At 39.6% G+C, this 72,089-nt stretch overlaps 2 protein-coding genes and 2 pseudogenes across 2 annotated transcripts; 2 read left to right on the top strand and 2 right to left on the bottom strand.

The window, feature by feature from the left end:
• Positions 1 to 112, top strand: part of LOC149018963 (crocetin glucosyltransferase, chloroplastic-like) — a 3,757-nt pseudogene extending 3,645 nt beyond the window's left edge.
• A 17,527-nt stretch (positions 113 to 17,639) lies between these two features.
• On the top strand, positions 17,640 to 26,553 carry LOC149018962 (receptor-like kinase TMK4 pseudogene; annotated as a pseudogene).
• Positions 26,554 to 35,227: 8,674 nt separating this feature from the next.
• Positions 35,228 to 36,256, bottom strand: LOC149018961 (uncharacterized). Its single transcript, XM_089154030.1, has one exon. The coding sequence runs from the start codon at positions 36,254 to 36,256 to the stop codon at positions 35,228 to 35,230; it is 1,029 nt and encodes a 342-aa protein (XP_089010156.1).
• Positions 36,257 to 37,900: 1,644 nt separating this feature from the next.
• On the bottom strand, positions 37,901 to 38,518 carry LOC149018960 (uncharacterized). Its single transcript, XM_089154029.1, has one exon. The coding sequence runs from the start codon at positions 38,516 to 38,518 to the stop codon at positions 37,901 to 37,903; it is 618 nt and encodes a 205-aa protein (XP_089010155.1).
• Between the last annotated feature and the right edge of the window lie 33,571 nt (positions 38,519 to 72,089).

The following is a 72,089-nucleotide window of genomic DNA, read 5'->3' as shown; positions in this document are numbered from 1 at the left end:
CAAGAAATTTCCAAGCATTTGTAGAAGATGTAGGCAGAGAATAGACCCAGCTTCCACATTGGTCCTTTGGATCCCTGTCAACGACCATACGTTGTAACCTTCAGTGCTTGGTAAGGAGAAAAATTTTCAATAAATTTTCATGTTCTTCTATAATTCCAAATTACAGGATTGTTCTTTGAGATCTTCTCTTCTTCCAAAATCAGAAGCGGTAAGAGTCGATAAGCTCCATTGATCCAATTGAATCACAGCAGAAAAAAGAACAGAAACTGAAGAATTGGCAATAGGAAGTTATTTGCAGAATGAGCCGAGTCAAAACATGACAGAAAAGAAGAGAGAGAGAGAGAGAGAGAGAGAGAGAGAGAGAGCACCTAATAATGTTGAGAGGAACCGAACCCAAAAGCGAGTTGAAAGACAAATCAATGGCATCCCTAGCTATTGTTGATAAGAATTCCTCCATTGCTGAAATACGAAGCGCCTAATTGGAGGATTTAGATGCATTTGGGGATTTAAGATTTTTCCTTTGAAAAAACAATTATTAATTTCTTAATTTAATTCTCTTTTCAAAAGGGACATGAACAATGGATCAAATACAAAATTTTTACTATACATTTTTGTTAAACATTTTCAACTATTCCATTAACATTCAAACATAGACCAAACTTGCTACGTGTAAGTTGTAACTCACAAATCTGCTGCTCAAAACAACCAGTTGACAGAGCTGGAGTGGACTGATCAAGGGATTGACGATGGGTGAAATATTTTTGTCGATGGTTTGTGGTCCTCGAGTACATCTGTAGGTGGAAGAGGGTCAATAATCTAGGATCCGAATGGGGAATTTGCTGCTGCTAAGAAAAAATCAGCTTTTTGTGCTTTTGCTACTATCTCTAAATTAGAAGCTTTAAGAGATGGGTTGCAGTTGGCTTTGGATTTGGGAATTCAGCAAGTGATAGTGCATTCTGATTGCCAGAGCATTATGAGGCATCTGATGAGGTTGTCACTTTGGAGAGATCCTTGCATTCAAAGCTGCTGGGACTGGGAGAAAATTCTAAGTGTTAAAATCCTCTCTTGGCTTGATGGAGAAACCCCTGTATGTATGGACTTAGTGAGTGGCCAAAATTATGTTAAGAGTGTGTATGAGCTTGTTCTTGAACGTCGTGAAGTGGTAGGTTGGCACAGGCTGGTTTGGTCGATTGCTTCTAAGCCCAGGTTTAGCTTTATGACCTGGTTAGCAGCTCATGGTCACCTATCGAATACGAAGGCGAATTCGTAGATGGACTTTGACTATCCATTACTAGTCTACTATGAACAGGGGCTTTGGGCTAACTACAAAATTGCTGGCTTCTGATAAAGAAAACCAAGCTTCTGCAATTACTTCTAAGTCTGATTCTTCTTCTACAACTAAATCAGTCACTCGCTGTAAGATTTGCGAGAAACTGAGGCATGGTGCATTAAAATGTTGGGGACGTTTTGACCTTAGCTACCGAGCAGATGACATACTGATAGGCTTTAGCTACTATGACCACAAGACTCAAGATTCTCAGTGGTTCCCACACTTCCCAGACTTTGGAGTAATAGATCATGTTAATGATGATCTAGTTAATCTTTCTGACCTTATGCTTTGTTAAAGAGCTTCAATTGTAATGGTAGGCAGTGGTGCTTACTTACATATTAGTATATTACACATACTGGTTCAGCATCTTTGCAACTTGTATTACTTCTTTGCCTGTTCAAGATGTGTTATTTGTCATTGATATTAAATGCAATTTATTTTCTGTCTTGGCTGCTCTATAGAATTTATGATTCTGTTTTTTCTTTTGGGGATCCTCAAAACTCAGAAAACATTGGCATCAACGAATAAATATGGAGGTTGTATGTATTTGATCAAGCTTTAGTCCTACTTCAAATGGTGAAGTTCTGTTTTCTTCACGGTTCTACGTAGTTTCAGAAGATATCTAGCATCAAAGAGTGGGGCATCCCCATCCCCAAATTACCTGATTTTTGAAGAATAAGGGTTCAATTCATGTAACCTGTAAGTCTAGCAATGTTTGTACTAGTTGTCAATGTAGTAAGAGTACCCAACTACCTTTTACTAGTTTTTTACTTGGCACCCCTTGATAGAACTCACAATGACTTTTGAGGGAATGCTCCTGTATTTAGGGTTTAGAGGTACCGGTACCATGCCCACTTTCTTGATGACTATTCGAGGTACACTTGGTTGTATCCTCTCAAGAGAAAGTCAAGCTCCTATTCATGATTCGTAGGGTTTAAGTCTTGGTTTTATTTATTTATTTAATACTAAAAATGAATGCACAAGGGTTGAACCCAGACTTCTCCACTGAGAAGTATGGAATTTTACCACTCAACCAACCCTGCATAAAAAAAGACTGTTAAAGTCTTGGTTGAAAGACAATTTGGGTCTACAATCAAGTCTTTCAATCTGTTGGTGGGGAGGAGTTTTCCTAAGTGAATTTCAGACTCACCTTGCAACCAACGCTATAATTCATCAACTTTCATGTCCTAGTTCTTTAGCTCATAATGGTTTCATTGAGAAAAAACATAAACACCTTGTGCAATTATGACTTGCCACGTTATATGATGCTTCCATTCATCTTCATTTCTTGGTTGAGGCGTTTTTTACATCAATTTTTTGAAAAATCGACGGCCATCTCAAGTCCATGTGATATGGCAACTCCTTAAAGTTACTCTTTGGACAAGCACCTCAATACTGTGCCTTATGTATTCTTGGTACAGCTCGCTTTCCCTGCTTAAGGAATTGTGCTTCTAAAAAATTTGGCCCACGTGTTTGGAGTGTGTGTCTATGGGGGTACAATGACCTTCATAAATGTTTAAATGTTGTACTATTTTGTATATAATAAAATAATATATGTGTATTCAAGTATTTTAGCCATAACAAAGAAATATTGACATTGATACATCTGATCAATCTTAACCATTGAATCATGTGGCCTAATGATTCAACGGCTCAAATTTGACCTTGTATGGATATGTCTATATAAAGAGGTAGGCAAACTCTGAATACTAGATATGACCCCCCCCCCCCAAAAAAAAAAAAAAAAAAAAAAAAGAAAAGAAATGGGTCAAGATCGGCAAGTGAGACGATGGGGGATAAGCGTCATCGTCGAGAGGGAAACAGCCTGGATCACCAGCTAAGGCCCCTAAATGACCGCTTAGTGATAAAGGAGATAGAGGTGCAAAGACAGCCAGGATGTTTGTCATGTATGCATAGAGTCATGAACTTACGAAATAGGTACTTCTCTGCTAAAAATACATCCTCATTACAAGTACCTCCTCATTACGAAACAAGTTCTTTCTTTCTATAAATACCTTGTGTTGTGATCAATTGATGCATAACAAAAATTTGAAGAACAACTTTTGTTAGGGCTTTCTTGTATTCTTAGAGACTATTTGTCGTATTCCTTTGCACACAGTTGTGAGAGCGAATAAAGTCCTAAATAAAGCAACGTTATTACATGCCTAAACGCATCTAATCTCCATTTTTTGGACCTGTATTTTTCTAACAATAAATAGTGTGTTTATGGTCTAATAAACTCTTTGGTCATGCCAGAAGTGTAGTTTTTGATGAGATAGTGTTTTCCTTTCTTGACACTTCCATGTCTACATCTAGCATTGTTGACTTAGATTGCTTCACATCTAAAGGTTGGGTGTCATATATTGAACCACACTCACAATCATGTTTATTGATGAGCCTATCAGTTTGTCTACTCCGGCTCCGATTTCTTTAGTTGATGGAGTTTCGAATCTGAGTATTAAAATCCATCCTCGGCTTTGATGGAGATACCCCTGTATGGGTTGACTTGTTGATGGCCAATATTATGTTAAGTCGTGAACTTGGTGAAGTTGTAGGTTGACACAAGTATTGAAATGTTTGACAAAATTAGTCCCACATCACTTGATGTGGGACTACAAGGGAGAGGAGGAGGCTATAAAGTAAGCCTCCCCTCCTCTTGTAAAGCACACCAAAACAAAAGCCTATTTAGAAAAGGAATATTCTCCTCCTTGTATTTATTACTTAAATAATGGAGTTTCTCTCTTGCCCGTGGTTTTTCCCGTTAAGGGTTTTCCACGTAAATTTCTGTTTTTCTTTTATGTGCTGATTGCCTTATTCGGTGGGTATTAATTACCCGACAGTGGTATCAGAGCAAGGTTTTTTCGAACTATGCTCTGTGGTTGCAGCATAGTCTGATCTTCCACATCAAAAAAGGAAAAATTCCTTAGGGGTCTGTTTGGTTAGTTTAGGGTGTGAGTATCTACTTATAGTATGCTCTGTGATTGTCACTTTAAGGTGGATCTTTCACATCAGAAAAATAAGTAAGATATTGTTTTTCATCCTACGGAGGTGCTGCAGAAGTCACTATTCACGTGGTTTCTTTTCGGGTATCCTAAAAAGGTGTATTGGGTGATTAAGTGCATGTCTAAGAAAATTTTGTCTAAGGATTCTGGTATTTAAGTGAACCGCTTGTGTCCCTCCAATCTTTCTTGAAAATTTTCCTGGTGCATTTTGGTTCAACCGTATACCAGTTGGAGATAACATAAGAAGACAAGTTTCACGTGAAATAGTGGGAGTTATTTTGCAGCCAACAACAGTTTGTGATAGAAGCAATGGCAGCAAAGATCGACATCGGCAAGTTTGACAGCACGAAATTCTCACTATGGAAAATTAAGATGAAGGCATTATTGATAAAAGATAACTGTCTGGAAACCATCAGTGTTCGGCCGGCGGAGATCACAGATAACGAAAAGTGGAACATAATAGATGCGATGGCCCTTTCCAATTTGCATCTAGCATTATTTGGTGATATTTTAGCGGGCATAGAAGAGAAGAAAATTGCTAAGGAGGTTTGGGATCACCTCATCAAATTGTATGAAGCCAAATCACTTCACAACAAAATCTTTTTGAAGAGAAAATTGTATACCTTACGGATGTCAGAATCTACATCAGTTAAAGAGCACTTACATACTCTGATTTCGTTATGTTCTCAACTTTCAACGTTGGGACATAATGTTTCACCACAGGAACGTGCTGAAATTCTACTCCAAAGTCTTCTAGATTCATATGACCTAGTCATCATCAATTTAATCATTAATATCCTCTTTGATTATCTGTTATTTGATGATGTCGCTGCTTCAATTCTTGAAGAAGAAAATAGACGAAAAAGCACGGAAGATAGACAGGCAAGCTCACAACAAGTGGAAGCTCTGTCTATGACACGAGGAAGGTCAATGGAACGTGATACCAGTGGGAGTCACAATCAAGGGAGGTCAAAATCAAGGGGTAAGAAGAATTTCAAATGCTATAATTGTGGTAGAAGGGGACACTTCAAAAATGAATATTGATTCAAAAAGGGTGTAGATAAGGCAGAGACATCTCAAGGGTGCATTGCTGAAGGAGATATTCTTTACAGCGAATCAGCAACGGCAGCCAAGGATAGATTGGAGCATACTGATGCTTGGATCTTGGATTCATGAGCAACATGGCACATGACGTCTCGCAAAGATTGGTTTCACACTTATGAAGCTATCCCTACAGGGTCTGTGTACATGGGAAATGATCATGCTTTGGAGATTACTGGAGTTGGCACCATCAAGCTGAAGATGCACGATGGTATGGTACGCACTATTCAAAATGTGCGGCATGTGAAGGGCTTAAAGAAGAATCTATTGTCTTTAGGACAATTAGATGAAATGCGGTGCAAGACACGCATCCAAAATGGAATGATGAGGATCGTCAAAGGAGCGCTAGTTGTAATGAAGTCTAAAAGAAGCGCTGCAAATTTGTACAAATTAATGGGAGAAACGTGTCTGGAGGCAGAAGCATCAGTTGCATCAACCGGTACAGCAGAAAAGATGACAAAAGTGTGGCATCGAAAATTGGTCCACATGTCAGAGCAAGGGTTGAAGGTTCTCGCAGAACAGAAATTACTCCCAGGTCTCACAAAGGTTTCATTACCCTTTTGTGAGCACTGTGTTACAAGTAAGCAGCATAGATTGAAGTTCAATGCATCTGATTCCAGGAGTAAAAGTATTCTAAAATTAGTTCACTCTGATGTATGGCAAGCACCAGTTACATCTCTGGGAGGAGCAAGGTACTTCGTATCTTTTATCGATGATTATTCCAGAAGATGTTGGGTGTTTCCTATCAAGAAGAAGTCAGATGTGTTTTCAGTTTTTAAAACATTTAAAGCGCAAGTTGAACGAAAAACTGAGAAGAAAATCAAGTGCATCAGGACGGACAATGGCGGTGAATATACAGGGGATGACTTTTTTAAGTTTTGTAATCAAGAAAGCATCAAGAGACAACTCACGATGGCTTACACTCCTCAACAAAATGGAGTAGTGGAGCAGATGAATAGAACTCTCTCATAAGAACGAGAGCCATGTTAAGAACTGCAAGCATGGCTAAGTCTTTTTGGGCAGAAGCCATAAACATTGCCTCCTATGTGATTAATCGATCACCAACAAGATCAATTGATCTGAAGACACCGATGGAGATGTGGACTGGCAAGCCAGTTGACTATTCACGCCTGCACACATTTGGGAGTCCTGTGTACGTGATGTATCATTCCCAAGAAATTTCGAAACTGGATCCAAAATCCAGAAAGTGCAGATTCTTGGGATATGTTGATGGAGTCAAGGGGTATCGACTGTGGGCTCCCACTGCCCACAAGGTTGTCATCAGCAGAGATGTCATTTTTGCTAAAGATAAGCTGCAAAAGGAAGATGTGAGTAGCATTTCAATAGAAATTCCGGAGAGTACAACAGTTCAGGAAGAAGAGAAGTCCAATTCAGGAAATTCTTCTGGAGCAAAATTAGAAAATGAGGAACAAGTACTACTTGAGTCTACAACTGTAGAATTCGACAGTCAACTCGTGAAAGACATACACCAACCTGACAGTCTGATTTTATTATGGAGAGCAATGTTGCATACTGTCTTCTAACAGAAGATGGGGAGCCATCAACATTCAAAGAAGCAATTGATAGCTCAGAAGCGTCACTTTGGATGTCAGTTTTGTAGGAAGAACTATAAGCTCTTCGTAAGAATAAGACGTGGGAGCTTGTAACTTTACCGCACGGAAGGAAGCCTATTGGTAACAAATGGGTTTACAAGATCAAACAAAACAGTGATGATCAAGTAGAGCGGTATCGTGCAAAAATGGTGATCAAATGATATGTTCAGAAAAAAGGTGTCGATTTCACAGAAATTTTTTCTCCTGAGGTTCGACTTACTACTGTCACACCCCGCCCGCCAGGCCCGGGTTACCCGCCCGACAACCCGTGGGTGCGATCCGTCACAGGATCCATGGTTTTAGTCTATCAATAATAATAAATACAAATATATGAATCAAGAGCAAGAATAGTACAATAATCAATAAAAAGGTTACAGGAGTCCAAATACTCCAATAAAAATCCAAGAACGAACGAAAGAAGGAAGATCAAGAATCAAAAGTAATATCGAGTTCAGCGGAAGCAAAATAAGTAACTAAATAGTCTTCATCTTCAGGAGGCTTCATGCTCTGCAAGTTCATGTATCACTGTCTGTGCCACATCAGCTTCAAACGAGAAGGCTCTTTCATATGAATCATCTCCAACTTCTGACGTTGTGCAACCATCTGTACAGTTTATATAATACATACAATGAAAGGAATGAGTTCCAACGAACTCGATAAGGAACAAGCAATTCTCATATATATGTCAATACAATCCACGAATGCACATATGAAATGATATGGATGATATGCGAAAATATGAATGCTACTAAGATCTAACTATGCAAGTCTCTAATGGCTGACATGCTTTAAGATATACACCAGCCCTCCTTTGGGTAAGTCTCATCACTCTGATCCGGCAAGGACTGGTTACCTCTGTAGGGATCCTGGGCAAAGGGGTAAGTCCACACCGGCTCTCAAAACCGTGGCTGGGGGTTAAGTCAACACTCTCTCACCACGACCATTGGCAATGAGTACTTGGCGCATGTCGGGGTTTCTAATCCAATGCAAGGTCATAATGGTAACATACTATATGAAGTCTAGATACTTCCCCTATGGCACCAACCAACTCGGTTCAAGTATCCTTCGCAACCTAGGAGTGAGAATCCTCACGGATCGCTACCTCTGTTGGACTCCACTCCTTAACCCTATGGTCATCCACATATTATTGGGGCGGATGCTCTCATGACTCCTCGCGACACCCGGTCCGCTCCTTGGACGTCCATGAGCCCAACCCTAACATATGCAACCCTACCATTACATGACCAATAGTGGACCACTGAGTCTCCGCACGGACTGGTTACCGCTATAGGATGAAACATAGTCACGTCACCATTGTCACGGGTCACCCGGCTTCAATTCCCCTGCCGAAAGGGTAATAGCATGTGGGGTACCTAGCCATGCAATTCTAGACTCCCTAAGTATGTCATCAAGTAATCATGATAGTGCTTGGAGACATCAGCGGGCATGTGTCCCATTCCACAGCCTTCTGATATCCCAAGCCAAGATATCCCAATGAAATACCCCTTCCATCACAATCACACTACAACACTCTTTATCATACCATGAACAGTTGTGAAATATCATAAAAGATGAAGTACATCAAGGAATACCACAAACAGCAAGTGTACAATAAGATTCACATGCTTTATACAATTACAGCAAGTTACATGATCAAAGAATAGTAAATAGAACAACAGAATCATCATGTATATGTAATTGCATATAAATAAGAATGCATGTCCTTACCTGTAATTTAGTAGAAGTCCTCTAACTTGCAATCCAAAAACTATTATAAGACTTTTATTTGAAACAGAGAACACCTAGGCATAGGGTTACAAGAATGTATAAGAGTCAAGAGTCAAAACAATTCAAAAATCAAACCTACACAGTTACTGGAAACCAGCCGGTTGCTTGTGGCGGTTGCTTAAGTTAAGCGACCTCCACAAGCGACCGCCCCTGTTTCAGACAGTTTCCAACTCCGAAAATCAGACTTTTTATCATCCGATTTCAATCCGTTTTGGGATGATCTTAGTCCGAATTTCAAGCTTAATAGGTCTAGAACAAGGGGGTAACAAGAAACCCTAAAATTAACAAAGATTTATTACCCAAATCATTCCCCTTGATGGGATCCATCCATTAAACAAATGCGGGGATTCGTTTCTGGACAGGATCTCATCAAGAACATTGGAAAGGGAGTACAACAAATCAATTGGGTAACCACCAACAAAAAGGGGATGGGTTCAAATCAATTAGAGGTTAAAAAGAAGAGAATTGCAGATGGAGATTCACTACCTTAATCAGAATTACCAAGAATAGTAGAGAAAAGGTTTTATATCATTAACAGCACTTTAGACCTGAATCCCGCACGTTTCCACAGCCGCCTAATCGCCCAAAATAGCAATCCCGAACAAAATAATGCGTTAATAGGGAGAGGGATGCTATTTATAACGAACAGGGGGCAAAAGAGGGCATTTTCCCGCAAGCAGAACCGGGCGGTCGCTTAAGGCGGTCGCTTGGTTTAATCAACCGCCACTAGTAACCGCCCCCAAGTATATTGCTATACAAGGGTGCTTTGCTCATGGGGTTGAAGACCAAGTACAACCTAACCCAAATGAAGACATGGGGGAGATCATAGTCCGAAAAATCAATCATAATAGGTTTGTAACAAAGAGGTTAGGGTTTCATCATAACATATGGCTCATGAAAAGGTTATGATCACGGAAAGAGAGGGAATGATTGTTATCAAGAAAATAACAAGAAATCATAGGAAATCTAGTTTATGTTAACAGAAACATTACCCATGAGGTTTCCCTCACATGGAAGGTTACAAGAGGTTTCCAGAAATATCATAAAAGGATTAGGGTTTCAAGGAATTTATTTGGCTAGGGTTAAGATCATGATGATGATCATAGATCTCAAAGAATAGGATGAGATCATGGAATAGATGGTTGCAAGAATGCATCATCTTCTTCCTGATCTCAATCAAGAACAAGAACAAAGAAAGAATAATTAGAAATCCTAATTAGGTTAAACATGGATCATGAAGAAAATATAGTGATCAAGTTTAGGTTAACACAAATATCACCCAAGGGAAAGAGAAACAAAGAATCAAGATTCACCCATGGGAAAGAGAAACAAAGAATGCACAATCTGAAAAAGTGTTGGGAAGTTTCCAACAAATAAAAGAACAATAGGGTTTCATATATGGTTACCTCTCATAAGAGTTGGTTACCTCTCATGAGAGTTACCCATAATTAATTCTCACAAAAACAACCCAAGATAGATAAAGGAATATCTCATTAGTATTTCAAAATAAAGAATGGAATTAGGAAGGGTCTACCAATGAGAGAAAATAAGGTTCTCAATTAAAGTGAAGGGAAACAAATTCAAATCATACAATTAGGGATTACTAACAAGAATCCGTGTATCCCACGAAAAGACTAGGGAGAATAAAGATTCACCCTTAGGGCAAAGAATTTACAATCAAGAAAGGTTTTGGGGAGGGTCCAATGAATTAATAGAAAATAAAAGGGTTGTCAATTGTTCCAAAGAAAAACAAGGATCATCTCCTCAATCATGAGGACACAAGGGAAGGTCATGGTAATAATATGAGACCTTCCCCACAATAATAAAGATAGGTAGGAAATTAGGGAAAATATCATTAAGAGCTTTGGTGGAATCAAATTCAAGGATCATCGTCATATGGCTTTAAGATCATAGAGTGAATTGGGGGATTCACTCTAGGGTTAAAAGAATTAAAGAAGAGGTCATTACAGTAGTGTAATACCCTTCTCATGATCAGAAAATCAGAAGTAGAGAAGAAAGAATGAATTAAAGAAGAAGCGAATTGAATACCAACCTTTTAGAAGAGAAACCGCTGAAGAAACCTGAACAGATACTTGAGGATCTTCCTTGGCTTCGAAGGAGAGGTTCTAGGGATCTTCCCACGTTCTCCCAAGGCTTAGAAACATAGTGGGAGTGAAAAACATAGAGTTCCCCCCTTTTTAAAATGCACAAAGAGTCCAAGAATTACTTGGGTTTTACCAAACTGACCAAACTGACCCTGTTGGTTGATTGGTTGCCAAAGAGGAAGTTCAAAGGTTGATCCCACACTATCTAGAGGTTTAGAAACATGGTGGGAATAGTTTACCACGAAATTAAAAGAAATAAAGCTTTTGAAAACCTTCAAAACAGATATTTACCAAAATGCCACTGCCTGGACAGCTTGTTCAAAAATAGGGATTTAATGGGCCTAACTTCAATATTTTTGGATGGGCTTCTTTCAACACATCATACTACTTACCTAGTATGGAGGGATGTCTTCAAACCAGGTCCAACTAAGCTTTAGGTCCATCAACCAAGTTCTTCTTCACAAATAAATAGTTCAACACCAAATCAAGTAAGCTTTCCATAAGGAAACACCATCATCAATATCCATGGGTTTTGGGTCAAACACCATATCTTCTACTGAGATGGCCCACAAAGACATCTTCCTAAGATTTTCAAAGATAGTAAAACTGAAATCACGGTCAAACTTCAAAGTCAACATTAAACAGAACCCGACTTCACCCAAAACACATCGGGTTTCCGGGCTAGATTTGGGCTGGGTGTCACAACTACTGTCCGGATAGTTCTGGCACTTTGTGCTACGTTTGATCTACATCTTGAGCAGTTAGATGTAAAAATTGCATTTCTTCATGGAGATCTTGAAGAAGAAATCTATTTGTTCCAACTAGAAGGTTTTAAAGAACCTGAAAAGAGGAACTTGGTTTGCAAGTTGAACAAATCTCTATACGGCTTAAAACAGGCGCCAAGATGTTGGTATAAGAGTTTTGATTACTTCATGTTGAGCCTTGGATACAACAGACTTGCTTCAGACCCTTGTGCGTATTACAAGAGGTTTGGTGTTGATGATTTCATCATTTTACTGTTGTATGTCGATGATATGTTGGTGCCAGGCCCCAACAAAGATCGGATCATAGAATTAAAGGCTTAGTTGGCTAAAGAATTTGAAATGAAGGATCTGGGACCTGCAAACAAGATTTTAGGGATGCAAATTTACCGAGACAGAAATACTAGTAAGATTTGGTTATCTCAGAAGAGTTACTTAAGGAAAGTCTTGCGCCGCTTCAACATGCAAGATTGTAAGCCAATTGCTACTCCACTTCCTGTTAATTTCAAGTTATCCTCAAGTATGTCCTAGCAATGAAGTAGAGAGGATTGAGATGTCTCGAGTACCGTATGCATCAGCAGTGGAAAGTCTGATGTTCGCTATGACATGTACAAGACCGGACATTGCACATGTAGTGGGAGTGATTAGTCGGCATATGGCGAATCCAGGACAAGAGCATTGGATTATAGTGAAGAGGATCCTAAGATACATTAAAGGAACCTTGGATGCTGCTCTATGTTATGGAGGATCTGAATTTACTATCAGAGGATATGTTGATTCTAATTTTGCAGGTGATCTTGATAAAAGGAAATCCACTACTGGCTATGTGTTTACAATTGCAGGAGGAGCTGTGAGCTGGGTGTCTAAACTACAGACAGTTGTAGCGTTGTCTACAATAGAGGCTGAGTATATGGCAGCTACACAAGCTTGTAAAGAAGCAATTTAGATAAGAAGATTCATGGAGATGCATACGGTACTTGAGACATCTCCATCCTCTCTGCTTCATTGCTAGGAAACATACTTGAGGATAACTTGAAATTAACAGGAAGTGGAGTAGCAATTGGCTTATAGTCTTGCATGTTGAAGCAGCGCAAGACTTTCCTTAAGTAACTCTTCTGAGATAGCCAAATCTTCCTGTTATTTCTGTCTCGGTGAATTTGCATCCCTAGAATCTTGTTTGCAGGTCCCAGATCCTTCATTTCAAATTCCCTAGCCAACTGAGCATTTAATTCTACGATCCGATCTTTGTTGGGGCTTGACACCAACATATCATCGACATACAACAGTAAAATGATAAAATCATCAACACCAAACCTCTTGTAATATGCACAAGGGTTTGAAGCAAGTCTGTTGTATTCAAGGCTCAATATGAAGGTATCAAATCTCTTATACTAGCATCTTGGTGCCTGTTTTAAGCCGTATAGAGATTTGTTCAACTTGCAAACCAATTTCCTCTTTTCAGGTTCTTCAAAACCTTCTGGTTGGAGCATATAGATTTCTTCTTCAAGATCTCCCTGAAAAAATGCAGTTTTTACATCTAACTGCTCAAGATGTAGGTCAAACGTAGCACAAAGTGCTAGAACTATCCAGACAGTAGTAAGTCGAACCACTGGAGAAAAGATTTCTGTGAAATCGACACCTTCTTTCTGAGCATATCCTTTGATCACCATTCTTGCACGATACCACTCTACTTAATCATCATTGTTTCGTTTGATCTTGTAAACCCATTTGTTACCAATGAGCTTCCTTCCATGCGGTAAAGGTACAAGCTCCCACGTCCTATTCTTATGAAGAGCTTATAGTTCTTCCTACATAGCTACCATCCAAAGTGACGCTTCTGAGCTATCAATCGCTTCTTTGAATGTTGATGGCTCCCCATCTTCTGTTAGAAGATAGTATGCAACATTGCTCTTCATAATATAATCAGACTGCTAGGTTGGTGTATGTCTTTCACGAGTTGACCGTCCAATTTATATAGTTGTAGACTCAACTGGTACTTGTTCCTCATTTTCTGATTCTACTCTAGAAGAATTTTCTGGATTGGACTTCTCTTCTTCTTGAACTGTTGTACTCTCTAGAATTTCTATTGAAATGCTACTCACATCCACATATGCTAGGGCAGGTACCTCTCATGTCTGCTCATGACACCCAAGCCATCTTTTAGACGCCCATAAGCCCAACCCTCAACATATGCAACCCTACCATTGTAGGATAACAATAGGCCTATATCTCCTCATGGACTAGTAACCTCTTTTGAGTACTCCCACATGACCTAGCCACTGCCATCACGGGTCACTCAACTTTAATTCCCTTACCAAAAGGGTTGTAGTATGTAAAGATAACCTAACTATACAGACTTTGGGATTAAACTAGGCTTAGATTACAACTCTAAATCACTAGAATAATATTCTAAACTTCGCAAACACGAAAAACTAAATAAGGCTTGGATCTAGAATTTAATAACTCTCTCTAGAAGTATTCCCCAATTAAATAGATATAAGATCTATTCTCCTAGCGTGGTTTGATTGAGATCATAGGTAAATAATTAATTTCCACATTAAATCCTCTTTCTAGCAGAGGTTTTTGCAAGCAAACCACTCTCAAAATAGAAGAGAATAAAGGAATGAGAGAGTAATTGATTTACTTACTTCTAGGATCCAAAAGTCAATGAAGTTCCACGAGATTCTCCATAAGATTCTCCACAAGATCTTCCCTTCACCAACATGCACTCTCTGACCTTGCAGTAGTCCACAACCACTTATTACATTAAAATAATCCAAAAATAGGGTGTTGAGGCCTTAAATAGGGTGCCAAGGGCAAAATAGGTAAATCTGCCTATACAGCCCAATCAACCTCCTAGGGGGGGGGGATAGCGGTTGCTTGGCCAATCGACTGCCCTAAGCAACAACCCCCATTACTTTGTTGTACTTGGGTGCTTTGCCCTCTTGGTTGAATCCAAATACTAGTACAGACCCATGGATCAGGTAGAAGGCTCATACCTGACTCAATGGCATCTGCCAACTTTGTCTTTCATGAGCTAGATATCCATGTGCCCAAATCATCTAGATTATGACTTGGTTTTCTTCTGGTTCCCAATATCGTAGGTGTATCAGCATCTTCATCTAAGTCCATGGGTTCTGGGGCTAAACATATGCTTCAATTTGGATGGCCCACAACTTCATCCTATTGGATGCTCTTGTTCTTAGACATGCAATTTAAGTTCCAGGTTACGATAATGAGGGTTATCACAATTCTTGTCACATCAGATCTTGCTAAATAGGAATGCAACACTAGGAACACTTACCGTTATGCTCCCAATAAAATATAGGATAAAATTGTTGTATGATCTCGCTCATTACAAGAATCAATTAAAACAAACCAACGGTTAGACCAATAATAATAACAATTCATTAAGGGCAAAAAGAAAAACTCATATTATTTTATTTCTATCAAAACTCAGTTGTTCAAAATATATACACAACTTCAAAGGTTGGGATGCATCACCAAAAGATGTATCTAATGCCATCCCTAAACAAATGAACAAACAACAAAAAAGAAATAACACAACCTCCCACATCAAAGTCCCTCTATATGCACGGTCAAACAAATCCTTTAATCATGATGATGTTAGCTGTACCAAACTCTAGTATACCTCCATATACCCCATATGATCTACTTGGGCCTGCTATAGGGGCAAAAGTCACATGTACAATCATGTCAATGATTAGGAGGAGTGTAATTCCACCAATATGCACTATTCGAAACATGTGCCGGTAGGCATAAAACAATTGACATCTTCAGATATGAGAGGATCTAAATAGTATATAGAATAAAAGAGTGAGCTCAATAGAGCTCAATGAGGGAATATTTAATGCGTAAACACAACAATTTATCATGATGACATGATGAACAAGCATATGCTTTAACGAACAAATGTCTATGTCCATGAGGGGTAAGTACTACTCCAATCACAATGTAATATTCTTCATCATGGGGTATTCTTAATTACTCCTCACAACTCCTCCATTATCATCAAAGGCCTACCATCGCCTATCATTATCACACAATCCTAAAAGGAAACAATCACGTACATAAGAGTTTCATCAAACTATTGAGTTACTTGAATTTCACCTCTATGCTACTCACTTTCACCTTGGGTAGCATTGTGATACACAAATACATTAGACTAATAGATTTCAGCCTAGCTACTCAATCTTTGTAGCATACAAAAATAAAAGAGTGAGCTCAATAGAGCTGAATGAGGTGAATATTTAATATGCAAACGCAATATATCATGATGACATGATGCACAAATATATGCTTTAACAAGTAAACGCCTAAGTGCTACTCTTATCGTAGTGTAATATTATTCATTATGGGGTATTTCTTGATTACTCTAGATAATACCCCCAATATCATCAAATGCCTCTCATCGTCCATCATAATCACACAATCCTAAAAGGGAACAATCACATGCATAAGCATTCTATCGGACTCCTTTTCTCCTTGGGTAGCCATGTGGTACACAAGCTCATTGGCTACTCGAATTTCACCCATACCCCACATGGACACTACCATCGGATGGCCAACACCTAACCCTTTGCTGGCATGGAGAGTGGCACTAGGGTATGCACCTAGGCATGCATTTTAGACATGATGGTCATGCAGGATCCAAGGTATGTTCTTTGTAGCTGAACTCATATGCAATACAAAATTTGAGTAAACATGCTGCCAATTTATTATATTTTAATATAATCAATTCATCATACTTTCATCTCATGCCCATCATCATTAGGGTAGTGATGAGATCAAGAATGCCAATTGTACTTTTCATGCTCACAATATCCACTGTAGACTTCCACCAAAGTAGACTATCACACATCTATGGCATCCCTCACTCCATCATGACTGGGTACGTATGAGTATCATCATCATACACATGCACATAGGTCCACAATATATTCACAATATTATTTCATGTACATATGTAAATGCAATTAATTCAAAATGATATGCCTGCTATACATGCCCTAATTGCAGTGGTTTTACATATGGTATATCAATTTGTGGACTAATAAGTCTTCTCTAAATCATGGGGAATGCGAATGAAAATGTAAATGAAAATGTATATGAAAATCTATTTATTAAGATTATTGAAAATGTATCATACAAAACATACTAAAACCCTATGGAGATTTATGAAACCTATATTGATTTGATGGACATTTACCTCTAATAATAATAATTTTACATATACACCCTCTATGTTTGCATATACATCTCCTAGATTTGTTATATACAAACATCCCTCTATTGCCTAACCATTGCTAAATCTCCTTATAAGTGAGAAGAAAATTGGAAGAAAAAAATAAAAATCACAAGAGTTCGCCTTAACACCCTTAGAACTAAGGGGGCAATAGTAATTTCATAAAGAATAGGGTCATTTTAGTATTATTATTATTATTATTATTATTATTATTATTATTATTAATTTATTTATTTATTTATTTTCAAATAATAAAAAGAGAACAAGACGAGAACCTTATGTAAGGTGTAAATGTATCGTTAATCTCTTACCGGAAGAAAAAAAAATGTATCATTAATCTCATGTCTTGACTGTGGAACTCCAACACAAGAAGGGTAGGCTTTGTGGCAAAAACAAAAAAAATTGAAAAATGGTTTCTTTCAAACTAAAAAGTAACGGCTGGTTTACAGTTACAAAATGAGCGCCATTGCGATGAAAACAATTGTCAAATTCAGACATTCAACAAAGCTGAACAACCCACGCGGATCGCTAGAACTAGTCTCCTCTTCTCCTCTTTCCACCTAAAACGAGCAGAATGCTCTTTCTCTGGTTTTTCTACCATTCGTTTCTTTGAATTTCCTTAGAGTCTCTCCTCCATCCTCTCCTCGGAGGGAGACTCCCAAAGAGACCCAAAATGCCAGAATGCAAGATCTCTTTCTCGCCTTCTGTTTTGATATTCATTTTTCTGTTCTATCAAAAAACCGTTGCAGATGATGGTGCAGTGATGAAAAAGCTCGCAACCTCTCTCAAGTCAATCCCTTCAGATTGGAAAGGTGAGGATTTCTGTTCATGGACGGGCATTAGATGCGATAAGTCCAATAGGGTCACCATCATTAGCCTAGCTAACAAAGGTATCTCAGGTACCCTTCCTTCAAATCTCAATCAACTCTCTGAGCTTCAAACCCTCGCTTTCCAGGACAACAGAATTTCTGGCGCATTGCCCACCCTTGCAAACCTCACCAATCTCGAAGAGGTTTACTTAGATAACAATGAATTCACGTCAATTCCTCGCACGTTCTTCACTGGACTCACCAGTTTGAATAACATGACTATTGCGCAGAATGTCAATTTGGAACCTTGGAACATCCCCACTGATCTGCCAGATTCTTCCACTTTAGCCAATTTTATTGCGAGCAAGGCTAATGCAGCAGGCACCCTTCCAGATATTTTTGGTTCTTTCCCGAATTTGCAATCCCTGCGGCTTTCCTACAACAATTTCACAGGTTCTTTACCCAAATCCTTTGCAGGAAGTGCAATTCAGAACCTCTGGATCAATAATCAGCTTCTGGGTATGTCTGGGACAATTGATGTAATAGGAGCAATGACACAGCTCACCCAGGCATGGCTCCATGTAAATTCATTTACGGGTTCCATTCCGGATCTTTCCAACTGCACCTCTTTGGTTGATCTTCAGGTTCGTGACAATCAATTCACTGGGGTTCTACCCTCTTCGTTAATATCATTGCCTCAGTTGGCCAATTTATCCTTGGATAATAATAAGTTCCAAGGTCCTTACCCTCCTTTTAAAAGTGGAGTTAAAGTTAATCTTGGCAAAACCAACAATTTCTGCAATTCAAAGCCGGGTCCTTGTTCTCCACAGGTGACAGCATTGCTTGCTGTTGCAGGAGCCATTGGTTACCCTATGGACTTAGCTATTTCTTGGGTAGGGAATGATCCATGCCAAAGTTGGACTTTTATTACTTGTGATGCACAGCAGAAGAATGTAATGGTAGTTAACTTTGGGAAACAGAATTTCACAGGATCGATCTCACCTGCTTTTTCTAACCTTACATCATTGAAGAGTTTGTTGTTGAATGATAATAATCTCAGTGGCTCAATACCAGTTGTCTTGACCAACTTGACTCAGCTCCGAGTCCTTGATGTTTCAAACAACGACCTTTCCGGAAAAGTTCCAGTATTTCCTCTTGGTACAGTTTTGAAATTGGCAGGTAACAAGTTTATTAATACAGTGAGCAATTCAACATCTTCCGATGGGAATGGGAGTGCACCAAAAGGAAGCCCAGAAGCCAGTCCAAGTCAAGATTCACCAACAGGAACAGCAAGTGACAGCTCAACGATCCCAGGGACAAAGAGCTCTAAGGTTTCACCTGGCTTGGTAGCTGGTGTAGTGGCTGCTGCAGTGATTTTAATGGCTCTAGTAATTTTTGTAGTCTACAGATGTTATGCTAAGAAACGCAAACAAAAAATTGGATTGGTTCCACTCCCTCAGAGTGACAAAGAAGTAGGGAAGAATGGAGTAATGGGCACCACAAATGGGTTTGGAAATGAATTACAGAGTCCAAGCAGTGATGAAATCAGTGACGTCCAGGTCTCTGATGGTGGAAATGTTGCTATTTCAATCCAAGTCCTTAGAGAGGTGACAGACAACTTCAATGAAGGTAACATATTGGGCAGAGGAGGATTTGGAGTTGTCTACAGAGGTGTTCTCCATGATGGGACAAATATTGCAGTGAAGCGGATGGAATCTGTTGCAATGGGTTCAAAGGGTTTGAATGAATTTCAGGCAGAGATTTCAGTCCTTACAAAGGTTAAACATAGGCATCTAGTCGGACTTCTGGGTTTCTGCATCAATGGCAATGAGCGTCTTTTGATTTATGAGTATATGTCACAGGGGAATTTGGGGCAGCATCTCTTTAACCCTGATGAAAATGGTCATTCACCGCTCTCATGGAAGCAGAGGTTTACAATTGCCCTCGATGTAGCCAGAGGGGTAGAGTATCTTCATGGCTTAGCACAACAAACTTTCATCCACAGAGATTTAAAACCCTCGAATATACTTCTTGGGGACGACAAGAGAGCTAAGGTTGCTGATTTTGGTTTAGTTAAGAATGCCCTTGACGGAAAGTACTCACTTGAGACTCGATTGGCAGGAACATTTGGGTATCTTGCACCTGAATATGCTGGTATGTATAGACTGTACCGTATTCCTTTTTTTGCTTTGATATTGATTTATTTATTGAGTTTATGTATTTTAGTTACTTCAGCTATTATTTGGTAGTTGAAATAACCTTGAACAGAACTAAAGCCAAGTCCTAGAAATAGCAATTCCTCTAATTGTAATGAGTTTCTCTTCTAATAAAAGAAGTCTATGTGTCTCACATTCATCACATGCTACCAGAGTTATTAATAGGCACAGATTTATTGCTTTCTTTTATCTAAACAAATATGGAATATGACTTGGTATTGGTTTCATTTATCTTTCCAGTTTATCTCATATTGACTAAGATTGTAACTATTAGTAGTAAATAAACCAAAGAAAAGAAGAAGAGAGAGGGTTGCAAGACAAACACTGAATGAAAGTAGGCTTTGCCCCTTAGTTTCATATCTATGAATCATCAGTTATAATAATGGATACAGGAGTCTCCATAACTAAAATAGAAACAAATAGTAGCAAAAAAGATTGAAAGAAATAAAGGGAAATCACTCTCTATGCTAAGATGAGATCCTTAACCAGGGACAAGGAATGAAGGGTACACATGCACCTCATAGTAGAAATTTGTAATCTAGAAATACTTATTGCAGCCATACCCACTCAAGCTGGAGCAAGAAATCACCAATGCACAGCTTGAAACACCCATTTTGACATCCAAGTCCTAACAAGAGTTTGGGACAGTAAAGGATTTTGTTGAGAGAAAAGAGAGGTATGACTAACCCACCCCTTTCCTCCCTTCCACTCTCCCTCGGAGAACCCCTCTCCCCTTTTGACCCTTCTTCTTGGTCTTGCATCTTCTCTCCCACCCATTTACACTCTAACCCTAACATTTCTCTTCATTCCATCTAGCCTTCTTCGGAAGGCCCCACCTTGTTTGGCCTTTGCCACAACTCTTTCTTAGCCCTTGGTCTTGCTAAGAGGAAGTCATGCCTTGTCGACAACTTTTTCACTCCTCATACTCCTTTCAAAGTCGTCCAAGCATCTCTCTGCAAACAATGGAATGCTTAAGGTTCTCTCCAATCCCCTATTTGCTTAAAAGTGGTGTTTTCGCCTTTTGTTTCTTGAACTAGGAAGCAAAGACTCAGGATGGAAGGTTCTCTTTGGCAAGTATACAACAAAGAGGATCTACCTCCGGCAATGGGCTGATAAGAAGTTGGAGAAAATGGACTTCCATGCCATCCCCCTCTGGGTTACTCTCCTTGACCTTCCTCTGCATTTTTAGGACACAAAATGCCTTTGCCGTATTGCCTCTCTTATAGATAAACCCCTTTGAATGGATGCTACCACATACAACCAAGCCTGGTTGACATTCGCCAAAATCTACATTGAGATCTCAGCCTCTTCGCCTCTCCTAGCCTCTATTCTGGTTAGGGATGAATTAGACTTTAAATTTTTCCAACCCCTCCTCCTTGAAAATGTTTCTCCTCTTTGCCTTCGCTGCTCTATCTTTGGCCATCCAAATAGCTCTGCCCCTATTCCTTCTTCAATCCCCCCTCTCTATCTTATGGTTAGCCACCCTCCGCCTAATCCCTCATCCCTTACACCTGTCCTCTGCCTCCTAGCAATGGCCCCTCCCTCCTAACCCCTCGTCAGTGGCTACTACCACCTTCAACCAAGAACGGTTGACATTCGCCAGAATCTGAGTTAAAGTCTCAGCCTCTTCCCCTTTTTCAGCCTCTATTATGGTCAGGGATGAATCAGGCTTTAAATTTTTCCAACCTCTTCTCTTTGAAAATGATCCCCCTCTTTGCCTTCATTGCTTTGTCTTCAGCCATCCAAATTGCTTTGCCCTTGTTCGTTCTCCGGTCCCCTCTATGTGCCCCATGGTTAGCCACCCTCTGCCCAACCCCTCCTCCCCTACACTTGTCCTCTGCCGCCATCAGCCTCCCCACCCTCCCAACCCCTTGTAAAATGGCTATTCCTACCTCTTTTGGCAATCCCAACTGATTCGCTCCCCTAGTGAGCAAGTCGCCCTCCTTTATGCTAACACAACCTTACTTTTTCACCTACCCTTCTGTCTTAGCTAGTTCCTTAGTTGCTTGCAACCTTGACCCTGCCATTGCTGTTCCCTATTTAGCTTTTGCAAGCTGACCCGCCTACAGTTCCTTCCTTAGCCTCTTGCCTATAGACCTGCCTGCCCCTTCTTGCTTGGTCCCCTCGTTTTGTCCCTTTTGCCCACCTCTCCCTCTTGGATCAGCCCTCGATCTGGTCACTCCTTCCCCTTCTCTTCACCCTCCAACCTTCTCCTTCTCTCTCCCGATTTTATGTAAGGCCGCTGCCCCCTTCCCCTTCCCCTTCTCTCTTATCCCCTTTCTAGAAATCCCTTTTCTTATTTTATCCCTGTTTTCCCTCTTCAGCCTCCCATGCAGGCCCCCTCCCCCACTTCTTTCCCTCGTGACCTGTGGTCCACTCTCTCCCCTAGTCCTTCTTCCCCCAGCCCACATCTTCTTCCTTCCCTTGAGCCATCTCCCCTCCCCTTCTAACCCCCTCTCCTCTCCCATCCCCAGCCCATCTAACCCCCCTTTCTCCCCCTCATTAGCCCACTCCCCCCTTTTGGTTCGCCTTTCAGCCCAACCCTCCTGACCTCCCTTCCCCCCCTCTACCAGCGAGCTGCCCCCCCTCCCTCCCCTGCTTGTGAGCCTTTGGCCCACATGATGGGAAACTTGTCTTCTTCTATAGCTCCTTGTGTTCCTATGTAGGGAGGGTCTTCAAACTCAAAGACCCCTTCCTCTCCCCTTCATAGCTGCAGAAGCAGTGGTTGCTCCACTAGAGGCCGCCATCGTTTCGATGAAAACTTTATTGTTGATTTCCAGCCTTGCCTTCTAGGAAGGAAAAGAAAAAGAAGAAGAAAAAAAAATTTAAGCCCTTTTTTCTTGTTAGGCTATGCCCCTTGCTATTTGTGTTGCTTTGTTGAGCTTCTATTAGGTTTTGTTAGGGCTTTGGCCTGGTTTTTTTCAGTTTTCTCTGCCGCCCCATTTTCTCCTCTTTGATTAATGAATTCATTTATTCACCTCAATAATTAAAAAAGAAAAAAGTTTCCAAGCTGATCTCCATAGGGAATGAAGGGAGTGACAATTAACTTGTTTAGAACAACATCCTCGACAAAACGGTAGTCAACTTCAATATGCTTAGTACCATAATTGATTACCGGATTGCTTGCAATGTAGATGGTTGTTTGGTTATCACAAAATGTCTGTATAGGCTGAGAAATAGGAAATACGAGCTTATGAAGAATATACTTCAACCACATTTAACTCAACAACAGATCATACCATTGCCCAATATTCTACTTTGGCACTTGATCCAGTAATAGTTTTGGTTTTTTGCTCTGCAAGTTACTAGAATACTTCCCATAGAGGTATGGTAACCATAGTTGAATATCTATCATGGTACTTTCTCAATTTGTATCAGAATAATCACCTCAGTCAATACTTAGGTGATGACAATAAACAAGCCCTTTGCTCGCAGCTTGCCTTGAATGTCTGATAATAAGTCATACAGCTCCAGTATTTTCTTGGTAGAATGAACAATTGACAAACAATACCAATAACAAAGGGATTATCTAACCTAGTGACTGTGAGATAAATAAAATTTTCCACTAGGCATTTGTATGCATGTTGGTCCTCAAAGTATTTACCATTAGTAGAGCCAAACTTTTGATGTGGACCATCTTGGTGTCAACTGGTATGGCTATATATGACCTGTACTAGACAAGAGACCAAGACCATATTTCCTTTGAGATAAATTGATTCCTTTCTTATTGTGAAACTTTGACTCCAAGAAAGTACAGCACTCCTTCACATGAAAAACCCATGGAAGAAGCTCTAGATGCAAATGCAAAAGTGGATCTGCTGGTGACGATATGAGTACAGTGGCAGTTGTATTGTCTATTCATTAGGCCAGTGAAGCTTCATATGTTTTGCCCAACATATTTCAATGTTATGACTTGGTTTCACATAATAATGTAAAGGTGAGATGATTTATCAAAGTGCTGTTCACCAGATTCCCAGCCATTAGAACCATCAACCTGAGCATGATACCGACCACGGCCTCTACTAAAATCCCAGCCATGACCAGCAATAAAGGTAGAGTTACCCTTAGTAGAAACATAAGATGGAAGCTTGGGACGCATAACCAGCCAATGCAAATGGGAGAAGACCTCATTGGAAGGCACTGTCTTCGGTGATGAATGGCCCTTTATCAGCCTAATTTTCTGGGTAAAGGCTAGCCATAAGTTTCAAAATATGAAACTCAGATTCTTGCCATTTTAGTGGTTTTTTACTTAATATTCAAATGTTCATATATTTGAAGTTCTTCAAGATGTCTCTTTTAAGTAAAGAGGTAGAAGACTTGTCACCTTGTGAGAAGTGAAAACTCAATAGTCAATGGTTGATAGATTTGAAGTTCTTTATCTCTTGTCACTGTGGTAGTCATTTGGAGACTTGTCTCCTTGCGACAGTTGGAATAATTTTCATATAGTTCATCTTTAGGGGAATTTTTTTTGCTTGGGAGTAGCTCTGACATATTTCCACAAGACCTTATCAGAAGTGTGAAAAGTCACGTTAGTAGCAGTAGAAGGTTCAATTCTATTCCATGAACAAATTTTAATTGTTGAATTTCATGCATCCAATTATCATGAAAAGCAATGTGGTACCCTTAAGGTCAGTGATAGGAGGATCCTCAATGAGGTATTGAATTATCCCCATGGCATGAATGTAGGCTTGGACAGCTTTTTCTTAGGCAGTTCGATAAACCACTTAAGAATGGTAATTTAAATACATAATGTATCACTAGAAGCCTTAGAATCAGTCATCAATGATGCTAGTAAAGGTTAGAATGACTGATCTAGAGGAGATACTAAACAAAACACTCCAAACAGAGTACTTGCAGAAGCAGTTGGAGCACTTCTCCAGAAAGCACAACCACAAAGAGGGGGGGGGGGGGGGATAAAATCGCACTGATACAAAGTTTTGGTTAGGGGGAGGTAAGACCTCAAAGCAGCAAGGGAAAAAAACAGATAAAAGACACGCTTACCAGCAGCAGGTTGGTAAAAAGCATATAATCAGCATCTACCTTATCTTCAGAAACTGGGAGAACAAAACCCAGAAGCAGAAACTATAGGCTGGTCAAACATTCTCAAACTTCTTAAAATGTGTATTCTTGAAAGCTTTAATTAACTGGTTGAAGAACAGATCCTAATTCATGATTTTAAGGCAAATAACTAGGAATAAAGTAGCAACCAGACAGCCCAGAACTGGCTGAAGTAGAATCAACTTCAGTCTGATTCTCAAAGCTGCTTAGTAAAAGAGATCAATATCTGGTCTGCTTAGAGCTCTGATACTATGTAACAATGAACAGTAAATAAACCAAAGAGGAGAAGAGAGGAGGAGAGGCTGCAAGAGAAGCACAGCTCAATAGCAAGCTCTCCCCCTCAGTTCATATTTATAAAGCAGCAATTACAGTAATGGAAGTAGGAGTTCCCTTAACAGAAAATAGAAACAAATAAAAGGATCCTTAACTATATACAAGCTATAAAGTGTACATGACACACATGTACCCCCACGTACATGCAGGTTATGTACCCACATGGTATCAAGTGGTAACCTGAAGATACTTAACTAAGATAAACAGAATTTGATAAGTTACTTTTCTGTCATCTAGCTTCCTTCTACTGATAAATGACATGCATCAACCAGTTATGGACATAATGTGGCAATCAGTTTTTTTTTTCTTTCACTTTCCTGTATTATTTCCTTTGCTAAATTAGCAAAGAAATGCAATGATCTACAGCCAGTTAAGTTTCCAAATTAAACCTATCACACAAAGAAGGAAAAAAAAAGATGATTCCGCCATAGAAATGCTAACAATGTATAAACTAAATCAGTAATATCTCAAGCAAGGTTCCCCCTGATATTCTCATTTATTTTCTCTGATCTATTTGGGTGCTCTATGATTAAAGTTGTTACATTCCTGTTTCTGCTTCTGCTTTTAACCGGTGGATGTATTCTTAGTTCTGCGGCTGTGAAATAATAAATTTACTACAACTATTATTTTTTTTCTTTCAGCAACTGGAAAGGTTACCACGAAAGTTGATGTTTATGCATACGGTGTGGTTTTAATGGAGATGATCACGGGTAGAAAATCACTGGATGAAACTTTGCCGGAAGAGAATTCACATCTTGTAACATGGTTTCGTAGGATTCTAATCAACAAGGAAAACATTGGAAAAGCTATTGACCCTGTCCTCAATCCTGATGATGATACCTTTGGGAGCATTTGTAAGGTGGCAGAGCTTGCAGGTCATTGTACAGCTCGGGAGCCTTATCAAAGGCCAGATATGGGCCATGCAGTTAATACCTTAGCTTCTCTTGTAGAACAGTGGAAACCTAGTTCCCAAGATGATGATGATAGTTTCGGTATCGATCTCCACTTAAGCCTACCTGAAGCCCTAGAGAGATGGCAAGCTGAAGGCACCACCAATGCAGTTGATGATTCCTTCTATAACAGTAGTACGAATCGTGGGGATACTCAAAGTAGCAACACCTCAAAATCTCAATATATTGAGAAAACATTCAATTCACCGGATGCCCGTTGATACAGAGTAAGGCTCAAATGCTAAGGTGGCAAAGAGAAGACGAGCTTCCACACTGTTTAGTCTGATGGTTTATCAAGGAATACAACAGTTTTCCATTTATCACTGTTGTTTAACCTTTGTATAGCCATGATGTGGGTTCTTCTCAACATCTTTGTAGTAGTCAATCATATGGCACAAAAGCTACATGTTGCTTTCTTTCTATTCTTTGATGTAAAGTACAGATTGATTTTGTGGGGTCGGGTATCAAATGAAACCCAGAAACAGTAGTAGCAATGTAGCAGTTTTAATAGTAGACTGACTGAACTGCCCAATGAAGGGAAAAGAAAATTGTATGACAATTTTTTATGTACTAATTCTCCAAACTCTGAGTTAAAATTTATTGCTAATTACAAGTTTTTCTTTTTGATATTGGTTTGGATTTTATAGTGTAATCTGTACTTATTTGTTTTTTTCCCATCTCTTCTATGTAATTTTGAAGCTAAAAATAAAATATAGTCATGGGATTTTCTCTTCTTACAGTTGGTAGGTTAGAAAATTAGAACTAGAATGGGTGGAATTGAATTCTTCTTTCTTTGTCGATTGTTTAGGGAAATAAAAGCTGAAATTTTCTTCAAACTGGACTCTTGTGTTCCAAGGTCCACGTTCATGGTTGAGGTGTGTACATACACGAGGTGGCTACCTCTGTTTGGGTTGTCAAGAACCGTTTGAGGTTACAGATAAGTGGAAGAATTCTCCCATGGAGATTATACGAGGTGATTCACTAGTCAGATTTGATGAGCTTCTGGAATGGTTTTATGGTTTGAAGGCCAGGAAAAACAAACTGGGGCTGTTTTCATCTTGTCTTTCACAGTGTAGGGTAACATCATGACTGTCTAAGGCAACCAATGTAAGGACGTGGGAGTTGCAGTGTCAGGGATAGTTCACAGAGGGGAGGGCGCATAGGATGAGAGAGAGAGAGATGCAGTGTAGGGTACATCATGACCGATGAATATCAATGGCCGAGATAGAAATTCGGTGGCCGAGAATGTTTTGCTTGACCGTCCTGCGCATTAAATGCGCAGAACTGAAGCAAGGTCCTATGCTGAAGTGGATCGATACAGGACCGGCTGGCAAACTAAGGGCGGTTCCAAAGGATCCGGATCCACTATCAGCAAGATTGTGCTAGTATGCTACATCCTAGCTAGTGTTGCTTGTACTGTCTAGTGTTGGGATTGCACTGGGTGGCAAACGTCAATCTTGTTCTCTCAAAGAAACATGTTAGGTTTCATCCACTTAAATGAAAAGAACCAAACTTAGAAGTTAGAACCAGGGTTGGATCGTTGCACACAGCCATTCCATTAACATATCTCATCATTACCAACCACCTGTTGTCTTGTCTCGCAGTCTCCCTCTTAGGCTCCAACAGCACTGGTTTTGCTGCCACCACCACCACCTGTTTATCTGCACCAACCTGAAATGTCTCCTAATCACTTGTTCTAAGTTCTATGCTGAAAACCAATGCCGAGAACCCTACTTTCCGTAATCTTGAAATGTAAGATTTTTAGCATGAAACGGGTTGCTCGGCAATAACCAACACCTCCCGTATATGAAATAGTCAAAACTCCTATCAGTTTATACAAAGTTATCAGTTTTTTATTTCTTTCTTTTTTTTTTTTCTACATAAATGTATCATTTTTTTTTTTTTGGTAAGAAAGCTACCAGCTTTAAAAAACAATAAAAACTAAGAAAAATTCTCAATTCATAACTACACACGCTGATTTGAAGTATATTTACAAATAATTTTTTTGAGATGATCCAAAAAATACAATTCAAATTCAATTAAACCCTAGTTCACCTATGATGCGTCCAAATTCTGTTAAGCCGTTGGAATGCTTGATGTAATCCTGCAAAAAGGAGTTAGACGTGGCCCGACCGGGGGTCGGGAGGCCACCTCCGAAGCTTAAGTCAGTAACTGGACTGATCACAAAAGGCTTTGGCTATTTGCAGAGCTGAATAATAATGAATACGTAGTTGGGAAACGATTCAGGTACCTGATAGGTTGTACATCCTTGGTTTATATAGATTTTACCTCTAATCTTCGACCGTTGAATGAATTCTCGATCTCCTTCGGTGGCCGTCCGATCTTAGGCTTTTTCTCTAGATATTCGGGGACGTAATTAGTTACCTATTCTCAGCATGATTCCTTCACTACTTTGCTAATAGAGAACTTCTATAAGTCAGTTTCATCTACCGCAAAGTTCGGGAGGCCATACCGGATTAGTAACTAGAATACAACGCCCTTATGATTGTTTCATTAGGTCTTGGTGGGATCCGGTCATGGTCTGACTAGGACGAAGACTGTGAACCCGGTCTAGCGGGTTCAGTGCAATTTTCATCGTATCATTTGTGGAATGCTTGGTCTGGATCGGGTTGTTTACCGAATGTGAGTGAGTATGGGATATCCGGTCATGACCAAAATATCTTTGCATTTAATGCCACTGACATCTTTTTCCAGCGAGGTGCAGTCGAAAGGTTTCGACACCTCGTTGCCTGTGCATTGCAAGCTACGTGTTGATTGATGAAGCATGTGCATTATCTCCTGCTGTTCAAACCGTCATGTCCCGAATTTTTATCATCATGGCGAAGGTTGTGAACCATCAAGAGCTGTAAACCGTCGATGTTTTACAATATGGGACGTTAGATGTTCTCCCTTTGGATCGGTGTGTGTTCCTATTCGCCAATAGAATTTATCCTTGTTAATTCTATTGTATTTTGAATCTATAAAAGATTCTCTCTTCTTCATTTCATCTTTTCATTTCCTCGCGCTTCTTCAACAGAGCTTTCGCCTGGCGTCTTTCCAACTCCAAACTGTAATCCAAGCTTTATTTCTCTAGCTTTCTTGGGATCACAAGTAAGTTTTTCTTCTTGCCAACTTCTCCTTGTTCCTTATTTTTCTTTTCAATATGGGTAGTGGTGAAACTTCGAACGATGACTCTGTCTCTCGTATGTTTTCGGGAAGAGATTCCGCTGAACAACGATCTCCCTCAATTTTTGTTGAACTTTCTGGTGATCGGGACTATAGAGTGTCTGATGACTGGATTCAATCTATCCCTGTCACCCCTAGGGATCCTCCTAGTAATTGCCCCATTAACTCGAGGAATTTCCTCGGTGAGGAGGAAGGCTACTAAGAAGCCTACGGCTAGGAGTTCCCGGCCGTCCAAGCGTCCTTATACTTTGCCCTCGAATATTGAGTCTTGAATTTGTCCGGCATATATTACCAAGCTCTACTCTGATTATTCGATTCCTGTTTCCTATTATCTTTGCGTCCCAAACGATAATGAGAGGGTTGACTCTAACCCTCCTTGAGAGTTTTCTCTTCATGATGATTCTTTCAAGGGTGGGGTTCGGATCCCGTTTTACTCCCCTATTATTGCCGAAATCCTTACCCATTGGGGAAATCTGCCCGGGATGCTTCTCCCTAATAGTTGGAGACTCATCATCGGTTATCTGGGGCTCTGCCATGATCTCGGGCTGACCCCTTCCTTGGGCGTTTTTCACCATTTTCGTGTCCTAAACAAGTCAAACCCACCTGGATGGGTGTATTTTCAAGCGCCAAAGGTTGATCGAATGGGAGGGGAACCGCAGTACTTGTCCCTCCAACAATAGGGGTGGCAAAGAAATTTGTCTTGAAGTTCCCGATCCAATCCCGGATTCCCAATGCTGGACCTTAGGGTTCCTTCCAGTCCCGTTTGGTGCCCTTCCGTTGGGTTTGGGCGTTCGGGCTATCAGCCTTCCTTGGCTTCTATCCTGTCTGCCTGGGTTGGTGTCCTTGCCCGGGGTTTGGCTTGGTGGCGCCCCTTTGCTCTCTTCCTTTGTCGCCTTTTCGTCCTTGTGCGGTCTTTGTTGTCTGCGGTGCCTCCTGTTCGTCGCCGTGGTGTTGTCTTGGCCCACGGGTTTTCCGCTGCGAGGAGGAGTTCCTCGTGCTGAGGCGCTCCGGGTGCCCGTCCCGGCTTCGTGCGGCTGTCCCAAGGGGTTTCCCCGAGGGTCTCCTGTTGTGCCATGCTGCCGGGGAGAGCCGGGGTTGAGGGTCCACTCGTGATGTGCCGCTCTTGTCCGGGCGGGGCTGTTGTGTGCGCTTCTTGGAGGAAGATTGATCAAGAGGAGATCTATGTCCCTGGCTAGAAGGTGAATCTCCACGATGCGTTCTTTTGGATACCGATGCATCTGTTGATTGGGCGATTAATGCCCATACCCCGTGCGATCGGAAAGTTTTAAGCGACATGCCTGATGAGGAGTTTGTGAACTCCAATATCATGTACATCCTGACTTCCTACCCCGAGGGGTTGATTCTCTCGCCTGACGATTTGTTTTCTTGTTTGTTGATATAGGGTCCTTACTAAATGCTTTCATGATGAGATGGAAGCAAATTTGAGAGTTGGCCGCCTTTGGACGGAAGCGAAGCGTAGCATTGCTATTGTTGAGGAGAAAATCAAAGAGATTTCTCAAAAGGAAGAGGAGATAGAGCGTCTTTGTCCTACCACAGGGGAGCTCATCATTACCAAGTCTCGGCTGGAAGATCTTAATGGCAAAGCCTTGATTTCTGAGGCTAAAATTGATTCTCTTTCTCGGGAGAAAAAAGAGTTGGAAGAGAGGCTTGAAGCTGTTACTCTTCCCCAGGATCCCGAAGATTTGCAACTTGCGGTTTGGAGGGCCTGTGTCCGGAAGTATTTGAATAGCGTTCCGTTTAGCAAATTGCTCAATCGGTACAATGTGGTTACCTTTCAGGAAGGTGCTAATGAGGTATGAAAGAACATCCTAACAGTCGACCCTACCTTCCCAATTGAAGAGTATAAGGACTTGGTTTATAAGGAGACCTTTGAAGATCTTCAACAACCTATCCTTGATTGGGTTGCAACAAAGAACAATCCTCCTCCGGCCAGAACCTTCCACTACCGAGATTGAGCAATTTCAGGATGATGAGCCTCAAGTGCCTGTTGAGGGGGAGGTCATGGCAGACAATGCCCAAGTTCCCCCTGAAAATGTTGAGAAACAAACTCTTGAAGCCGCCGATGATGAAGTTCCGCACTCTTCCGCCAATTTGTAGATTTCTTATCAGTGCATTTTTTTTTTTAAGGGTTGATCCCCCCCCCCCCTTTAGGTCTTGAACCTTAAAGATGCAATCTTTCTTGGTCTATTGCTTGTTGTCGTTTTTCCATGGTTTTTTGGTGCTTTTGTTTAACTGAATATACTTGTATCCTCCCGAACATAAACTAAAGTCTTTTGAATATACTTGTGGTACTTTGCTCTTCCACTGCCCCTCACTTAAAATATTTGAAGTGTTGGTAATTGAATTGCATGTTTGGGAAAGGCTTGTACGTTTGGTTAACTAGCGGGTGACGCGGATGACCCTTCAATTTTTCTTGGAATTTATCTTCGTTGGGAATCGCAAACGTCATTCAGGTATTAATGTACTAATTGACGGTTGCATACTTGAGTTCGCCATCTTCGTAATTGGTGCCTTTCCTTCCACGTGGATAGATGCGTTGTATTTGAACTTTTGAAATTCGAACAGTCGCTTAATGTCCACCGTTCATCTTTTTGACGTATTCCAATCGTCACTGGTTTTTAACCATCGATTTAGAAGCTTGAACCGCCGTTGTATTGTTGCCGTTGGATTTCCAAAGAAACTTGAGACGTCATTTTCGTACTTCCACATTTATTTAAACGCTTTGGCTTTCCCTGTGTTTTCATTTTATGTGCAAAGCTTTTCCTGTCTCTTGAACTAGAAATCATTCTGCACAAATTTCTTCTTGCTGGTTGATGGATTCCTCTGGCGTTTTTGCTGCCACATCCATGAAATGTATTCCACGAACACAGTCTAGAGGAGAAGGCAAAGCTATGTCTTCAGTTCCAAGACCTCCCTCTCCTCCAACGGAGGAGATTTACTGGCCTCCATGGAAACTGCGGCATTCTGACCTTTTCACCGGTAGCTTTGGACGGGCCTTGGAGTGGAGCACTCTTGCCCAAATGTCTGCCGAGAGCAAGGCTTTGAATTCCGTTCCTAACGACATTTTTGTAAAAATGTTGGTGATGTGTGTTTCTTTTTGAGATTGCTCCTTGCTTTCTGTATATTTTTCTAGAATCTTGCAAATTATTTGCTTGTTGTAGGAGTACGGTGGATAACTTCCACAAGCATACGGAGGCAGCTTACTAGATTGGGAAGATGCATTCCGAACTCTCCAGGCTTCGGGAGGAATCTTCGTCCAAGGATCAAGAGATTGCACGCCTTCGTGATAGGTTTTGGGATGTGATAAAGGTAAGAAATACTTAAATTTTAGATCTTTCTCAAGCCCTGGAGGTTGCTAATGGTCAAATCCGTGGTTTTTGAGCGAAGGGTAATTAATCTCTTGGGGGAACTGAATAATTCCGAAGCCAAGGTGGAAGAGCTGCGTAAGCAAATAGTTCCTCCCAATCTTAATTGCATCCCTGCTGAAACCCGGAGGGCTTGCATCTGTAAGTACTTAGGCAGTAAGCCTTTTCGTGACTTGTTGGATATTTTGAATGATCATGCTTATCGGGATGGTCAGAATGAGGTGTTCGAATCAATATTGAGGAGAAATCCAAATTTTGACATGGCTACTCATCAATTTCTCTGTCATCCCGAAGTCTTCACAAAGTTGGGACTTCTGTCTCCCGGATGGGCCGAAGATGTGGAAGATCTGCCGACTCCTAATCCGGACACCACGCTATATCTTGATGACTCACCTCCTGCAACTCCAATAACAGAGGAGATTGCATAAAACAAGGAAGAAGTTGACGCTCCAAATGTCAATTCGGAGGGCGTCAATCGTTCTTCCACAATGATCCAAAGAATAGGAGGGGATCGGGCTAAAAACTTATTTGCCAAATTTTCTTTTCCTTCTTATCTCAGTGACCGAAGATGAAGTCTCTTCATTAGTCAAAGGATAAGGATCCTGGAAAAGCTGGACAGTGGTTTCGGGCTGCTCTTCCCAGTTGTTGGTGGAATTCTTGTTTTCTTTGTAGAAATGTTCCTTGTCCAAGATATTGTATAATCTTCCGAACGTAGTTTTGTAATTTGAAATGTTCCTTGTCCAAGACTTTGTAATACTGTGTGTATCCCGAACATTGTATAGTTTGGCTTTTGCAATGTATATCCCGAATGTTGTATAGTTTGGCTTCTGCAGTGTATATCCCGAACGTTGTATAGTTTGGCTTCTGCTAACCTTTGAATAAAAATTCTTGTGTTTAACCCTTGATTATAACACATTTCTTTATCTTTCGGGAATTTAGCTTGGTCAAGTAGAAACGTTTCTGATTCGCTCACTAAGCTTTTGTAAGTAGTGTTCAGTTAATCCGAAACATCAGATTCACAATAGTTTCTAAGAAATTCTTTCTAAGGATTCAAAATTTATACTCGGTATACATCCGATATACCCGATCCCCAAAGAATTTTTTAGGACTTTCGTGATTCTTGAAGGTTTTATTCGGTTATACCCGATACCTTTGACCAGAAATTTTTTTCCTCCTTAGGGATTTTTTTCGCTTTCGAAGGACCCATTCGGTGCTACCCGATGCCTTTACCTTAGATAGTAAAAACTTACTAGGCTTTTAAGGTTCTGTTTGGAATTTATCCGATGCCCTTGACCTTAGAAAATTCCTCAGAATTGTCATCGAGGCTTTCAAAGGACCCACTCAATTTTACCTGATGCCTTAGACCAGAAAAATTCTCCATAGAGATTGTTTTTTTGGCTTTCGAAGGACCCATTTGGTGCAACCCGATGCCTTTACCCGAAAGTTCCGGGGAATATTTCGGGATGTTCGGAGGTCTCACTCGGTATTACCCAGGGGTATTTACCCAAAGCCTTTTGATTCTAAATATACTCCGCTATATATGGCCCCCAATCAAAAAGATTTGGATGAAAAAAACCAATATTCTGCATTAAGTTGTTAGATCAAAATTGATGAAACTAAAAGGAATTTTGTCTTGGATTCAAGAGAAATATTTCTTCAGATGCTTGGCGTTCCATGATCGGTTCCAAAGCATTGTTGGTTTCCAGATCCTTTAGCTTGTAAGCTCCCGCTCCTACCTGTTTAATGACCATATAAGGTCCTTCCCATGTGGGGTCTAGCTTTCTCTGATGACGTGGGTCTGAAGCAAGAGTGTTTCTTAGAACTAAATTCCCTACACGAAACTGCCGGTGTTTGACTCGAGCGTTGTAGTGAGAGGCTATCCTTCGGTGGTATTGTTGGGTTTGTGCTATTGCTTGAGTGCGAACTTCATCTATTAACTCGAGACTATCCAACATACCTTTTTTGTTTGCCTGTTCTTCAAATTCTTGTTCCCGAACAGTTCCCGCCATTACCTCTACTGGTGCTAATGCTTCCGAACCATAAATTAGCCTGAATGGGGTTTCACTAGTAGGAGTTCGGACAGTTGTTCGGTATGCCCATAGGACATTTTGGAGTTCTTCAGTCCACAAAGCTTTGTTGGTCTCCAGTCTATTTTTGATTCCGTCTAGTAACGTTCGGTTTGTAACTTCTACTTGACCATTACTTTGAGGATACGCCACTGATGACATTCGGTGATCAATCATATATGTATTGCAGATAGTTTGAACTGAGGATTGTCGAACTGAGTTCCATGGTCGGTAACTAGTACCTTAGGAATCCCGAATCAATAGATGATCGATTCTCGTACGAATTTTTCCATTTGTTTCTCTTTGATCGATGCCAATGGAGTTGCTTCTACCCACTTTGTAAAATAGTCGATCGCCACGATCAAGTACTCTTTGAGTCCTATAGCTAGTGGAAATTTTCCCATTAAGTCAATTCCCCACATTGCGAAAGGAATAGGGTTCAAAATTGACGTAAGGATTGTGTCAAGTTGTTTGGGCACGTTCGAGTGTATTTGGCACTGGTTGCATGCTCGAACGAAATTTAAAGAATCTTCTTGTAGCTTGGGCCAATATAATCCGAGACGAAGGATTTTATGTGCCAGAGCACAGTCCACCCGTATGTGCACCGCAAATACCTTCATGAACCACAGCCAATGCAGTTTTGGCCCCTTTTGGCCCAACACACCTAAGCAGGGGTCCCACAAAGGATTGCCGGTAATCTTCCGTGTTGGATAGTGTATCTCGCCACACGTACCCTGATTGATCAGGCTTCTTCTCTGATCTTTGGGAAGTTTATTATCCCGAATATATTCAATGATGGGATCCATCCAACATCTTTTGCTTTCAATGTATGAAATGATGTCAACTTTTAAGCTTGGGAAGCTTAACTCCTCAATGTAGACGGATGGTTCTAATGCTTTTTCTTTACCGTTCGCCAATCTTGAGGGTTTGTCTGCTACCGAATTCTCCTTTCGAGGTATTTGACATATTTGAATATCTTTGAAATCCTTCTTTAAGATTTGGATCAGCTCTTGGTATTTCTGTAGGCGTGGCTCTTTCACTTCATATTCCCCCTTTACTTGATTGACGATGAGCTGGGAGTCGTTGTATATTGTTGCTTCAGCCACTGCTAAAGTCTTTGCTAATCTGAGCCCTGTGATGAGAGCTTCATACTCGGCTTCATTATTACTTGCCTGGAACCCAAATCTCAAAGCATATCGGATCAAAAATCCTCCTAGATTTTTTAACAAAACACCTGCCCCCGAACCAACTTTATTGCTGGAATCATCGACATAAATGTGCCACATAATGGACAAGGTAGGTTCTTCTTTTCCTTCGTTCGGGATTACAGATTCTACTACGAAATCAGCCAAGGTTTGCGCCTTTATAGCTGTTCTGGGCTTGAAGTCCACCTAGAATTCTCCTAACTCGACTGACCATGCTACCATCCTTCCCGAAAAATCTGGTTTTAAAAGTACCTTCTTCAAGGGGAAATTGGTTAGCACTTCAATTGGATGAGCTTGGAAATAAGGTCTTAACTTTCGGGCTGCTATCATGAGAGCCAACGCTTGCTTTTCGATTGCTGAATACCGTGTTTCGGGATCCAGGAGTACATGGCTCACATAGTAAATTGGCCATTGTTTTCTTTCTTTCTCCCGAATGAGGATTGCACTTAATGCCAACTATGATGTAGCTAGGTATATTTGCAGAGTTTCACCCTTTTCGGGTCGAGAAAGTAGCAGTGGCTACTTGAGTCTTCTTTTTAATTCATCGAATGCCTTCTGACATTCCTCCGTCCAACGGGCCTCTTTACTTCCCTTTAGGTCCTTTAATGCTTTGAACAAAGGCAAACATCTTTCCCCCGACTATGAGATGAATCGGGTCAAGCAACAATTCGCCCAGTTAAGCATTGTATATCCCGAACATTCTTGGGAGGATCCATGCCAATTAGTGCTTGTATCTTGGCGGGGTTCGCCTTGATTCCTCTCTGGGAGACCATAAACCCCAAGAATTTCCCTGACGATACCCCGAAGGCACACTTTTCCAGATTTAGCCTCATCTGTATTTTTTTAAAATGGAAAATACTTCCCAAAGATCCTCAATGTTGCCAGTCCTTAGGAGGCTTTTTACTAACATATCATCTACATATGCTTCCATGTTCTTGTCAATTAGGTTGCTAAAAATCTTGTTTATAGCTCTTTGATATGTTGCCCCTGCATTTTTCAAGCTGAACGGCATGACTTTATAGAAATAGCTCTCCCATCGGTCATAAATGACGTGAGTCTTTCATCTTCTTTATTCATTAGGATTTGGTTATACCCAAAATAAGCGTCCATGAAACTTAGTTTTGTACCCAGCAGTGGCATCAATCAAAAGATCTATCCGTGGCAAGGGATAGTAGTCCTTCGGGCAAGGTTTGTTGAGGTTTGTGTAATCAGTACACATTCTTCATTTTCCATTGGACTTTTTTACCATTACCACGTTGGACACTTAATGGGCTCGATAAAACCAGACTTTTCGAGTTTTTCGAGCTCCCCTCTAATAGCTTCGTGCTTTTCAATCGAGAATTTCGTCTTCTCTGGATTACAGGCTTGAAGTCAGGATTGATCCATAGTCGATGTTCAGCTATAGCTCGATCAATTCCTAGCATGTCATTGGCTAACCAAGGAAAAACATCTATGTTTTCCCGAAGGAAAGCTGTCAATTCTTCTTTGAAGGGCTCAGGTTGCTCAGATCCGATATGAGTAAACTTCACTTCATCTCCTGGCTGCAAGCATATACATTCCAACTTCTCCACGGGTTCGGGCCTTTGCATGGTGTCTTCGTCCCGATCATCCCTTATCTCAATAGGTAATGATGTGGCTCTTTTAGGTCCTTCCTTGTCTTTGAGGTATGCCACACAACATTGCCAAGAGAGTTTAAGGTTTGAAACTACTTGCCCGATTCTAGTATCAGTGGGAAACTTTATCTTCATATGCTTTTGGTGAAACCACGGTGCCCAGCTTTCTTAACGAGGGTCTTCCCAAGATCATGTTGTAAGCGGGAAGATCCCGGACCACCAAAAAATTTGCCCGAATGGTCGATTCTTTTGGGAAATTTCCTACTGAAAGATCCAACTGGACTGATCCTTCGCCTACAACAGATGAGCCAGCAAATCCATAGAGATGCGTTGAGGAGGGTTTCATCAGCCCTTCTTCGAGATTCAACTTCTCAAAAGCTTCATAAGATAAGAGATCAGCCAAAGATCCTGTGTCAACTAGGACCCTATGCACCTCTCTTCGTCTGACTTCTACTTTGATGATGATCACGTCATCATGAGGCATGCAAACACCTCGCTCATCCTCTTCACTGAAGGTGATGGGCACCTCTTCAATTTTCTTTATTTTCTGAGCTTCTCCTGATCCAACAAATTTCGATCTTGTTTTCAACTTTCGGAAGGATTCGGGTCTGGGCCCTCCCAAATATCGTGAGAATTGGGGACCTGCTAGGTCCCACCACTTCCTTTCCTTTTTTAGACTTTGGCTCTTCGACTCGGCGCTCCCTGCTTGGCGAACGACCCCTTTTTTCATTGATCGGTCTTTTTTCATCCTCCTTGACTTTTAGAAAGTTTGTGAGATGTCCCTGATTGATTAGTCTTTCGATATCCGCCTTGAGGTGCCTACATTCGTTGGTGTAATGCCCATAGTCTTTGTGAAAGCAACAATATTTCTCCATGTTCTTTTCTCCAGTTTTTGTCACGATTTTGGAAGGCCATCTTAAAATATCTTGATTCTTTATCGACATTAATATCTCCGATCGAGGAGCGTTCAGTGGTGTGTACTCGTCTTGGTTTGGAGATCATCTCCTCCATGTCGAACGTGGCTTTCTAGCCCGATTTGGATCAGGCCGCTTTTGCTTCTGACTTCTTTCGGGAACTTTTGCTTCTTCTATTGCTACTTTAGGTTCTCCTTGTCGCGCACCATCTCCTTGTCGGGCATCAAGTATCTTGGCCACCTCCGCTTGCTTTTGGCATTGTTGTACTAATTCGGCGTAAGTAGTTGGCATATCCTGAAGTAAATATCCAATAGCTTTTGATTGGTTAACCAAGTAAAAAGGGCCGTTTTCACTACCTGATCGTCCAAGTTACCTATTTCCATGGTAACTTTATTGAATCTCTTCGGTATTCCAGGATTGATTCATTCCTTCCTTGCTTGATAGTAAAGAGTGTTTCCTCCGTTTTCCTAATCTGGATACCACTCTGGAAACGCCCAACAAATTTTCGAGCAAGATTCTCGAAGCCATTAATTCTTCCTGAGGGAAGGTTTGAGAACCACTTCTATGCCACCCCGGTAAGGGAAGAAGCAAAAACTCAGCAGAGGATCTCGTCAGAGTTTCCAGCCACCGCCATTGTTTGTTGATAATAGCTAATATGGGCTGTGGGATCTCCCAAACCATCAAAAGCTGTAAAAGTTGGGAGCCTAAAATTGTGTGGAAACTCGAACAAAGTGATAGCATCGGTGAAAGGAGTCTTTCGGATGACCGAATAAATATCATCGGCCCTTCTTCCTCAAGAGACTTGCCGTAATCTTTGATTTATGTTGACTAGCTCTCGACCAATATGCAATGATCGTCCATCTTTCGTCCGGATATTTCCTCTTCTCGAATGTCTTGAGGTTGGTGAGTGGGTGCGAACTCCCCTTTGACGCCTTGTTGCTGTTCCTGTTCGGCTTGCCTGCGGCCTATCATGCCGATCATCTCTTCTGGGTGGTTTGCCGGCTCTCACTTCTTGGATTCGATCTTGACGATCTTTTTGATGATTCTGGCCATAATTTTGACCTTCACCATGCTGTCTATCTACATGATGAGAAAGTGTTGGTACCTGGATCAACGGTGGAACCAAGACTGCCTCTTGTGCACGTCCTCTCGCCTCTATTTGATCAGGTGCTTGCGGTGCAACCACCTATCTTGTTAACAAACGGAGTGTTTGCTAGCATCTCCAAGAACTGGATCTGTAACTGCTCCATTTGTCCCTGGAGAGGATTGGGAGAGTCTTGATTTTCTTCCCTTCCTTCTTCCTGGACCTCCGGGAGTCTGCTTCCTTCAGGTCTAATGACCGGAACCTCTATCTGAGGACGAGCATTAATTTCTCGCAAAGCCACTGCTGCTGCTGCTGATCTAGTCACCATGACTTTTCGAAGCGTTTCCCACAAACGGTGCCAGATGATGCGTCCAAATTCTGTTAAGCCGCCGGACTGCTTGATGTAATCTTGCAAAAAGGAGTTAGACGTGGCCCGACCGTGGGGTCGGGAGGCCACCTCCAAAGCTTAAGTCAGTAACTAGACTAATCACAAAAGGCTCTGGCTATTTGCAGAGTTGAATAATAATGAATACATAGTTGGGAAATGATTCAGGTACCTGATAGGTTGTACATCCTTGGTTTATATAGATTTTACCTCTAATTGAATGAATTCTCAATCTCCTTCGGTGGCCGTCCGATCTTAGGGTTTTTCCCTAGATATTTGGGGACATAACTAGTTACCTATTCTCAGCATGATTCCTTCACCGCTTTGCTGATAAAGACCTTCTATAAGTCAGTTTCGTCTACCGTAAAGTTTGGGAGGCCATACCGGATTAGTAACTGGAATACGGCGCCCTTATGATTGTTTCATTAGGTCTTGGTGGGCCCCGGTCATGGTCTTACTAGGACGAAGACTATGAACCTGGTCTGGCAGGTTTGGTGCAATTTTCATCGTATCAACCTATCTTCATATTTAACTAAACCCTAACCCAACTATGCTGGACTCTTCCATCGCCGATGACCCTATCCATCTTTTCCACTGGGAGAACCTCAAATCCAAACATCTTACTCTCTCCATCTCCAGTGACCCTTCAAGCTTCTCCACTGAGAGCTGCAAAGTGCTGCATAAAACTACTGACACATCATGAGCAGAAATTGAAGAGATGATGAGAAATATTATAAATTTTTTAGATGGAATGTCAAAGACTGAATCTGAAACTCACACAGTTGGAGAAGTGAGTGCCCGTATTGATTAAGCTTAGGTTAATGGAGCTGTTAATCATTGATGCATCAACATATATACAGAGAGGGCATTTCAGGGGCAGGAAAGAGAAAAACTCAATAAATAAGAAACACTATCTTTCAAAAAATTGAAAACCCAATTTCTATTAGATGGGCGAAGAAACATTACTGCATCAATGGGCTTTCGTTTCTTTGCAGGAGTCAATGAAAAAGGTTAGCCCTAGTTACTAACAATGAAGAGAAAAGATCAATGATTTGACATTGTTGAGACAGATTGAGAATTACAGGTGGATAGTGGCGTTTCTTTGTTAATAAATTCCTCCAGCGAAGGCAGCAGATCCGTAACCTCGTTTCATTGTATAATGTAGAGGATTCCAAAACGATTAGTCAACCGGTGAAGATGAAAAAACTCTGTCAGTCATCCTGCTACTTAGCATTAGGTTGAAACTTGAACACCCATTAGTATTCAACAAATTCAGGGACTTTGCCGATTAATGCACAGGACCGTCAAGCCGACCGTCAGATCAGAATTTCGGTTGAAAATTTCAATCTCAACCAGTAAAATTCAACGGTCGAGATTCAATTTCGACTGAGATTTTGGACCTTCATATCCGAAATCTCGGCTTGACAGTCATGCGCGACCCAAACAATTTCGCAAATTCAGACGATGGCTACAATCATTGGAGATGATGGCTAGGGTCTTCAATTAACTATGTTATTTGGCCCTTACACGGTATATTCATTTTTTCTTGGGGCGGTTTTCTATAATTTCAAGGAAAACATAACTGAATGGACTTAATTACCAGTTACTCTTAATAAATATTAATAACCGTTGGATTAAGTATACAATAGGTCTTGAAAAACTCTGTTGGCCTCCTCTCCTTGGAGGATATCTCCCAAGGAGTGGGTAGTGAGTTCTAGAGTTTGTCATATGGACAACTGATCTAATGGCCAACATAAAACACTTATCTTTAACTAAGTGAAACCCGTTGATGCGTCCAGAAACTGTTTAGCCTCCACATTCTTTAATGCATGCCTACTAAACGAGGTTAGATGTAGGTTGACCGCACGGCCAGGAAGCCACCTCCAAAAGTTAAGTTAGCAGTTGGAACACCACTGGAGCCCCAACTAATTGCGAGCTTAATTGAAATATGATAATTGAGGGAAACGATTCAGATACTTTTCATGCGTGCAAACCTTTAGTTTATATAGGGTTTACCTATCATTCTTGATCGTTGGATCGATCCATGTCCTTCCTTTGTGACCACCCAATCATAGGGTTTTACCCTTATTTCAAAATTAGTGGTAGTTACCTCTCGTGGCACGATCTTGTATCTCGAATTCCATGAGATCATGTCTCCTATAACCGTTCAAATTCCTTCACCTTCATGTTACCCACTAGTTCGATCTTTAACCTAGTCCCGACCGGGTTACTGACCCGACCGTGATTGAACCCGGTTTGGTGCTATTTTACCCTCATCATGAGCCCCCCAAGCCAAGTGATTGGGATGAAGCGACTAATGACTTGGTATGTTCCTTTCTTGATCTCAATCATCACCTCGTAGATGAAAGGCCAAATGCCCTCATTCTTCAAAGGTTGCATTTATTACTTTGTATGTGCATCTGCGCAATGGTTCCTTCTCGAGCCATATGCGCTTCTCGTATCTTGTGCCACTCACTCCACATGGCATATGACAGCTACACCCATCATTGCTCTCACGCTTGAACCGTCAATGATTCTCAACCGTCGATTGAAATTGATCTCGTTCATTGAATTTATTTTGAAGCATCGCTCGAACTCGATTGTTGATCTAGATGCATCTCGTATGTACACGATCCAACTTTTGGTTTATTTAAACCTCTTCAACTCTCACCTTGAACCTTTAATTTTCCTCTCTTGCGAGTTTATCTACTATCAAAGGTTTCTCACGAGTTCTACAATCATTAAGCCTTTCAATTTTTAAGTTTCAACTCTTTTCCAAACAAAAACAAGTAAGTTCTTCAATCTTTCTCCACTGTTCTTCTCAATTCCCTTCATTCTTTTCTTTTTCTTGTTCAGGACTAAACCTGTAAACGGGTCGGATTCGGCTCGGATAAACCAGTATCCGAATCTAAATCCGATTAGCAAATCCGCTATCCGAATCCGGCAAAAATTTAGAGTAGGCATTCGAATTCGAATCCGAAACTTTATCGGATATCCGATAATAATCCAATCCGATAAACTATCCGATTAATGATTGATAATTGTCACTTTTTAATATTTTTATTATAAATTTCTAATTTTTGATTACCGAGTACCGGTTTTCGAATCCGATTACCAGTATCCGAATCAGATTATCATCCATTTTTTAAAGAAAAAATGTTAAATACTTTACTATATCCAGATAAATTTTTATCTGTATATTATCCGATCTGATAAGAAATTATCCGAATCCGAATCCATTTGCTTAGCGGACGGATACAGATATTTTCTAGTAAGAAAAAAATCCATGGATACCCTTAAACAAATACGAATGCAAATTCGGAGGCGGATTTCGGCTATCCATTTACAGTCTATTCAGGACCTCATCTCTTAGGGTTATAACCTTTCATTTCCCGTAGAAATCTGTAGGAAACCTTTCCTTCTTCTTCAATGGGCAGTGGCAAGACATTTGATGATGACTTGTTGATCACGCCATTTGCAACATACCCACCCCCTACTTCAATTGAACTGTCCAATGACAAAAGTGAGAGGATAATTGATCGTTGGTTAGCCTCCATCCGCTCAAACCCTAGGGAACAGCTTGGGAATGAGACGGAGAACAGGAAAGCTGCTTCTCCTTCAATTTCCCAAAAGCATAAAACCCCTAAACAAGCCATTGCTAGAAGTTCCCAACCATCTTAGAGACCTACACAAGGTCCCAGCTTCTTTGTCTCTCATCTTAATGGTGATGAACTGGCTTCAGCCTCCGATTATTATTCCATGCCCTTCTCTTTTCTCCTTCGAGTTCCCAACTCGAATGTGAGGGTTAATTCTAACCCTCTCGAGGAATTTTCTATCTATCTAGATACCCTGAAGAGTGTTGTCGATTCCTTTTCTCTTTCTCCTTTATTTTCATAAATTTTGAACCACGGGAAATATGCCCAATGCTTCTCCCGAACAATTGGCATCATATCGTCAGCTTCCCTCGGGCTCGCTTCGAACTTGGAGTTCATCCTTCTCTCCCTCTTTTTTCACACTTTTATTACCTCAGCAAATCCAACCCTCCAAGTTGGGTCTTCCTTTCTAAGTGCCCCAAGTCCGAATTGGGGTGGTCGGGCAGTATCCTAGCCGAGGGTACTTGCCCTTCTAATCACAAGCGGTGGCGTCATAGGTACTTTTTCTGCCGAGCACCCCCTTCGAAACTAAGCTTCTCGATCACCTAGAATCAACTTGATTCTTATACTCAGGCGAATCGTGCTCTTCTATTGTCTCCCGATGACCAATGCGCCGTGAAGAAGATAAAATCTATCAAGGCATCTCAGAAGATCCATGGCTTGGCAACGAAGTACGATGTTGTCCTTCAGATGTGGGGTTTAGCCCCCGGTGAGATCCTAAGCACTTTGTAGTTTTCAGTCTTGTATTTTACTTTGTGTTGTATACCATACTGACTTCTTACTCTTCTTCTTGTAGTGCCTCCTAGGTACAACCCTAAGGCAGTGAAGGCCATGGCTTCCAAAGGGTTGGAACCTGCTGAGGACAGAGCTCCAAGTGCAAAAGGAAAAGAGCCTGAAACAACTGCTACTCCTTCCCCCAAGGCCACCACACAAGCCTCGAAGGCTGTTCTTAAGCTTCTGCACAATGCTACCGAATGTGGGAAGGGTCCCATTGATGTTAGGGAATCCACCTAGATGAGGTGGTTTAGACGAAGAGGAGGCACAACCTCTAGGATGATGCGGCTTCAACGAAAGCCAAACAAGTGGGGAATGTGTATGTTCCTCGATGGAGGTTAACTGAGAACGACCACATTTCTTTCGACATGGATCGGGAGCTGCAGTGGGGAACCATCGCCCAAATGCCTGTTGAGAGCAAAATCCTTGGCATCTCCACCAATGAGGAGTTCATCGACTCCTCAATCAAGTAATTTCTTTGATCTAATATTCTATAAAAATTTTACAAGTGTTCGTAGGTCTTTCTCCTGAATGCTAATCCTTTCTTTTTGCAGGGTGCTTGCAAATAGCTTCCACAGGCAGATGGAAGCTATGCTTTGGATCAACCGTCTCAGTGCCCAAAAGAGGCAACAGGAAGAGGAGGTGAGAACTAAGGGAGCTGATATCTCTCGGCTCAAGGAGGAGAGTCAAAAGTTAGGGAGGGTCACCAAGGATTTTGAAGTGGCCGTTGGGAAAATAGGGGACCTCGATTGGGAGGTCAAAAAGCTTCAGGGAATGCTGAGAGATTCTGAAGCCAAAGTTGAAAGTCTAGTGAAGGAGAAGGAAGAGCTCTAGGATCGGGCAGCACCCTCTAAGCCTAAACGCATTTACGTAGAAGCCAGGAAGGCTTGCATTCGGAAGTATTTGAACAGCAAGCCCTTCAATGAGCTACTAGTTCCTTACAACACCATGGCATATCGCAATGGGCAAAATGAGGTGTGGAAGTCAATCCTGAAGGCCAATCCATCATTTGACACCCACCCTCATCAAGAGGTTTGTCACTCGGACGTGTTCGAGGATCTCCAACTGCCTCTTCCCAACTAGGTGCAAAGAAGATGGACCCTCCCACAGCTGACCCAAACATCGAGTATTACCTCAGTGACTCTCCTACCCTTTCTCCAAAAGTTAAGGTCGTGCAAGAAAATATTCTTCCCGAACTTCAAGCCCCAAACCAAGGTCAAGCTCCAAATCAAGAACAAGCCCCGATCTAGAATCAAGCCCCAAACTTTACTGCTAGAGATATTCCTGAACAAGCTTCTTGATTTTCCTTTTTCTCTTCCTTTTCTTTCTTTTTTTACTTTTTCCGACATTGATCTGTTTTTCTTTTTATACTTTACTCTCTTCTTCTTCTTCGTCTTTTTTTTTTTTTTTTTTTTTTACTGTGTAAGGCTTCGCCCACTATGGGCTTCGGCAATACAAAGAAAACATGTCTTTCATACTTGTTGTTCTTTTTCTTGTATCGAATTTTTGTCTTCAATATCATGCTTTGGTAGATCCTTGATTGGGCTTTGATAACTGAGAATTTATCTAAATCTTAATCTAGTATGGCTGAATCCTCCACTTAGAAAATCCTCTAGAAGTTTTCTAAGTGCTAAGAGGTCTCATTCGAGCATTTCCAACGCCTCTGCTTAAAAAATTCTTGAGAAATTTTCTAAGTGTTAGGAGGTCTCATTCGGGTGTAGCCGAAGCCTCTACTTAGAAAATTCTTGAGAACTTTTCTAAGTGTTAGGAGATCTCATTCAGGCGTAGCCGAAGCCTCTACTTAGAAAATTCTTGAGAATTTTTCTAGTGTTAGGAGGTCATTCAGGTGTAACTGAAGCCTCTACTTAGTAAATTCTTGAGAATTTTTCTAAGTTTAGGAGGCTCATTTAGGCGTAGCCGAAGCCTCTACTTGGAAAAAATTTGTGAGAATTTTTCTAAGTGTCAGGAAGTTTCATTCGGGCGTAGCCGAAGCCTCTACTTCGGGCAAAGTCTTAGAAAAAATTCTTGAGCATTTTTCTAAGTGTTGGGAGGTCTCATTCAGATAGAGTCGATGCATCTGGTGTTTGAAGGATTCAATCGGTTGTAACTGAAGCCTTTTGAATTAATTGTTCTATATTGCTATACCCTACATATGGCCCCCCATTCAAAAGAAGTTTAGTTGCTGGTTTTTGAGATTCATTAAAAATTTCTTTCGGGATTACAAAAAAGAAAATGACTAAGGGGAAAATTTCTTCATGTGCCTTGCATTGCACGATCGGTCAAGCTCTCGATCAGTTACTAGATTTTTCAACTTATAGGCGTCTAATCCTATTGGTTTCATGATCGTGTATGGTCCTTCCCATGAAGGATCCAATTTCTTTTAATGACGAGGATTAGAAGCAAGGTTGTTCCTGAGAACTAGATCTCCCGAATGGTACTGTCGGTGCTTTACTCAAGCATTGTAGTGTGACAGAATATTTTTGTGATAGTGCTGAGTTTGGGCAATGAATTTCATTCGGACTTTGTCCAATAGATCTAAGCAGTCTATCAGGCCTTGTTCATTAGCTTTTTCTTCAAATTCCCATTCTCTAAGAGTCTCTGCCATTATTTCCATTGGAGCCAAAGCTTCTGACTCATAGACCAATTTAAATGGTGTTTCCCCCGTTGGTGTTCGAACTATTGTTTTGTAAGCTCAGAGCACGTTTAGGAGTTCTTCAACCCATAAAGCTTTGTTGGACTCCAATCTCTTCTTGATTCCATCCATCAAGGTCTGAATAGTTACCTCTACTTGGCTATTGCTTTGGGGGTATGCTACTGAAGACATTTGGTGCTCAATCATGTAAGTTCCACAAAATTGAGTGAATTGTGGATTATCAAATTGTGTTCCATGATCAATCACAAGAATCTTCAGGATGCCAAATTTGTGTATGATGTATTCCAACATGAATTTCTCTACCTTTTTCTCTGTGATTGTTGCTAGTGGAATTGCTTCAACCCATTTGGTAAAGTAATCTGTTGCCATGATCAAGTACTCCCAACCACAAGAAGCTTTATTGAATTTTTCCATGATGTCAATCCCCCACATGGAGAACAAGATCGGGTTTAGGATTGATGTCAAGGGTGTTGTTGGTCTTTTTGGCACTATCAAATGTTCTTGGCAATTCTTACAATGACATACGTACTCTAGAGTGTCTTCTTGTATCTTCAATCAGTATATCCCAAGCCTGAGTTATCTTGTGTGCCGTACTCGTCCTCCCATATGAGCTCCATAGATTCCTTCATGTACTTTCCCCAAGGCACTCTTCAATCCTTCGGGTCCTAAACATCTGAGTAATGGTCCAACGAATGATCTTCGGTATAATCTCCCATTCTGAATCGTGAACCTTGCTGCTCAAACCCTAATCAGTCTTGCTTCCTTTGGATCCTCGGGCAGCTTGTCATCCCGAATGTACTCAATGATTGGGTCCATCCAGGATCATTCATTCTCTGTGTACAATACTTCCTTCCCTTTGGTGCTCGAGAAGCATAGCTCCTCAATGTAAACCGAAGAATCAAGGGTTTTCTCCTTTGCATTCGCCAACCTTGACAGGTCATCTGCCATAGTGTTCTCCTTCCTCGGGATCTGAAAAACTTGAACTTCTTTGAATTTTTTTTTTCCAGAATTTGTATCATTTCCTAATACTTTTGTAGTCTAGGCTCCTTCGTCCCGAACTCTCCTTGTACTTGATTAACAATGAGCTGAGAGTCACTGTAAACAACTATTTCTGATATAGCTAGAGCCTTTGCTAACCGAGGCCAGCCAGGAAAGCTTCATATTCAGCCTCCTTGTTGCTTGCCTCGAACCTGAATCTTAGTGCATAGTGGATGAAAAATCCCCCTAGACTCTTCAATAGTACTCATGCTCCTGCTCCTTGCTTGTTGCTCAAACTGTCCACATAAATGTTCCACGTGGTTAGGACTGTCATTTCAGTCACTTCCTCAACAGGGGCCGTAGTCTCGACCACAAAATCAGCTAAGTCTTGGGCCTTTATAGCTATTCGGAGTGTGAAATCTACTTGGTATTCTCCAAGCTTTAGCGACCATGTTCCCATCCTTCCCAAAAGATCTGGCTTATAAAGTATTTTTTTCAGGGGAAAAGTAGTTAATACCTCAATCGGGTGCGTCTAAAAGTAAGGTCTCAACTTCCTTGCTGCCATCATAAGAGCCAAAGCTTGCTTCTCAATATTCGAGTCCCTTGTTTCAGCATCTAGGAGCACGTGGCTGATATAATAGATTAATCATTGCTTCTTGTCCTTTTTCTAAACGAGAACTACACTCACTGCTGAGGCCGAAGTTGCCAAATAAACTTGTAAAGTTTCACCCTTTTCTTGTTAGGATAACAAAAGTGGCTTGCCTAGCATTAGCTTTAGGTTCTCGAAAGCTTTTTGGCACTCCTCTATCCATCGTGCCTTTTTGCTTCCCCTCAGATCTGTAAGAGCTTTGAAGAAGGGTAAACATCTTTCTCCTGACTATGCAATGAATCGATTAAGAGCTGCTACTCCTCCTGTTAAACACTGCACATCCCGAACGGTCTTTAGGGGTTCCATGTCAATCAAAGCTTGAATTGTTGACTAGATTTGTTTCAATCCCTTGTTGGGAAGCCATGAATCCCAAGAACTTTCCTGAAGACACTCCGAATTTGCACTTTTTAGGATTAAGCTTCATTTGATATTTCCTTAAAACACTGAAGACTTCTGCTAAGTCTGAAACATGATCAGAACGCTGAAGACTTTTCACAAGCATGTCATCTACATAAGCCTCCTTATTTTTCTCGATTAGGTCTTTGAAAATTTTGTTCACTGCTCTTTGGTAGGTGGCTCCCACATTCTTTAACCCAAACCGCATTACCTTGTCGTAGAAGCTTTCACGATCGGTCATGAATGCATTGAATTTCTCATCCTCGATGTTCATCAAGCTTTGATTGTATCCCGAATACACATCCATGAAACTCAAAGTTTCATAACCAACTGTTGCATCGATCAAAAGATCTATTCAGGGCATAGGGTAGCAGTCATTCGGGCATGCTTTGTTGAGGTCTGTGTAGTCAATACTCATCCACCATTTACCGTTCGCCTTCTTCACCATCACTACGTTGGCCAACCAAGTTGAGATTCGATCAGTTCAATGAATCCTGATCCCTTCAACTTTTTAACTTTATCCTTGATAGCTTCATGTTTTTCGATTGGGAAATTCCTTTTTCTAGATCACAGGTTTGGCCTTTGGGTCAATCCACAACTTGTGTTCTACAACACTTATGTCTATGGATGGCATATCAGTTGATGACCATGAGAACATGTCTATGTTTTCTCGAAGGAACTTCTTCAGTCCTTCCTGGAAGCTTACCAATTGTTCTGACCCGATGAAGGTGGCCTTTCCTTCGTTTGTAAGATCCAACTGGACTAGTTCTAGTTTCTCAACTGGTTCAAGTCTTTGCATTAGGTCTTCATCTCGATCATCACAAACCTTGATCGGTAAAGCTGTAGCTTTTCTCGGTCTAGTCTTGTCCTTTAAATATGAGACATAACATTGTTTGGTGGTTTTCTGATCAGAAGTTACCTCCCCTACTCCTTTCCTAGTGGGAAATTTGATATTCATGTGCTTGGTTGACACAACTGCTCCCAACTTTGTGTGGGATGACCTCCCGAGTATGACATTATAGGTTGGGAATTCCGGAACAACATAAAAGTTTACCCAAATAGTTGTCTCTTTGGGGGCCCATTCGTATGACAACAAATTCAGGAGAGAAATCTTACTGCACTGCCACAACTCAAATAATGGCTACGGTCGTTGGAGATAATGGCTAGGATTTCGATTAACTGAGTAATTTGGCCCTTATAAGGTAAATTTGGTTATTCTTGGGGAGGTTTACTGTAATTTCAAGAAAAAATCACGAATGGACTTGATTACCATTTACCTTTATTGATAACAGTTGGATTAAGTATATGATAGATGTTGAAAAATGCGGGTTTGGCTCCTGTCATTGGAGGATATCTCCCAAGGAGTGGTCAGTGAATTCTAAGAGTTTGTCATGTGGACAATAGCGATCCGACGGCTAAGATAAAACACCTACCTTTAACTAAGTTAAACCTGTAAAACCCGACTTGAATTGAATCTGACCTTTCTTTCATCTTCTTCATTGTGAAACCATACAAAGTGAAGAATGATTAAGTGAAAGCCTTGGAGAGGAAATTTGAGGTCAAGTACAAGCTTATAACCCAAGGCTTGTTCCCGGCCTCAAAATTCCTCTCCAAGGCTTTCAGTTGATCATTCATCACTTTTTAGGCTTCACTTGAAGAAGATGAAACATTTTTTTTCAAAGTCGAGTTTTGATTCAAGTCGGATTTTATGGGTTTCACTTAGTTAAAGGTAGGTTGTTTTATCTCAGCCATTGGATCAGTTTTGTCCATGTGGCAAATTTTCAGAACTTATCGGGCACTCCGTTGGGAAATATCATCCAAGGAGAAAAGCCAAGCCCTTGAAAAACTGGGCGTGGACGATATCCACATGTGCACGCACTAGAATATAATAGAGGTGTGGTGAGAGGGCGGTTCCTTGAGAGCACAAGAATTGCATTGAAATGAATATAGAGAAGCGTGCATGTTTAAGAGTCCAAGTCCAACAGGCTTGGGTACATCAAACTTGGGCGTAAAAACATTTGATGTTTTGCTGGATCTGGTCAATTGAGGGCAAGAAAGCTCTACAAGTGAGATCATATATTGGCATTTCAAAGCTTTACAATCCATGGTTTTAGGTATTAGTATCAAATTGCTCATATCCAGTGATATATCCTTTTTTTTGGTAGAAATAGGTCTATATATTCAAGCGACCCACACAAGGCATCAAGATTACACAAATCAAGAAACCCAGGATCTAAACTAGGCCAAAGAGTCCGGCACGCTACAGAGACAGCCTTGCCAACAAGGAAGTCAACCACAACATTACATTCCTTTTTAACAAAACAAAAATAAACATTCTGAAGCCGGGATGCAAGAATTACCACATCCCACACTAAGCTTTGAATGTCCACAGGAATCAGCTTTAGCTTGGTTGCGAACTTGATCACTTCTACAGAATCTGATTCCATCAGGACATTGCAAAACCCTCCTTCAAGACAACTAAAATACCTTCACATAACGCGAAAATCTCACCAACAAGGATCGAGTTAAAATGGGCTAGGATTGTTAACCCTTTAATAGGCCTTCCCCCGAATCCGGTGATATATCCATGTTGACCCAATTCAAAATACCATAAAAAATGATATGATATAATTATTTGAGTTTAGATCATATATTAGTACAAGAAAATCATGACACCCAATCCAGAGACCCATCATATGAAATCCTTGTGTTGCAAGAATAAAGATCAACTGTACTACGGATCCCATAATAAATTTCGTTAGATAATGATGTTCTAAAACTCTTATTATTTCTTGCATACATGCATCTAATGAAGATTAAACTATTACATCCTCTTGTAATTGAAATATTATCCATGATGTACGAAAAAGAAGAATGGTTCTTGGCCTTTTCTAATATTTTTTCTTTTGGTAATGTCTTTTCAAACTTTTAAGACATCATGATCCAAGGAAGGGCAAGAAAATATGTTGTGAAAAGGTTAAAAAATAAAAAAATTCAGTCCTCTTGGATTTGTCTTTTTTTTTTTTTTTTTTTTCGGCGTTGCATAGTTTGATCTCCGTCCTTTCCCCCCTCCTTTTTTTTTTTTTTGACGTTGCAAAATAGTTTGATGAAGGACTTCAACAGTTCGGTCACATCTATATGTGTGATGTATGACTATTTTTCAAAATTGCCCAAAGTGTAAATTCCTAGCCCTCATAAAGTAAGTCAAGTAATTGAATTTTTCATCTTCAATGCCCATTTGAAAAATCTCAAGAAATAATTATCCGTTATTATCCTTTGTGAGTTGTGTTCAAACGTAATAGGTGAAGTTTTCCACTAGAAATGTAAATGGATACATCGAAATATTGAGTACAAAAAGCCAAATTTTACATTGGATTTTGAGAGTTTGCACAGTTTAAGGCATCCAAAAGGTGGATTAGTAAAGTACTCCGAATTCGTTAGATAAAATTATCCCATTAGGATGCGGATATGGTATACCTCTTTCATACTGATAATTATCCGTCCAATAAAATTATCCGATAAGTTACTTATTTAGATTTATTATTCTTATCTTATAAATTTTTTAACAGTGATGTATAACTATTTTTCTATAAAAATAGCTACCAAAGTTGTTAAATTTCAAACCAGCCCTCATAAATAAAAGGGTAAAGATGTAAAAAACATAGGTATTGAAAAAAAATTTAATTAAACTTTAGTCCCTATTTATTCTCTTATATATCCTCTCTCCTCTCTCTTCCATTTATTCTTTCATTTTCTCTTTCCATTTATTCTCTTCGTAAGATTCTACTTGGAAAAAAATATACTATCCAATTACCTCCCCTTTTTTTTTTTTTTTTTTTTTTTTGATTTTATATTCTATGTTCTTTATTTTCGAATTTTATTGATTTTATGAATACTATAATTAGAAACTAATTGGATATTATCCAAATATCGCATCTAACCTTGAATATAATAGGATGTGGATATGGTATTACCCGAGATCTCGGCCGATTTTCTGATTCTTTCCAAATCTGGTCTCTTTACTCTCTCTCTTCTTCATCTTCTTCTTCTCCTAGTCTCGGCTACCTCAAAGATAGTAAATCTGGTCTGAAATATTGAGTATAAAAAACGCCAAATTTTACATTGTGATTTTTTCCATGAGAGTTTGGGAAAACCATACAAAGTTAGCTTTGGTCCAACTGGCTATCTTTAATATAATAAAATCATTTAGAGGTAGGCCTGGAATTAACTTAAAGGGCCCACATAATATGTATGACAAAAAAACATAGTGTTTCCCTAAGGTTTTTTTTCTGTTTTCTTTCCGCCCCCCAATTTTTCCCCGGGTCCGCCCCTGCTAAGTAGTATGGCCATGATTCATGTGTCGGGCTGAGATTACTCTTTTCCTCGTTTGAAATGAGATCAAAATTGTATAAGTCTAACTAGATGCAAAATGAGGTGTAATGTCACATGCAAATTAGAAACTAAGATATAATTATTGACCGCCCATTGACAATTTCAGTGCATAGAAGAGCGAACAAAATTATTCTCTTCATAAATATGAAAATTAGTCATTGTGATAACATCAGCAGTGACCCATCGGCAACCAATGAATAATGACATGATTATTTAATTTATATTTCATATGATAAATTGTTTTAGATTTTTTTGAATGAAATTTCATAAAATATAAATCTCTCTTATAGACTAATGTGTGATAAATGATCACTTTTTATTAGAAAATATAAGAATGGATTATCTATGATATGTGTAATTAATATAATTTGTTACGTATGGTATGTACAATAGATTCATTATCTATGGTATGAAGAATAACTATAGGATGTACAAATAAGGAAGACAAGGTGGAGCGAGAGGATGAGAGTTGGTGAAATTCGAATTCGATTTTTTAATTTCATCCAACTAGGTATGTGTAATACCCCCACTTCAACATGGTGGGTGTAAATTTTGGACACTGAACTTGCCAAGTAGGTCCATGAAATGATCTTGAGAACATGCTTTGGTGAAAAAATTCGCCACTTGAGATTTAGTGTAAATCTTAGTATGACAAATGAGATTGGTCTGTAATTTCTCACGAACAAGATGATTATCGATTTCGATATGCTTGGTGAGCTCATGAAAAACCGGATTTGATGCAATGTGTAATGCAGCTTGGCTATCACAATATAATGGGATCTAGGTGATCACCTCATCATCAATCTCTTGAACAAATGTGGTCAACGATTTTCACAAGTTGCATTGACCATAGCACAATATTCAGCTTAATAGAAGAATGAGATACCATATGTTTCTTATTTGTCTTTCATGATATTGGACTCTTCTCCAAAAGAAATGCAATATCTTGTGGTGGATCTTTTGATTAGCAAACAACTTGCCCAATCCGAATTGCAATATGCATGTAGGTGAAGTGTATTATAGGGTGAAAGTATAATCTTAGGCCTAAGTAAACACTAAGATATTTGAGAAGACGATGGGCAAAATCAAGATGAGGCTGCCGAGGTCCATGCATAAATTGGCTAAGAATATTGACAACATAGGAAATGTCGTGCCTAATGATAGTCAAATAAATTATATACACATCCAACTAGCATTTGATATTGTGATGGATCGTGAAGAAACTTACCATTATTTGAAGATAATTTTAGATGCTGCTCAATGCCTAAAAGAAATCTCAACATTCCAAGGTCCTAGATAAAATTTTTTTTTTTTATTTTTATCTATTTATTATTATTAATATTATATTTTTTTTTTGGAGCATGGCTTTAATAGAGTCGATAAGTGGCTAGCTGGAACTTGTGATGACAATGTTATCAACATATAGAAGAATATGAACAATGTCAACACCTTGGCGATAGCTAAAAAGAGAGTGATCTAAGTTGGAGTTGAAAAGGTAAAACCATATTCACTCAAGGTCATAGAAAATTTAGAATACCATTTTTTTTGGGTGGGGGGGGGGGAAGTCTTAATTGAGGCCATATATAGACTTATGGAGGTGACAAACCAAGCCTTCCTTTCTCCAATATCTAGGAGGTGGCAACAGATAAACTTCCTCATTGACGTCTCCTTGTAAAAATGCACTATTTACATCAATTATTTCCAAAGGTCATCCATTTGCAGCAACAATTGCTAAAAGTACCTGTACAATCACAACTTTCACCACTGGAGTGAATGTTTTTATAAAATCTACTCTCTCAACCTGAGTGTGGTCTTTCACTATCAAACGGGTTTTATATAGTTCAATGGTGCCATTAGTCTTACGCTTAATTTTACATAACCAATGACAACAAATGGGTTTCTTTCCTGTGGTTGGGGAACAACTATCCATGTTTTAAGTCATGGCTCTTATTTCATCCTTCATAACATGATGCCATTTCTAATGTTTCATGGCCTTTGTGAAATTCTTCGATTCACTCTCATTAGACAAAGATGCAGGGAGGCCATGTGGGAGGATGAGAAGTTAGCATAGCTTAAGAAATTTGAAAGAGGATAGCATGTATTAGTACCTATCTCTAATGAAGGTTGCAATGACGAACAGAAGGTGCAACAAAAAATTTCAAACGGCACGAGGGATGGTGGATTGGTTGCAGTCTAGAGGCTGTGCAATAGAAGTATGTTCATAGGAGGTACAAGTTCAGCCTCGGTAGGAGCGGGAGCTTCTTGTATACGGTCGGCATCTTTAATGTCATTACACCAAGTCTAAAGAGGCTGAACGAAGAAGTATGGATTTGCAAGTGGTATACACGAGGACACGAGGTGTGATGAGACTCTTTTAGGACATCTCGCATAGGAAAGGGTAAAATATGTTGTGGAGTGGTGGAATTGTTTAAACGGGCATAAGGAAAAATGTATTCTTGCAAAGTAACATCCCTTGTGACATAAACCTTGTGTAAAAAAGGTCAAAAACCTTGTAGCCTTTTTGTCCAAAGGGGTACCCAATAAAAACCCTAGGGGATGCACGCTTATCAAATTTATGAGTTGTATTGGTGTTATTACGCCCAAAACATAAACACCCAATGACTCTCAAATAACATAAAAAAGGGATTTATCATAAAAATGTTCAAATGGAGTGAGGCCACCGAAGATAGTAGTGGGTATTTGATTGATTGATTAGGTAACCTACAATTTGGACACATTCACCAAAAAAATGCAAAGGAATGTTCGGTTGGAAGCGAAAAGCCCTAGCAACAATAAGGATATGCCTATGTTCATGTTTTACTACCCCATTTTGTTGGGAAGTGACACCACAACTAGATTGGTGGAGAACACCCAATCATTCAAAATATGAAATAGTGGGACCATTGAAAAATTTTGTGTCATGATCAAAACAAACACCTCATATTTGTTTTTGAAATTGAGTTTTAACCGTAACACCCCCCCCCCCCACCACAAAAAAAAAAAAAAAAGAAGAAGAAGAAGCAAGAAGAAGAAAGAAAGAAAGGAAAAAAGAAGAATAAAAAAATTAACATTAGATTTAAATCACATAAGATAGACCCATATGTTATTTGAGAAGTCATCCAGTATGGTAAGGAAAAATGTGCACCTGAGAAAGATTTAATTTTATAAGGTTCCCTTCCAAACGAATCAAATCAAAATCAGCAGTTGTAGATAGTATCAGAGGAAAATTGAAATTTAGTTTGCTTTGCCATAGGACACACAAAACAAGGAGTATGATTGAAAGTAATGCCAACATATAAATTTTTTAAAGTGAGAGGGGAAAGGGTTCGAGGGTGGCCCAAATGTCAATGCCAAAGATCATACGAAGAAGGGAACCAATGGTCGATGCCAAAGAAAGAGGCATCACGTCAAGATAGTAAAGATTTTCATTGCGCCAACCCGTCCCTAAAATCCTCTTCGTTTGATTGTCCTTAAAGAAAAGTGTTAGAAAAAAATAACATCACAATTGGAATTGTCGGTGAAGTGGCTAATAGAGAAAAAAATTAAAACAAGAAGAAGGTGCATAGAGAACATTATTCAAAAAAGTTCATTACAAATGAAATACAACCTGAGCTAGTAGCAGGAACAACAAAACCATCTGTAAAGATATAGGATTAGAAATAATAGGTTTAATGAATGCAATAAAGTGGGATTAAAAGTGATGTGATCAGTTGCACCTGAGTCCAATATCTAGGTGTCAGCCAATACTTGACGAATAATAGTATCGGATAAATTTACCAAAGGATGATTCTTGGATGGGCATAGAGGAAGCAATTGAGTGATTTGTTCAAATGTTAAACTTGGCTTAGAGGTTGAACAAACATCAATAGTAGGTGATGTAGCAGTGGATCCATCATCGGGCACGATATAGAAACAATCTCAAGAGCGTCCCAAGAATGATCTTAGGATGATACTATGTTAGGAATAAATTCCATAAAATAGAAATCCCTCTCATTGACTAATGTGTCGTAAAATGATCACTATTAATACAATACAAGGATGTGTTATCTATGGCATTCGCAATCAATACAATTTGTTATGTATCACATGTATAGTAGATTTATTATATATGGTATGCCAATAAATTTAGGATGTACAAATAAGGAAGACACAATGGAGTGATGACGATGAGAGTTGGTGAAATTCGAATTTGAAATTTGAATTTCATCCAACTAGGTATATGGAAATTGATTTCTCTAATAATTTTACAGAAAACCAATTCTACTATGAATTATGATACTAATAAAGTGATCTTACATACACTATAATATGACCAAAGACCTTAGAAACTACTCTCTTCAAATTTTCACTAGATATTAGATTCATTGAAAGAACTAAGTTTATACCTTGTAATTCTATAATTTGGTACAATTTAGCAAAAAAAATTAATATATTTGTTATGAAACTACCGAATGACAAGAAGGGTGTCAATGGGCCGAGTTGGGCTGGGCCAACCTGAACCCTATCCCAATCCTAGAGACTGAAACTAAGACCCAGCCCAACTCAACTTGTCACATCCACTCAGACGATATCCATTTACCTGAATACCCGAGGGTTTGATCCATAGCCTCACAAATCAGGTCTTAGACAATCACTAACCATTCCACACAATAGTCCAATCATGAGCAAGAATAAATTAATGTAATAATATTAATAAAGAAATCAATAAACTATTAAGGATCTTAGAAAGAACTCAACAACAGAATCAGAGTGCAGAAGTGATGCCAAATCTAAAGTAAACAATTGGAAAGAAATAAAGATAATGTCAAAATTTTCTAAGTGTTCTAATGTTTCGCTTTCTTCTCCAAATGTTTGTATACTTGCAATTTAGGATCAATTTCTAGCTTGTAGTCCCACTGGTGAATGAGGCGTCTCCTATTATTGTTGATTGAGGCCATAATGGTGCTCCATATCGATACAGGGATCGTACCACAAACTACAGTCAACTCCTATTGTTTCCTTAGCTGTATCATATATCGAAAGTGTCTTCGATCCAGAGCTCAGGATTTCTTCTTCACTTGCAAAATCATCTAAAACAATAATTTCCCCAAAGGCTGAGCTCAAAAGAACTCAGCAAGTAGTTCAAAAACAAATAACCAATATTACTGTCCAAATCAATACATCATATGGTGCAATATGACATGAGGAAAAATGCAAGAATGCAACTATATGCTAACATATGCGCTAGTCTTTAATGGCAGACACACATTAAGATAGATCACCAACCTCCCCTGGGTAGGTCTCGTCACTCTAATCTCTCACGCGTTGGTTACTAGTCTTGAGATCCAGGGTAATGGGTCAAGGGATCCCTCTCCGACTATCACTATGGTTGGGGTTTAAGTCACCATTCTCTCACCACACCATTAGTATGAGTACTAGTGCGTGTTAATGTTATACCTAGCCCAGTGCAAGTCAACTACACAATCACATCAACCTAGATTAAGGTACCTCCCCTCGTGCATCTTACAATCTTGCTTCAGTAACCTGCCCTACTAGAGTCAACGTATCCTATGTCACCAAGCAACTCGGACTACGCCTTCTCTTAATCCTATTGGTCATCCACATGTAATGGACGGGAAGTTCTCATGTCCTCTCACGGGTTGGCTATTGGTCTTAAGCGCCCATAAGCCCAAGTCTATTATATGCAACTCTACCAATGAATGATCTTGATAGCCCACCACCCCACACCGCTGCCACGAGTCACTCGACATCAATACCCATGCCAATAGGGTGTGATATGATGGGGTTTCTAACCAAACTCCACTAGACTTCCTAGTTATGACATCTAGTAATCGTGAAAAGCACCGAGGGGCATCATAGGGTTGTGTCCCATACCACATCCACTAATGCCTCAAGACAAAAACTCCCAAATGGTACTCCCCTACATTCACATTACAAGATGGATTCAATCACATTCTCCATTCACAAGTCAATTTAAGTTCATATAGTCACATGTTGATCCATATATCATGAACATTTTAATCACATGTATAGTGAAATTTCAAAGTCATAATAATCATTCATAGACCCTAAAACAACAACATCATGTAATCATATAAGCAAGTTTCATCACAATCAAGGATGTAACAATGATTATGTGCATGTGAACGTCCTCACCTTTCTATTGATTTGTAACATCGTAAAATAGGTCAAAGAGTATGTTCACGCTTCCCAAAAAGTCTTATTAACATGTTGGTTCAAATTTAAAAACAACCGTAGAGATATGTGTCACACCCCAACCATCGGTATCAGTTTCACCTGACAACCCGTGGGTGAGATCCATAGTCACAAGATCCACGGTTTAGCCATTAGTGATAATAAACGCACATAATAATAAATCAAGAATGAGAAAAATTAATAATTTAATAAAGGAATATACAATTGTCCAAAATCCAATGAGGAAAGAATCAAAGGAAATAAATAAAATAAATGTGTCCAAAAAAAGGGTATCTTAGAGGAAGCAGAAGAAAATCAAATTTTATGTGTTATTTTGTTCTTTCTCAAGGGCGATTTCCTCAAACTTCTCGATGAACGAAGTTATTCAACCTTCCTTCATCATCTTATCAAATGGCGAACCACCTGGATTCTTTTGTCATCAATAGGAGCTATAAGTGCATTCCAGGTACCCGCATGTGGCTTCATGTTCTACATTCCTACATCCCATTGACCCCTCCAAAGTCTCTTCATGGAGGTTCTCCTAATCATATGGAATTTCTCTAATTTCAATATTGCCATCTTAATAATATAACAATAATCCACAAAAGGATGAGTTCTAACGAACTCAAGAAAGCAGCAAATCTCATATACATGACAACATCATATCATGGTAAATAACATAAATGAAAGATAATATGCATAAGTATTGATGCATCTAGTAGCTAACCATGCAAGTCTCTAGTATGACAGACATGCTTTAAGATATAACACCAACCCTCCTATGGGTAGGTCTAGTCACTCTAATCCCTCATGGACTAGTTACATGCATCTTTTGGGATCCTGGGCAAGGGGTTTGGTCGTCGTCAATTAAACATGGCTAGGGTTTAGATTCACACGCTCTCGCCACAACCATTGGCATGAGTATTGGCGCATGTCAAGGATTCTAGCCCAATGCAAGGTATTACAATAACACACTACATGTGGTCCAGATATTTCCCCTATGGCACCAACCAACTCGGTTCAGTATCCTTCTCCACCTAGGAATGAGAATTCCTCACCGATTGACTACCTCTGTTGAACTCCATTTCCTAGCCTTATGGTCATCCACATATTGTTGGGGCGGATGCTCTCATATCCCCTCACGACTCCCAAGCCACTTATTGGACGCCAATGAGCCCAACCCTAAAATATGCAACCCTACCAATGCATGATCAACAATGGAATGCTGAGTCTCCACACCAACTGGCTACCATTGTAGGATGAAATAGAGTCACATCACCATTATCATGGGTCATTTGACTTCAACACCCCTGCCGAAAGGGTAGTAGCATGTATGGGTATCTAACTATGCAATATATACCTCTTAGGTATGTAATCAAGCAACAATGATGGTGCTAGGGGCATCAAAGAATAGTGTCCCATACTAGAGTCCCTGATATCCCAAGCTAAGGATACCTAGTAAGGATACCCTAAATCATAGTTACAACATCCCGTCATTCAACACCATATAGTAATTCAAGTACATTTAATCATCAAATACAATGCATTATTATCAATGAATTCAAACTACCATAACAGCAAGTTATATGATCACCTATGCATTCAAAGTTATACACAGCTCATCACATCACATGCCATATTATAATACACGTAACCTTACCTGTCGAAGTGAAAAAGCTACTGAAAGTGAAATCAAACTTCACAAATAACAAGTCTTGTAAACCTCAAAGATCACCTAGAGTAGGATTAAAATGATTCAATAAAATCAGCAATCAAAACAAAGCAAAGATCAAGCTGATAGGGTCATTGTGGCCCAGCTGGTTGCTTATGGCAGTTGGTCATGTCAATCAACCGCCTTGACCGACCGCTTCTCTTTTAGGCAGAATCTCAAGTCCAAAATTCCAACTTTTGATCATCCATCCTCGATCTAAATTTGGGATGATCCAAATCCAAATTTTGTTCTTAAAATTCTAGAGAGTCCATCTCATTCTAGAAATACAAAGGAGGAAGATTTAGAATCCACTTAATCTCCTTCAACTAAGTCAACCCTTGATTCGGATATGAGAATCCATCTTTTGGTGTGATCTAGTCGCAATCAAAGAAGGAAAGATTCTAACCATCACAACTCATTATCCACAGAATCATGGAGGAAAGAAAAACACAATACTAGTAAAGAAATAAGGAGGAAGAGTGTGTGAATAACTAACCTCCAACCGATTCGCAAGACTGATCCATAATCAAACCTTCACCGTGATTTGAGCGCTCTTCACCATTGAACTCATGTACTCTACCTGCTAACGGTCCATAGCAGTCTCAATGAATAAAATAATATGAAATTAGGTCATAAATAGCTATTTATAGAGGGTCAGGGGCAACTCAGGGTTTAAATCTGCAATTAGACCTAGCCAGTCGCTTGGGGTGGTTGGTTGGGTCAAGCAACCACCTTAAGCAACTGCCCCTAGTACTTTTTAGTACTTGGGTGCTTTGCTCAATCGATTGATCCCCGACACCAAACCAACTTAAACCAACGTGTGGGGGATCTTTACCTTGATTTTGGACATCTTCGAACTCAACTTGTCTCAAGCTAGAGATCCACCTTCCCAGTCCATCAAGGTTTCTAATGGATCTTCTTTAGGTTCCCAATATGACAGGTTCTTCATCGACAAAATCCAGATCCATGGCTCAGTGTATGGATCATGGGCTTCAATTCAAATAGTCCACAACATATTTCGACTGGAACTTCGAGTACTTGAACCTGCAATACGGATCCTGGGTTAGAATTATGGGGGTTGTTACAATATGACATTGAAAAGAAAAACAAACAATCAACATAGCAGGATGTGGTTGGTTGGGGTGGTTGCCTAAGGTAACCGGGGCAATCAATCAGGATATGCAACCTACCAAAGCATGGGCTAGTCGCTGGGTGGGTCTCCCGAGGCAAGTAGGCCATTCCACTAGCCTTCTATATACCGACAGATTTGGCTCAAATTGATAAAAAGCTTCCTATTTGGGTTCTAAACCACTCCAAAAATACTTAGAAATTCTAAAATCATATCGGACATGATCTATCGTAGTTTAGAGATCAACAAAGGAAAAAGAATGAAAACCTAATGTATCCTATATTAGGTCTTCTCCAAAATCTATTTGCAAGATTCACAGTTGAGCTAGAGTGAATGGGGAATCACTCTAGAGTAAAGAAGATAGAAGAATTAGGTTGAAACAATAAGTAGAAGCCTTCAACTAGATCTTGGTAGTAGGAGGAGGAATCAATCATAGAAGAGAACTAGAACGAAGAAGATGAATACTAACCTTTGAGAAAACAAATTGACATTCAAAAACCTTGATGGATGCTCTCCACACTTCCTTTCACCTTGGGGAGGGTTCTCTAAGGAGCTTTGACATTCTCTGACGGCTTTAGAACATAATGACACATTTAAAAACCAAAAAACAATAAATAGGGCTTTAAAAATCATTTTTTCTCAAAATGCCCTTTTCCCCCAAAACTAGGCTGGTTACCTGGGCTAATTGCCTAGGGCAACTAGGGTAGCCAATCAGCCTTTGGTATTTTTAATCTAGGAACAAAGTTGAGGCCCTGAATGCCCTAGCTCTACCCTGTTTCCTTCCTATGCCATAGAAGAGTCCTACCTGATTTTTCGAGACTTTCTACACGTGTCGTCACCATATACTTGATCCATCTACCAAGTCCGTCAATGTCCAAGTTAGATCTTCTTCCAAATTCTGACAAAACTCCCACCTTAGCATCATCTCCATCTAATTTCATCAGTTCAGAATTCAATCCAATGATCTCTACTTGGATGGCCAATAGTTGCCTTCTACCCGCACTCGGGTTTTCAGCCCTATAATATGGATTTTTGGATTAGGGTTTGAGGGATTTCACACATCCGCCTTAATTAATGCTTGACAGGGTTAGGTTCGCGCCATCCTAATAGGGTTAATGTTAGCTTGGATGTACCTTGACCTAACTCTAATTTTTAGAAAACTAAATAAATAATTTGTTACCTATTGGAATTGACCCAAGACTTTTTGTTTGAGAAGTGATGCCCTTACCAACTAATCAACCTTGTGTTGGTGATACATTTACTTTTTCAATATAACTTAATCAAATTAAACTAACATAGGGTTGGATTGGCCTGAGGGCTAAATCAGAACTCTCCTTGACCCTATCAGCATTGATTATTTTTGTTACCCCAATTTGCCCTTTAGTTTGAAACTATTGAACTGAGATTGGGCTGGACTCAAGTTGGGTTTGAGCCTGGTCAATAGGGTTTTATTGAGACCCCAACTTATTTGGCCCTTATCTAGTAAATTTGGTTATTCATGGGGTGGTTTTTTGTAATTTCAATATAAAGTTAATTGAATGGACTCCTGTTACCATTTACCTCATTGATCACCATTGGATTATGTATATGCAAGGGGTTGAAAAATGCGGGTTTGGTTCCTTCTTATTGGAGGATATCTCCCAAGGAGTGGCCAGTGAGTTTTAAGAGTTTGTCATGTGGATGACAGTGATCCAACGACTAAGATAAAACACCTACCTTTAACTAAATGAAACCTATAAAACCCGACTTGAATTGAAACCGACCTTTTTTTTTCATCCTCTTTGTTGTGAAACCTACAAAGTGAAGAATGTCAAATGAAAGCCTTGGAGAGGAAATTTGAGGTTGATTACAAACTTATGACCCTAGTAGTGGCCACTGAGTTTTGAGAGTTTTTCACGTGGATAATATTGATCCAATGGCTAAGATAAAACACCTACTTTTAAATAGTGAAACATGTAAAACTCGCCAACGCGAGGTTGGTCCATTAGTAAGACCGATACCTCTTAGTGAAGCGGTCTTGGGTTCAACCGTCGCAAAAGGCAATTGAAAGCTGACTTTGAAAAAAAAGAAATCATCTTATTTGTTGTGAAACTTATAAAGTAAAGAATGATCAAGTGTAAGCCTTGGGGAGGAATTTTGATATCGAGAGGCATGGACTAGAATAGGATAGAGATGCAGTGAAAGGGCAATTCTTAGAGCACACATTAATTGCATTGAAGTGAATACAAAGGAGCTTGCACGCTTAAGAATCAAACAGCTTGGGTACATCAAAATTTGAGCATAAAAAATTTGATGTTTTGTTGGATCGGGTCAATTGATGGCAAGAAAGCTCTACAAGTGAGACCATTGGCATTTTGAAGCTTTTAGGTATGGGCAAGGTAAAACATTTCAGAAAATTTTGCCATGTTCAGCGAGTAGCAAACCGAAAGATGCACCAAAACGAAGTTAAACAATATTGCTGGAAAATCTCTAAATATTGCCGGAAAAATGTCAAATTTGTCAAAATCATAAAAAAAAATAGCCACCGAACATGCAAAATATCATTGGAAATGGATTGATTCCCACCTAGATTTGCTTCTATGTTCATGTTATGTGTTTTCTTTGCCTCTTCGGTTCGATCGACCAAAAAAATTATCTACATGTTCAGTTTCACGATCGAATTCCTCATATGACCGGCGAAATCCATGCTTTGATGGAAAAAAAGTGAATAACTGAAGAAGAACTGAAGAAGACAATGAGCTCATCTTGTGTAGCTGTCTTCCATCAAAGTTAAAAATTGAATTTCATTTGTTAAAGTTAAAAAGTTGAATTGACATATGACAGTTGCATTTGTATTTTGTAGCCATGTACATAAGAAGTGAAAAAGTGATTGACATTTTCACTACAAGAAAATAGGGCTTTAGAAGCTTTTGACAAATGCCTCTATAGTTTTAAAAAATGCCTCTAATACTTTTAGAGTCATTTTTTTATAAATGCTGCATAAATGCCTCTATAGGTCGTGTCACAAAAGACCAAGCTTTTTAGAGGCAATTTAACAAATGCCTCAATTTATCATGCTTTAGAGACATTTTTTTAGTAGCATTTGTAAAATGCTCCCAATAGTCTTTTATTGCATTTGCAAAATGCCTCTAAAGATTTTATGTTATTGTTAATTTCAACTACAAAAAGTGTTTTTGAGGTATTTATATTATAAATAAAGACTTTTTCATTCTTGCTATTAATGATCATTTTTTATTTTTATGGGCAATTGAATAATACCACTGAAAAATACTAATTATTTTTTCTTGTCTTGTACATTTTTCTTTTTCCTTCCTCTGCTTTGGCTCCACTTCCTAATCGCCTAACCTGAAATTAATTTTTTCAAATCATTATTTGTTCAAAGAAAAAAGAAAAAAAGAAAGATAAGAAAAGAAGAGAAAGAAAAACGAAAAAATAACTGAAAAGAAGAAAGATAAGAAGAAGAGAAAAACCAAAAAGAAAGATAAAAAAATTAAAAAAAACTGAAAATAGGAGAACGGAAAGGAAAAGAGAAGGGCATGAAAAACGATTCAGTAAACTTACTTGCATGGAATAGCTCTCAAACAAATAAGAGTCTGAAATGGAGAGCACTTCATAATGGTCATGCGATGGAGAAGAGAAAAGAAAAGAGATGGGAAAAAGATAGACTGATTAGAAGAGAAAAGAAAAGAGATGGGAAAAAGATAGACTGATTAGTAGCAACTCTTACCGATCGAACCTTTGCTTGATATGCCAACCGTATGAGAAATCATGAGGAGGTAGAGGTTCGATTGGTTTCTTTTAATTCCCTTGCTTGACACCAGAGGGGGTGAATCCGAGTCTTCATTCTTCAAAAATCACCACAATGTGGTGGGTCTACCAGTGGTGTACCACCACTCCCCAAACTCAAGGCACTCCAATATGTGCAACAAAGAAAAATAAACAAAAACGCAATGCACCAGAGTTTACGTGGTTCGGCCAAATTGCCGACATCCACGGAATAATATCCTACCTAGGGTTTTGTATATTACTCAATACACTCTTAGATATTTTGACTGCTACAACAATCCAGGAACACCAATCCCTGTTATAGTCTAAAATGCAATTCAGACAAGGGCACCAACCCCAACCCCCTAGACAAGCTCCAACTTGCTAGGTCACATTATTTTGACTGCTACAACAATCCAGGAACACCAATCCCTGTTATAGTCTAAAATGCAATTCAGACAAAGGCACCAACCCCAACCCCCTAGACAAGCTCCAACTTGCTAGGTCACAATGTAAACCAATAATTCAAGTTCCCCAAATTACATTCATGAGATAGATTCTTCATCACTAAACATAACCTCGAAAATAATAGACAATCACTTGTGAATACGGGTTACCTCAACTTGTGTAAGATGCATGGTAACAATACTTGTTTCTCTTTCTCCAACTCCTTTTTTTTTTTTTTTTTTTTTTTTTCTTTTCAATCTTTTTCAGTTTTCTCTCTTTAAAAAAGCCATACAACCATGTTCCCTTTTTCTTCTGCTACTTCTCTTTTCTTCTCTTTCACTTTCTTTCTTGTTCAGCAAAACAAAAGACTTCTTATTCCCATGCTTCAGATCTCCATAGCCAACCAACGTCTTCTGGTTCGACCTCCACGCTATTCCCAAGCTTCAGATCTCCATAGCCAACCAACGTCTTCTGGTTCGACCTCCACGCTATTCCCAAGCTTCTCAAAACGTTTTCTCTTTTGCTGGAGTTTGCTCTCCTTTTATAGATTAATTTAACTCAGAGTTTGAATCAAACTCGAGGTTCCTATCTGACTTAAACAAGGAGTGTTTTAACGTACAAATCGGACTAACTTCTAGATCTCCAATGAACAATCCCACCGTTGGATTTGAAGATCAAGAAGTCGTGAAGCTCTCCTCCAAAAATCAGTTCAATCGGACACTGGATGACCATCCGATGAAGAATAATTAGAAATCCTAATTAGGTTAAACATGGATCATGAAGAAAATATAGTGATCAAGTTTAGGTTAACACAAATATCACCCAAGGGAAAGAGAAACAACGAATCAAGATTCACCCATGGGAAAAAGAAACAAAGAATGCACAATCTGAAAAAGTGTTGGGAAGTTTCCAACAGATAAAAGAACATTAGGATTTCAGATATGGTTACCTCTCATGAGAGTTGGTTACCTCCCATGAGAGTTACCCATAATTAACTCCCACAAAAACAACCCAAGATAGATAAGGGAACATCTCATTAATATTTAAAATAAAGAATGGAATTAGGAAGGGTCTACTAATGAGAGAAAATAAGGTTCTCAATTAAAGTGAAGGGAAATAAATTCAAATCATACAATTAGGGATTACTAACAAGAATCCGTGTATCCCACGGAAAGACTAGGGAGGATAAAGATTCACCCTTAGGGCAAAGAATTTACAATCAAGAAAGGTTTTGGGGAGGGTCCAAAGAATTAATAGAAAATAGAAGGGTTGCCAATTAGTTACCCTCTCATGAAGGTTACCCAAGAATTTCCCCTCAAAATCTCTCCCTTTTTGGTTTCCAATGGTCCAAGGAAAATTAGGGATCAACTCCTCAATCATGAGGACACAAGGGAAGGTCATGATAATAATATGAGACCTTCCCCACAATCATAAAGATAGGTAGAAAATTAGGGAAAGTATCATTAAGAGCTTTGGTGGAATCAAATTCAAGGATCATCGCCATATGGCTTCAAGATCATAGAGTGAATTGTGGAATTCACTCTAGGGCTAAAAGAATTAAAGAAGAGGTCATTATAGTAGTGTAATACCCTTCTCATGATCAGAAAATCAGAAGTAGAGAAGAAAGAATGAATTAAAGAAGAAGCAAATTGAATACCAACATTTTAGAAGAGATACCGCTGAAGAAACCTGAACAAATACCTGAGGATCTTCCTTGGTTTTGAAGGAGAGGTTCTAGGGATCTTCTCACGTTCTCCCAAGGCTTAGAAACAGAATAAGAGTGAAAAACATGGAGTTCCCCCCTTTTAAATAGCACAAAGAGTTCAAGAGTTACTAGGGTTTCACCAAACTGACCAAACTGACCCTGTTGGTTGATTGGTTGCCAAAGAGGAAGTTCAAAGGTCGATCCCACACTATCTAGAGGTTTAGAAACATGGTGGGAATAGTTTACCACGAAATTAAAGGAAATAAAGCTTTTGAAAATCTTCAAAACAGATATTTACCAAAATGCCACTGCTCGGACAGCTTATTCAAAAATAGGGGTTTAATGGGCCTAACTTCAATATTTTTGGATGGGCTTCTTTCAACACATCATACTACTTACCTAGTATGGAGGGAAGTCTTCAAACTAGGTCCAACTAAGCTTTAGGTCTATCAACCAAGTTCTTCTTCACAAACGAGCAGTTCAACTCCAAATCAAATAAGCTTTCTATAAGGAAACACCATCATCAATATCCATGGGTTTTGGGTCAAACACCATATCTTCTACTGAGATGGCCCACAAAGACACCTTCCTCATTTTGGGACATTGGATCAACTCTAAGGGAAATGTCTGACATGGCTTCCTATGATTTTCAAAGACAGTAAAACTGAAATCACGGTCAAACTTTAAAGTCAACATTAAACAAAACCTACTTCACGCAAAACAGATCGGGTTTCGGGGCTAGATTTGGGCTGGGTGTCACAATATTAGCTATTGGAGGATTTAATTCAAAAGAAAATCATAGGATTCAATTTTTTTGTCCAAGAAATCATGAATGATGAGATCCAACTTAATACATTTTGTGCGGGATACATAACAAAGAAAAGCTAGCCATGAAGAAGAAAAAGATAACGAACATGGATCTTGGCTCTCATTTCTATCTCATTGCGCAAGAAGAAGGCCACAACCCTCTCTCTGAATTTCATCTTTATTTGTTTTATAAGCTTTGTTATAATGAATAGTTAGTTTCTTTTCTTTTGGATGTAGATGAACCATTGTTTATTTAATTAATTTGATTGTTCTATGCCTTGTAGTTGATGTTTTTAGTTGTGTCTGAGTTTGGCCGAAGATGCTCTAAAGTTAAACAAACTAAGTGAACCAACTATCAACGAATGACAATAGTCTTGCAAAGATAGGGCATAATTGAGAAAAAACCATATTTTGTTTTGAAGTGTAGAATTATATCTATTACTGAAAAGTATTGGGATACGAAATTCCAAAGATCCTCACTTTAAAATTTTTGCATTAATCAATAGTTTAATTTCTTCGTGTAATGGTATTCCAAAATGGTTTGGGCGGAGGAGAATACTTACAAAGATGTAGGAATGTTTTGCTCTCAGCAAGGGTAACATTAATGATTATTCTTTTATTAGGTGGTTTTGTTTGTAAATTATATTTAAAGAAAGGGGCATTTATTTTTTTTTTTCCTGGTGTTGTATATTTAAAACCAAGTTTTGGCTTTTAGGGTTCATCAGATTCAACGTTGGGTTGCTCTATTTCTGGGTTGTGATTCCTCTCTGGCTCTCTCTCTCTCTCGAATCTATGGTTCATCCCTTGCCCCCTCCGATGACAAAGTATATCGTTGTCTCTAGTCTATTTTATGGCAGATTTTGCTGCGTTTATGAAATTATTCCCAACAAAAGAAATAGTTCAGATTCAGTTGAACTTTATTTGAACAATATATTTGAAGTCTAGATATCCAATATTGAATGGTGTCTAGTATGGAGATCGGCTGAATTTTCTTACAGCAAAAAACAAAGAGACTGATTTCTGGTTCCAAATGTAGTAAAATGAAATGGCAAGCACTGAACGTCCAATTCATCATGTAAACATTCCACTGTAGTGTAGTACTCCAGTTCAAGCAGATTTCAAGAAAAGAATTCCCAGTTACATATTCAATCCTCATTCCCAAGGGCCAGCAAATAAAATATGTTTTGATGTATCACAGACCAAGAACAAATGCCAAAGTGATTCATCACATTTGTTGCACAGAGGGCAAGTCGCAGAGATTGAGCACCACCTAGCTAGTACTGTTATAACTGGTAAACCATTAGATAATACTTGCCCAAAAAAAAAGGCATTTGGACCTTGGATGTAGGAGAATTTTTTTGAGAAGAACCTCCACATTTCAAATATTTAACTTCACCAAGATGAAGATGATCAAAAGAAAGATGAAGAGCAGCCGACCTAGTAAAAGACTTGGCTCCCTGAACAAAAGAGCAAATCCACTGATCCTCTCCACTATATATCCTGCAAAGAAATAATCTCAGAGACAAAATTGACAGGTAGGATTGATGAAAGGAAGATATCCCATTGACCTCTAGAAATATGACTTGAGAGACCAACTTGACCTGGTGGGCATCTTGTTGAAATAGAGGGAATCAGTATAATCAACCCAAAAGGCTGTCTTATTACCATCACCTATTTGTTGACTAACAAAAGGTTTGAGCGTAGGTAAGGTGCACACTAGACTGTTCCAAATGCGAGTTCTTCGTGTTTTTTCAATATGAATGGGGTCAAAGGGTGAAGTGTGAGAGAAATATTTGACTTTCAGGACCCTAGTTCCTCATTTTTCTCAAATGAGGTTGGATGGTTGAATAAAAGTTGGTTTTTTTTGACTTACCTGTAGAGGCAGCTCAGAATCGAAATATGATGTTATCAATTTTGTTACAAATACTAGTTGAAGATAATACTGATTAAATCAAAATTTGTCTACCTGCATACGAGAGGGCATTTGATTTCCAAGTGCTGCTCAATCACAAGGCCACCTTAATGGACCAGAAACTGCAAATCCTTGATTCTAGAACAAGAATTGTCAAGTGCCCAAAATGCTTGATTGATACGTCCATTTTTGGTATGCAAATAATCTGAGACAGAGAAGCACAGATTGACGGAGGAATGCCGAATGCTAGCACTAAAAAAGAGTCCACTTCCAGAAAAATTAATATTTTGGCCTGACAAGTCCTAAAAGCAGATTTAGAGCCGTTTTTAGCGTGTGTAAATCATTTTCAACTGTGCTTAAAATATGAAGGCATCATCTGCAAATAAGAGGTGGTGATTTCAAGGACGAATTTCTCAATTTTCATTCCTTAATTTGAAGGTTTGAAGGTCCTTATATATTGAAAGATGCCTATATAAGACCTACATGAGACATAGGAATAAATAGGAACTAAGAGGACAATCTAGGTGTAATTAACCCCTTGAGAGGTAAAAGAGATAAAAAGGGGATCCAATAACTTTTATAGAAATGGAAGTAGATGATAGAATGGATTGAATTAGAGAGACCTAGAATTGGCCAAAAGCTAGAAAGCAGCAGGTGCTTGTTAACCAAATCCATTCCAAGTGGTCATAGGCTTTAGAAAGGTCTAACTTGTTGGCTACAAAACCAACTATTCCTTTCTTTTATGTTCTAGG

Source organism: Hakea prostrata, chromosome 4 (assembly GCF_041222555.1).
Source record: "Hakea prostrata isolate BN-2017 chromosome 4, UWA_Hpros_2, whole genome shotgun sequence".
NCBI lineage: Eukaryota > Viridiplantae > Streptophyta > Magnoliopsida > Proteales > Proteaceae > Hakea > Hakea prostrata.
The sequence above is the reverse complement of the archived record's forward strand: the minus strand, read 5'-3'. Positions and strand labels throughout refer to the sequence as shown.

What these genes read in the sequence shown, in the direction of transcription:
- LOC149018961 (XM_089154030.1), bottom strand. Translation starts at nt 36,256, where the DNA reads ATGTGGCACATTTATGTCGATGATTCCAGCAATAAAGTTGGTTCGGGG.
- LOC149018960 (XM_089154029.1), bottom strand. Translation starts at nt 38,518, where the DNA reads ATGAAAAAAGGGGTCGTTCGCCAAGCAGGGAGCGCCGAGTCGAAGAGC.